Below are 58825 nucleotides of genomic sequence, written 5' to 3'. Positions count from 1 at the left end.
TTTTATAAACAAGATGATACTAGTTTACTGTACCAATGGAATGTTTAATCAGATTCATTGTATACCACACACATTTTAAAAATCTCAGACAAGTACACAAATTCAAAGAAATGAATAATAGGTTGGGCTGCCAAAGTCTGCCATTAATCAGCCTGAATTTGTGTCAAAATTGTACACCATAAAAATGAGAAAAAAAATTGGAGAAGACATAGATTAAGAAATAAGGCCAAAGAACACACTCAAACTTAAATTTCCCTGGCTTTCACTTAGGGACAGGAGATCTGTTCTACAAAAACGAAAAATTACATATTACTTCAAATTATCATTAAAAAACTTGCTATTGAATAACATATGAGACGTGTATAGAGTGTCTAAAATAATGTTTTTAACATACTGGCTTTTGTTTATTTCACTACTGTAGGGGAATAGACAGGGATCGGCGACCAGAAGATCACAGGATGTGACGGAAAGATAGACTCCTCCCCATAGGAGTGGCAGGAACAGGAAGCGCAAGAGCTATATAAGCGTGTGACACAGCTAAATAAACGGACATTTTGTATCCATCTTATTGATGTCTGTGCATCACTGTCCCCAGGGTGGGTAGAGCCCTGTGTCCCGGAGATATGCGGCCCAAGATAAGTTCTCCCATAGAAGCGTACAGCAACACACTACATAAGTATTTTAGTATTTAGAGATCCATATTTGCTGATGTTTCTCATTTAAAAACATACCATAAGCATCTTTCACAGGCTTTTTTATAACATAGCTTCTCTCTTACCAAAAATATGTACTATTTAAATAAAGCATGTCTTCTGAAAAGTTCACCTTATTTAAAGTTATCAGATTAAAAAGATCAGCTTGCAAGGAAGTATACCTGCTGTATCAGAGTGTGCAGTGGAGACCCTGTGTTGTGCCGTATATGAGGAGAAGACTCCCCTCTCCAGTAGTGGAGAACTGTCCCTCTCCATAATGACATTACAGGGAGCAAAGTGTTGCTTGTGTTAGAATTAGGGCCTCCGAGTCTTCTGCACTCTTGCTGCAGCTGGAATCGGTAAGGTCCAAGGGCGAGGGAAAGGCAGGGAAACTGCTGTATCCTAGATGTCAGAAATACAACGGAATTAGGACTGCATGAAATCAAACCCCATTAAACATCCTGGATGAAATGTTAATGCTAAAACATCCACTGCCTTAAAAAGAGGTCAAGAATTCATCCATCAGTCTAAGCAGAAAAAGAAGCAGTAGACAAGGATCAGAGTTTGTAGTATAAAGCATGTTCTCACCACCACTCAAGTAAAATGTTAAAAATCTACAGATTATCTTTTAATTTGCTGAAAAAATTCCATTGGACTGCAAAACTAAATTTGCTGTTTTCAGGCAAACACACAAGTAATCCTAACTAGTGTGACAGAAGTAGAAGAAAAAAGGCTGCTCTATGGTTATTCTAGGATGAGAGAGATTGCTGCTTGTAAGGCTGTCTTTTGCTTCTTGTCAATCACGTTTTGTTTAAGTTTGGTAACTGAACTCGGTTCCAGCAAAACAAAACAAAAAAGGCAGTCAAATGCTTATTTCTGCAGTAATATCTGGGAAATGTAGGAAGACATTCTCAGGCAACATTAACACTAATCAAAACAGAAAACATCCAAACATTTACCCTGAAGTTGACAGAAAAAAAAAAAATCAGAGTAAGTGGCTTACTAGCCTACTATACAAATAAACAGGTAAAACAGTTACATGGCTTTGAGGGCGAGCGCATGATGCTTTGCATCACAGGAGTTACCAGAGAGGTTAAAAAACTGTGAAAGAAAGCTACTGCTATTTATTTCTACTATGTTTAGAGAAACAGGACTTTGTATACATATTTCATAAGCAAAAGCACACCATTAGAAGTATTCCTGACTAGCATTATAGATGTTTTCCTCCTAAATAAAGCAAGCCAAATACTGGCAAGCTCCATGGATGATAGGAGCAGAATACAAGTGACTGGTTTTGCCTAAAAACTATTAGTTTTATTCAGGAAATCCACAGAACTTTTTCAGTAGTGCCACAACCATCAGACTTTTTCTTTTTTCTAGTGCTACCAAGCCAAAGGTGACCACATCTCCAGAAGGGCTTCCTAGACTGACAATCATCAGGGTTCCTGTCTGGTCTTACTATGTTAAAATCCGTGCTTTTATGTTTCACTATTCTGGTTTTTTTTGATCTGTCTAGCACACTTCAAGAGCATGCACTCTCCTTCCACACATGGCACCTTCACTTCAATTATTTTTAATTGCATTTATTTGAGCACATGCATTTTAGTTGCAACTTCACTCCGACACAGCCTTCTTCAGAGACATTAGCGTGTGCAGGCAGACATGCTTATGTTCTAAGGTTTAAAAATCATTACTTTAATGAGCAGGGTAAACACACATATACAAACAAAAGAATAAAGTCTTTGCATCATTTTCCTCCCTTCTTTTGAGCATTCTTTGGAATCCTGCAACAGCATCCAAAATATTTTTATTTCTACAGTTGACTCCTTTCAAGAAATATGTACTCCTTTCTGGGCCCAGAAATCAAAATCCCCCTGCTTTCTACACTAGATAGGAGGTTCTTTAGACCTGTCCTCCCAAGCCCATCTCTTCAGAGGAAGGAAACACTGGTTTTGTTGTAATCTATTGCTCATGAGCTGCCTCTGCAATTCTGTCTTGAAACATTGATTTACCTTGGGCAATGGCTGGATGTGTTTTTGTTCAGTGCTACGTCTGAATCCACATGTCAATATCCTTCATTTTTAGACCTGTATTAAGTACAAAAGCTCTTTTCACCTTCTATGGATATCAGTTTGACACATACTTATATATATACACACAATACCCAACATTATCCAAAATCCATAAATTCCAAACTGTCAGGTTTTTCATTTATTCAAACAGGTCATTATTATCTTTGTTAAAAAAAAATGTTACTGTTACTCATTTCAAAAAATATTTACATAGAAAAAAACCCCTACCTATCTGTGAAGCTGCCGTCACATACCACATGAAACAATTAGAATGATCAGAAGCAGGCAAATACCGCTCTTTATCCTCAAACACCTAGAAGACAGAAACATGTTTTGCTTTGATGCACTGTCTTCCTAGTGCCTAGGAACATAAACCTAGGTTTATGTTTTACTTGTATCAATATATACATCTATGTAATGCTTTATTACTCACAGAAAAAGCTTTGATTTATGAATAGTCCAGCTGAATTCAGTGAGACTATGAACACATAAGCATGCTTGGAAACTCAAGGTCCTAAAGCCTTGGTCAATAATCACATATGTAGATTAGGGCTCATCACAGCACTTGCTACCTCTTGTTCAACCAGTAGCTGAAAACGTGAACAGCTGAAGCTATTCTGGAATGGCTCAAGAGATACTGGTGGGCAATTGAGATATTAAAGGCAACAAGAGAGCTTGAACACACGGGTAGGATTTAGGATTATTTAGATAAAAAGGATGAGCTGAAACAAAAATGGGAGAGAACTAAGGTTTTGCATTGGGAAAGGGTTGTAGGAAAAGGAAAGAGAACACAAACAAATAGGCAACAATTAGTTCTGATGTTAATGAAATAAGTTGCAGCAATCCCATCTGGTAAGAGAAAATATGAAATTAAGAGAGGTTTCTTACATGAAATGTGTTTGGGTTTTTTATAAGCTTGTATATTAGACCCTTTCTGAACAGAATGCACTGCACTTAGGCAGTTTACATAGGTTTCTGTGCCACCTTAAATGGAGGTGTAAATGGAAACATAGACCCAATACTATTCAATTCTTTGTAACAGTCTTTATCTAATGAACAGGGATTCAACGTGATATTGCAAACTTCCTTAATCCCTTTAAAAGATACTATAGTTCCTTCTGTTCAGTGATCACAATAAGGATTTGATCACAATAAGGATTCAGCATGAGCTTCTTCAGATCCAAACCCAATTATAATTCAGATCCCAAAACACCGCTTACATATTTATAAAATACTGCAAAAAATCTAATTAGTCAAATCCCAAGATTTTTTGTGGTAAACATGGTGAAAATCTGTGACAACACCCACATAATCTGTGCTGTTCCAGTGTAAGAGGCAGAAAATACTATCATCACAAACCCATTTAAGAATCAAGACTTCTGATGAACTTAATAAGAAAACAAGTAATGTCTGCACAATGGTTTCTTATCTCCCATTTAATGTAAGATTAAAATCTGTTAACGTTGTCCCATGCTTTTTTTAAGCTTTAATCATACTGCAGAATTTGGTATAAACACACTCAATGGCCATTGTAAAAACCACGGTGAGAAAGCTGAGGTTTTTTTGCAGATATATATGATAAGCAGCTCCCTTTTGCCCCCTGAGAAGGTATGGGATGCGGATAGGTCTGCAGAGCAAGCAGAGTAACTGGATGTTAAAGCGATGAGCATAAAATATTTCATAGTTCAATAAAATAAAAGAAGCTCCCAGAAATATCAGAATTCAGTGATTCATCGTGCAAGCAAACACATCACCTCTACACTAGTTAAATTCTGTTCTTACTTGGAAGTTTTCCTTCGCAATCTTCAGAGATAAAGATGGGTTATTTTGTAAATAGCATATTCAGTTCTGGAGCTCCATTTCATAACAGACTATAGATGCTATGAGAGACATGTGCATCCAAACCATCACCAAGAACACAATGATCAGACTACAACTAATTTTCTCACAATTTATTTTCACAGCTTACCTCAGTCTCTACTTTTGGCTTTACTCTGTAAGTCCCAGCGAATGGAGAGTTCAGTGTTGGTTTTGGTGAACTAAAATTGTTTTAAAAATAAACACCACACATAACACAAATGTTTAACACCAGTGAACATGAGATATGTGCATCTGAAAATCTGTTTAGATTATATCTTGAAAATTCAGGGTCCTCTTCATAAGTTTGTGCAAGAGAAAAACCCCACATTTCTATTAGACAGAGAATGCAGTTCAGCACTCCAGTGACAGACAACCTACATCTCTAAAACTGAATTATTATAGTTTTAGGGCATCTTTTATAAGCACATTAGACAAAAAAAAAAAAAAAAAAAAAAAAAGAAAGAAAGAAAACAGAATGTGAGGGAAACTTGAGCCCAGAAGCATGTAAAATATTCATTAAGCTTTCGACTTGAGTTTTTCTTACACGTATGTGACACAACCTAGCTACTGTACAGTGTCAGTGACACTTTGGGGAACTACAAGATGACTGCCTCTCAACAGCTATATAAACAAGCCCCTTAATGACAGACAACTGGCAGGGCACATTTCCCAGCCCCTGCGCTCTCTAAGAATGCGGTATGGGTCATTCTAGAGGCCTGCACATCCTGGCTGCCTGCCTTTAAGGTCACGCTTCACCCCATTCCCCAGTTTAGTCTCATCCTTTCTTGTCCCAAAACATCAGATATGATTAGTAGCAAAATAAATTAAGGATTTACCAGGACTCGGGCATTATGGGTTACAGTTAACACAGACAAAAATCTTTAACCTACATTTAACAGTGAAATACATTCATGGTTGATGCAGTAGCTCTCACCCACAGCCCCTGTGGCACTTTCAAGAGATGGTGAACTCAGGGTGCTGTTTTCAAACAGTTAAAGCTGATGTAACAGTAGCTGGGGCTACTGTGCTGACACTTTTGCAGTGACCCAGACAAGAGAACTATTCTAACAAAAAAACAGACCTAGGAAAAAGGAAAAGCTTTCAGCCAATTCAATAACTTCTTGGTCAAATATTGTGTGATATTTGGCATCTTGTTTTAACGAATAAAAACATGAAAAAGGATTTATACATTAGGGGTTTTTTTGTTTCCCTTATATAGTTCTTCATTCTCCCTGACTCAGGCATATTCTGAGAAATTTATAAATCTATAAAGTCCTGCAAAAAAATAATCACCCAATATCTGTCACAAATGCATTGTTAAACTTTTAATGGCTGATGCTGTCAAAGGCTAAGACAGAGACAGAACACAGTGTCTTTGTACAAATATTGTAACACTCAGGAACAAGGAACTTATTTACACCTGCCTTGGAGGGTAAGCTACTGCTCAAATCACAAGAAGCAATGAACACTGTAATAGAAGCTAACTTGTATCATATATGTCCATTTTCACATTTAACATTTTGTAGGTAGATATTTAAATTACAGTATTATACATACAGAAAACTTCATTTCTGCTCTGCAAAGACAGCAATTCATTTGCTATTCTTTCAGAGAAGAACAGAACATGCAGATCTGAAGAATTCAACATTTTTTTACTCTTTCTTTTAATATTATTATATAAAATAGTTGTCTTTGCAACTCATAACTTACAATTCTCATTTCTAGGCAAAGAATGTAGCTTTACAACTTTTCAAAGACTGCTTTATTTTCCTGTGTATCTCCAAGTCTTGTCAGCTGCTACCCTATATACACTTGCATGTAAAAAACGCACTACTGTAATCTGCCAGTGAAATTTCATAAGTAGCCTGTATCATCTTAACTGCTCTCCCACTGAATTAAAAAACTTGCTATTGTGGTGATGTTTATGATTTTTTCAGTTCTTGTCTTTTGTCTTCTGCAATACAAATATCATGAAATTCCCACTCAATAACTGAAGCTCCTTCATATTCTAGATATGTCTAACCAATGAGTTGAAAACACTTGCTAGTGTGCGCAAGCGTATCAAGTGTGATGTTCTTAATCTCATTTTTATCATGATAAAAAGATTAATGTAACAAAAATAATTAAGGGAAATTTTAACAGGAAAAGCTAATTTAAAAACAGTAACAGCATCAAGCAGGAATCAAGTACATTAGCATACTGTTCAAATAAAATTATGTATGTCCTAACTGTATGATGGTTTCTCTTCCTCCTAAGGTAAGATGACAGCATTCTGGAGAGTTTGAAGCCAGCCACAGATGCCAATCTTGTCTGGCACAGTGATTCTTAGACTTTTTTTGACTATGGCACTATCAATACCCAATATTTTTTGTGAGCCACTGTACATCCTACCATCAAATTAAAACAGGAAAATGCTCTAAAGATGCTGTAAATACTCATGAATTAAAATTAACTTAGCTTTTGCTGAATGTTTTAATGAGATTAATGTGACATACGTCAACATTTTACTGTTTAACATAGTTCTGTAGGGCACCTGTAGATTAGCTAACCATGGCCCACAGATCACTCTTCTGCAACCACTGTTCTAGTGTAGATAAGACCTTGGTGTAAAATAGCTGAGTATCACTGTCACAGGCAGAATGAATTTTAACAGAAAACTTGTACCATGGACCACATGCCCTGACATTTTCATTGCCAAAGGCTGTTTCTTCAATCTATACATTTCCTGAAACTCAGAAATTGCTTACAGTAGGGAAAACAGCATCAGAAAAGTATTAACATCGTTCAGTAGTCCTTCAACACAATTAAGAAGTATTACTAAGGAGAAAGAAACAGCACTCTATGACCCATCGGCCATGCTGAGCATTAGCTAATAGTCCAGCTGGACACCTTGGTTGTTACAGTGTTTTCCCTTCATTTGTGCTCACCCTTGATTTGCTGAACTATTGAAGTTCTTACCCAAATTATCCTCTAAACTATTTTGTGTGTCAATTTTTTAAAAATACATAATCAGAATATGTGGGATACTTAATCAGAATAATTGAAAACATAGAGATGTATTAATTCCACATACCTCTTCAACACATCTGAATGAAATGCAGATCTCACACTGCTTCTGTTCAGTGTTTATCTATTAAAAATTCCTGTCTCAGTCTTTTGCAATTTATTGGGAAGCAGGAAATGCAGTCATATAAAAAGTCATATCAAATGTATCCAAATTAGGGTGACATTTGTGATAAATGTAACTGCCTCAGTTCTTCATACCCAGTCAATAATATTGAACAATTCAGAAGACAATATAACCTAAACTTTATCAGTGTACACATCTACCACGGGTTCAGTTTTACAAAGTCAGTCCCACATACCAGCTTGCTAGTGCCAGAAAAGGCAGTCACATTCCTTCATCCTTGAACATAATTATGTCAATAAAGAATATTCAATATCTTTTACAGTATTGGAATGAAAGCCTCCATTTAGTTTGCAAAAAATTGAGGGAATGACAGACCCATAATACCATATATTAAATAATACCATATACTAAATAAAATTTCTAAACCTTGCAGTACCAATCAGTATTGATTAGCTTGATCTTTATTAAATACTTGATCTTTATTAAATACTTACAGGTTTTCTGGAAGATTTCATAGGTTTTTTTCACTGGTTCTATACCTACCAAGAAAACATACCAAAACAAATCTCAAAACTCTTCTACAGCAAATAAAAATAGCAAAACAATGGATTTGTGTGCCTGAGACCTCTTTGGAAAGTGGCATTACACTAATACCACGACAGGCTCACAGTTATTTTGAGATTTGAGGGAATATTTGTGTTGGCAATGGTGAGGTGTTAATATGATTCAGCCATACTGGAAACTCACATCCTGAAACATTAATCCAGACCATTGTTTGGGGAGTCACAAGATGATCTACAGCCTCAGAAGTGAATGCAATGAAACAAAGTTTACCATTGTGTCAGCAAGACTGGAGAAATTGAATTCAGCAGCTCCTTGTGGCTTTTAGTCACTTCCCACAAGCTCTGTGCAGTGATACAGAAATCACAGCTATGTTTTTTTTAGCACAAGCAGACAAAAATATTAATACTATGGACTATATGGAATGTTCAAGGAAGAATTTGGTCTTTGAAGTATATACACACAACTGCCTCCTATAATTTGCAATTACTCAACATCTTTGTACTGAACTGACTACTTTGTCATTGCACTTCTTTGCACCAACATTCAGGATTTAGATATTTTCAGTTGTTTTTTAAAAAAGAGTTCTCTATCAACATCATATTTAGTTGTCTGTTATGTATCTCCCTAGCTCTACAACACAGTAAAACTTTTCTCCTCAAATTCTTGGTTAGAGTAAACCTGAAGGAGCAAAGAAGCAACTAAAATCAACAACCTTGCCCAACAGCTGCAGATTGTGACTGCTCAGTGACTCAGGTTTCTGAATAGCTGCCTTAGTAATAATTACATCATTCAAATTTATGTCTTTTTAATAGCTACTTTACAAAAAAAAAAAAAAAAATCTTCCCCCAGGGGTGTTGATTCTGTGGAGCAGGAAAGAATGAAAACTACCAGAGACACCCGTTCCCCTTCTAAACCCTCAAGTGTGCATGATTAAGGCATTTCCCTGCGATCGTTTTTTTCCTTTGTTTTTTTTTCCTCATGAATAAGCTTGGGGCCACGTTCTGGTGTCTCTGGAGAAAATGGCCTCTTACATTTAGCCTCTGGTTCTACAAACACTAATTTACATTCTTACCATTAAGTCAGCAAAACCAGCCACACTGGCAAAGCTGTGATATACTGCAAACAGGCGTTCGCAGGTTTGGCATCTGTGACTGAGTCACTGGTACACCTCGCCCACAGCGGATGGAGCCTGAGGGGAGAGGGGAGCCACTCCGGCGCCGGGACCCCCAGGCTGGCCAGGGGCCAGAGGCACCCCCTCCGGGTCGGGGGCTGTGCGGGGACACCTGTAGCACGCCAGGCCGCGGCTCCCGCGTCCCAGAGAGCCAGCGCTGGGGCCACGGACACAGGATCGGCGGCCACCAAGCCCCAGGCCGCAGCTCCAGTCCCTTTTGAGCCGAGGCCTGACCCGACGCACAAAGTCCTCCCCCACCCGGCTCCCCTTGGCGCCCCTGGCCCCCTCCTTCCACCTACGCAAGGCACAGCCGCCGCCCAGCCGCAGGAGGGCCGGCAGTCCCCGGTGGAGCGCCATAGCCGCCCCGCTGCAGTCGCCCCCTAGCCGTTCCCGCAGACCTATGGCCCCGCGGGGGCGCCCGGGGCAAGCGGCCGGGACCCGTCCCGCCACAGGTGCGGACCCCGAGGACTACCCGCCCCAGCATGCACCGCGCCCGTCTCCGCGCCGCTCCCGGCGCGGGGCAGGCCGCGCAGCGCGCTGGGTAATGTAGTCCAGGCGGCGTGGCGCGGGGGAGCGCGCCAAGGGCCAGGGAGGAAAAAAGGCACCAGGAGCGGCGGTAACTCCCGGTTTTCCACTGGGGAGCGGGCCGGTGGTCGGCTCCGCCTGAGGCAGGGGTCTGCCTGGCGGGGAGCGGCGGGGGAGGCCGCGCTGGCCGGGCCGGTAGGCGGCGGCACCTGGACGCGGCAGCGGCAGCACCGCCCGCCCGGCTGGGAGGAGGAGGAGGCGGGAGGAAGCGGGGCCGCCGCGCGCTGCCGCATGTGCCTGGAGCGGAGCCGGAGCGGGCAGCGCGAGCTATGGCGGAGCATGGCGCCCCGGCGCCCGCCATCCCCAACGGCGAGTGCGCCGCCCGCCTCCCCGGCAACAAGGTGACCGTCGTGCTGGGGGCCCAGTGGGGCGACGAGGGCAAGGGCAAGGTGGTGGACCTGCTGGCACAGGACGCCGACATCGTCTGCAGGTGCCAGGTGAGGAGGCAGCCGGGGCGCGGGGGAGGCCGCGGGTGTCACCTTGAGGCGGGCGGCTCTGCCGCCGGCCCCCCGCCCCGCCGCCTGGCCGGCCCCGCTTGTCCTCGCCCCTCTCCACCCCCGAGCGCCCGGCTCAGCGCAGGGCCCGGCGGTGGCGCCCGGTGAGGCGGCGGGAGCCCCGCCGCGCAGGGCGGGCTGTGGGGCAGCGGAGCCTTCCCCGGCGGGGCAGCAGCCCCTGGCGAGGTCCCGGCGGCCGGGCTCCGCAGCCCTCCCGCTCCTCCTTTGTCCCCGTCCCGACGCCGGGGGCGGGGAGGAGGAGGAATGCGCCGGGGGTCGCGGCCTCCCACCGAGGCCCGCCGCCGCCGCCCTCTTTGTCTGGGGGGCGGCGGGAAGGGGCCGCGCTCGGCGGCTCCCGCGGCATCGGTGCCGGGAGCGGGGCGAGGAGCCCTCCCCAGCGGCGGCGTGGCCTCGGCCGCACCGGCCGGAGCCCGCCCGCCTTCCCCGCCCGGAGCGGGGGCGAAACTGGCGTTTGGTCGCGAGCGGTCCCCGCCGACTTAGCGGGCTTCGGACAAACACCGGCTCTGCAAAGACTCGCCTGCCAGTGCTTCAAGATCATTGTTGTGTCAGTGAGGTCCCGGTTTAACGTGTTCTATTTATTTTCTTCTTTTCTTTTGCCGTATGGAAGCTTTATTCCTGCAAAAGAGCAAAAAAAGTGAGTCTAGCCTGCAAGCACCGTACTCTTAAGTGCCTACGTTAAAGCAAAAGAAATCTAAGGAAATGTTTTTCTGAACGTTTCTACGGTAGTAATTCTGTAGAGCACAACAAAATGAACTAAAGCTTTGTATGTTTTTTTTTTTTCTTGAAGTTAAGAGATACAGTATCTTAAAATGCCTACAGCAAGGGCGGACGTCGTGTAAGTGTCGTTATCTGTATGCTTTTGTTGGATGCACAAATTAAATTTGCTCTTAAATGTATTTTGGTAGAGCATACAGTTTCCCAAAGAGTACAAACAGTGAAACGATGTGTTATCTAGTGAGACCTGCACGTGAAACTGGTGTTTTCAAAGCCAAGTCAGTTGCAAAGCAGACAAATGAAAAACTTCAACTCCAGACACTTTAATTTTAAAGTAGAGAAACATTCTTAAATAGCTGTTTCACAACTGAATTATTTTTTGTCATGCATCTTGGGTGTTTGGTTTTTTACCTAAATAATAAAATCTGATGTGGTGCTGTGGCATGGTTGCCTGACTTCATGGGTTGTAGAACACAGTGACTCAGTTTGTCCTTTACAACTTTGCCCTTGAAACTTGAAGGGCATCTAGGTGAGCCTGTATGTTTAATGCTAAGAAGTTTTGGTGCGGAGAGAGAGGCAGACAGTGAATTTATGCGTGCACGTATTTTCATGTATTTGTTACTTCTTTCAGATCAGCTGGGTAAAGGATCAAGAAAAGGGAAAAACTATGATGCTCTCTCAGGTTTGGATTTCAAGGCCCCTTCTGCCATTTCTAATAGCTTGTTGCTCTTGCTGAAGGAAGGAGTTTTTCTTCCTCTTTCCTGTTGATGGCTGTGCTGTCTGGGTCTCCTCCCACACGCTGACTCTGGCACTCAGACACTTCTGTAAGGTGATTTAACCAACCAAAATGGCAGGAAACTATTTTTCTTTGGGTTTACTTTCTGTTGCTTCAATAAATAAAACTGAATTTAATTGATGAAAAGAGTATCTCAGGACAGGGTAAGCACAAAGAACAATTTCTCAGAACAAAAGGGGAAAACAGGAATATTCTCATTCAGTAGTACTGAGCTATTAAATAATCTGGCTATGTATGCCAGTATATTTTTGATGTTTCAGTTACTGCTGGTAAATTAGAGTATGACCCTTGTGCATTTTGTAGTGATACAAGTCCAGGAAGGAAGATTGTAACACACTTAGTCTGCCCCTTCCTAATGCCAGCTTTCTGCAGTTGGAGCTTCTGATTCTTATTTCACCATTATGCTTGTACTCGTTCTAGGATGGTTCTTTTTCTTCATCATGCCACAGAGTTGCTAGAATGCCTGTGGATGAGATCAAATATTGCTGGCATGTTCTTGTGAAAAATTTATTAGTACAACTGTTTTCTTGGAGGACTTGGGAAGTTGTAGCAGGTCTAAGATGTCTTGGAAACTTGCTTTATGTTTGTAGTGAAACAGTCCAGTTTGGCTTCCCTATCACTGTCCCTGATTCTGTGCAGATGCAGAGCGTAAAAATGGTCCTTTCCCAGAGGCGAGAACTGACTATCGCTTACTTTTACAATGCCTGTAAAGGCATTGCAAGAAGCTGTACTCTGAAATCTGTGGCCATACCTTCTTGTCTCCTAGGTAGCAGGTGTGCTAATGACTTCAGCCACTTGTTTGACTAGCTGACTGTGGCATCTGGAATGAGGTGCTTGCTTAGGTACAATTAGCTGAGCAAATGTGTCGGGAAAGAAGTTGTATTATGGCTCTACTTCTTCTGAATACCACCCTCCAAAGTATTTTATCTTAGGTTTAGAGGTTTTTTGAAAGGAGTCTTGTGTCCAGAGCAAGAGAATGGTGTATTTTTTTCAGGAGACAGAATCACTTTTATCAGAAGTAGTGTTATGGTTTCAAAAACAACTGTTTGAAGAGACTAAACTTAAATTAAAGTACATCCAGGTGCTGCATATATGTAGTTGCTAATGCAACTGCACTGGCAGCTATGATAGTTTTGTGAGGACAATGCTAGTACAGAGGGTTTGGATGCAGTTAATACAAACATATCTGCATGACAGGCAAAGTATGTACTTGCTCTCTCACTGTTATATTTGAATTGGTATTCATTTACCTCTAGGAGGTATCTGGTAAAATGATACTTTTGATAAAACAAATCCATTGGTGAGACTTTTGCACTTAAACCTACATCTGGTCTTCAGTGGCTTACAGAGCAAAGTCTGTTTACCTGCTATCACATAAATCATTGTCCAGACAGTAAAACAGAGCAAGAATTGGTTTGAGATTCAGGAGTAGCTGCCAGATAAACTGTGCTTTTGTGTTTCTTGATTGCCATAGTTTCGTCTTAGTAAGCAGACAGCCTTGCTGCCATCAAACCTGGCAATCTTTAAAAGTATACATTCTGTTTTTGTCAATTCCGCAGGTAATGGAAAGTTAAAGAAAAATTTCTTGCTCTGGTTAAGGGACTTCCTACCATTGCAGAATGTAACCAAATTAGGGAATCTAGTTACCAGAGTTTCGTTTGTTAGTGGATGTGGGAATGGCAAATTAATGCAAGCAAATTATTTTAGGTAATAATTTTATCAAAACAAATACTGTACCAAAATACCCTTGTATCTCTTATGTTACCACCCCCTCCACCCAATCTACCAGTGTATGCAGTACAGCAAAGAAATGTAATGTCTGCACTGCATGATGCTGTTGTCGTTTACTTATTTCATCAGCAAATTTTTGGTTACTTCCTGTTCTTTCTATCAGAGGTAGCTGGTTTATTCAGAGGCTATAATTCACACAGGTGAATAAGATTTCTAAGTCTTCAAATTATTTTCAAGCTATGCTCTCTATGCTAAAGTATCTTGTTTTCTTTCTTCTTCAGTTCTATTGTACATCTTGTAACTACTTCAAAACAGAATTTCAGCTTCTTACCAAATCTTCTCAGCTGATTTCAGCATGGTTTGTCTGTGACTTACCATTACTGTTCTGCCTGCTGTGGATTCCTACTCCTGAACTGCTAATGCATGGGAATTGCAATGGATTCTTTGGACTCCCTTTTCCTCTTCCTCCCCCAGACAACAGTGTGTGTAGTGATGCCACTGCTGATCCATTCATAAGTGGCAAGTACGGTGCAACCATTAGCAGAGAAGTTTTCAGCATGCAGATTCTTGTGGTTAAGCAGTTACCGTTGCTTAGCTGATGACTGCCGACTGAAGTCCTCAGACCAATGCTGCCTAATACTCCCATATCGCTAGTCTGTATATAGCCACTTTTTTGTCCTTTAAACTGGAACTTTCTTATCTTCCATTCACCAAGCCCATGTTTCTTCTTCTTCTAAATATTCCCATTTGAAAAGGTGTTTTAGTCTAGAGCCTATGCAGCCCTTGCAGAATTAGGAATAGCAGAATCAGTAGCTATAGCTATTGGTGCTTTTTTAGCTGCTCAGGCATTCGATAAGTGATGTCTAGCTAGAGCTCTCTTTTTTTTGTGTGTGCTGGGTGCACTTTTGGACCTTGTAGTGGTTGGCAGCATGCCAATAATGTGCTCTGGTGAGGAGAGGTCAGTAAAATGAGTTGTTTGGGCTGCCTCATCAGTGAGTCATATGCTTTACAGACCTGCTTTAGAGCATCAGTGACAGGTCATCTCTTGTTGTTTAAACAATCTCACAATGCCTAAATTATTTCAAAGAGAAGACCACTTGAAATCTGATTTTCCAGTTCATAAAGTTTGTACCATTAACAAATGTGATCTTAATAGCCCTAAAGAGCAATTTACACCTTGATCTACTGGTTTCTTACTGTCCTTTCAATCCTACTGTTAACCACAAAAGCTTACTCTGTGTGTTTGGTTGGCTAAGATGCAGTACTCTATAACAGCTTATTAAGATTTCAGATACCTTTTTGTATTTCTACTATATTACCTCACACATTTGGAAGATGTTCTCTGTAAATATTCCCAGAGTAAGTTTTTGGTTTTCGTATTCTTAAATATTCTTGTGAAATGTAGCAAACATCGATGGGATTTTGTGCACGGAAGCAACGTCGTGCTGGACCAGTCTGTGCTTTCAACATTTTTCTTGTTCCTTATCTGCCTGCCTCACTCAATCTGTTTTATCTCTTAGGGATAGATTGGTCTTTATTCTGGACTTGGATAATGAATCCTGTTTCCTACAGGCATTGTAACAGTGTAAGGTTTTGCAGATCAGGTGAAACTAATCCAAAACAAGTTCCAGAGAGTCTTTCTGAATATTGTCTTAAAACTTGCTCTGAGGAACTGCTATTGAATCAGTATAGAGAAACGTATGGAGTGTTTTTGAGATTAGTAGACTTCAGTAAAGTTAATATTTTCTTTTATTTGTTAGGAGAAAATGGGTGAATGTGTAAAACATAATGTGCTTATTCTGTCATATTCTACCCCAAACCACACTCTTGATCTGATGCGTGATCTTGTCCTGATGCAACAATTAAAAGGTTTCTGAAGTCTAGCTAAGGTTTTAGAAACTTCTGTTAAGTGCGTAACATGATGACTTCTTGGACTAGGTTTAGATCTTACAAACGTGAATGGATGGTCAAGGAAGAAAATTGCTAGCTGCTGGATGTTGTTTGTACTGAAATCCAGGAGTAGGTTATACAGTAGAGTTTGTTAGCTGCTAATTCATTGGGGGAAGAGTGGGGAGAAAACAAATTAATCACAAAATCTGGGATATGAAAGAATGAATTAGTTATCAAAACCTTGATTTTTTTTTTTAATTATTTTTTTGAAGGAGGATGGTTTGCAATCTGAAGTTAAGATAGATTTTTGGCAATAGGTACTGAAATGGGAAGCAAATAGCCTAGTAATTGCAAAGTTATGTCTCATTAGGGTGTATCACAGGAGTTCAGATATGTCTCTTCGCTAGACTGATCAACTTTTTAAAGGTATGTTCAAGCATTCCCAAAACCTGGTTGTGGCAAGAAGAATTACTTATATTTCTTGTAAGTAATGGTAGTATCCAGCTTTCTTGGTGTATTTTTGACTTCTCATCTAAGAGTTAAATGAAAATGTTTACAACCATACGATGCCAAAGCAACATTGACTTGCTTCTTGCCCAACTTGGCAGTCACTTGTATAGCTAGCTCAGAAACAACAGTGGTTGCCCTGAGCTAAAAATGAATGTTGGAATGTGGTAGCAATAAAAGTAAACTGTAGAAAAAATTATGCACACACACATCTGATGGGGAGAGTTGAAAAGAGTGTGGCTTATTCCTTAATGTAGCATAAGATAACATCTCTTTAAACTAGACAACTAATTTCTATTCTAGAGGAGATAACTTGAAAGACTTCTTTGCTCTACCCTGAGGCATCATATTTTTCAGATAGACAACTTGGCATGATCACGTCATAAGAAAAGGCAGTGATTGTCATCATAGACTTTTTGGGTAGATAGTTCTCTTAAATGCATATGTCAGTATTTCAGAGCTGCTTTAAATACTTTTGCATTTAGTATCAGTATGGAGAGCCATTCACAATATGCTTTTAATAGTAATTTCAGTCTGCTTTTCTAAGAAATCTTTTTTCCCCTATGCACTTCCACTGTTAGGTAAAGTTGCAGGAACGTAGGCCAGTCAGCGGTTATGCAAGTACTGCTCTAGGTGAGGCATCAGGGCTTGAACTACTGTCTTGCCATGACGTGTTCAAATGGATTTAACTGTTCTGGTTATTATATGAACATCTAGTCTGCCCTTGACTAATGAAGATATGCTCTAAAAAGAAAATGCATATTTTCAACTTGTGTAGATCTAAAATGGAGAAAGATATGCTGCTGTTCCTCCATCTTAGTTTCAAAGGCATATATTTTTTTTAATTCCTGCAGTGATTTACTTGAATGTTCTACTTATTTATGTGCACAAGCCTCATGCTTAAGTGTATGCTGCCTTGGGTAGCACACATGGCACATATTTACTCTTGCTCTTTGCATTCTATACAGAGGTTTAAAAAAGCAGAGAACGTCTTTTTTTTTTTTCCTCTTTACGAGGAGTAGTATTTTCGCTTTCATTTTATGAACAAGCAACTCTGCTATCCTTTTTGATTGTGGTGATTCTCCAAGTTGGTAGATTAATGTTTTCTATCAGACTGTTTGCACTCTTTTCAAAAAAAGGAGGGGGAAAAACCCAAAGTTTGAAGCTAGAATTAATTTAAGATTAAGAGTGAGAGTCTTTTAGTGAATGATGGGTACATTAAGTGTGTACATTTTTCCTGGAATAGCCCCTGTACCAGGAAAATGGAAGAACTGCAAATCCTTCTCCCTTAAACTGGAAGGACAAGTGGTCAAGTCCTTTGCATATTTTTCTGGTAAACCAGTGAGATTGGCTGCAAAACCAGGAGCATGGAACTCTTCTGAGCAAACTCACCAGAGGAAAAAGTTCTGGTTCAGGATTTCTCTATAAGCATTTGAGTATGGCTTTGTATCACTTTCAGAGTCTTTTTGAAAAATGAGATTCCATGCTTCCTCGGTTATTGGCTTCACTTAGCTTCAGATGAGCTCTTAAGTCAGCAGCCATTTTGTATAAAACATACTGGAGGTTCTAACTCCCGGTTTGATTTTTTTTATTTAATATCTTTACATCCTTTGTAAACATTAATATTGTTGAAGTATATGTAAGGAGAGCCAAATAAGTTATTCTTGAATAAATGACTTAAGAAACATTCTGGTTGTACCTTCATAATTAGCAAAACCCAAAACAAAACCCCAGGCGGTGGTTATTTCAACTTCATTGTTCTGTTAGTTGAGTTTTGGTAGTGGCTGGTTAAGCACTGTAAACCTGAAGTCTTACCTGATAAACTTTCTTGCACTCTTTTAATTCAGCAAGAAAATAATCTTTTGTCTAAAAAGAGCAGCCCTCTTTAATCCTGACAATAAAGGTCATGATGCAGAAAGGTTGGTGAAGTAGTCATCAATTAGACTTTCTGAAGACAGGCATAAGTCATTACTATTTCGTCAAATTAACTTCATTAAATTGTCAAGACTCTGCCATAACTCCAAAAAAGATTGGTTCTTATTTGTCCAGTGAATCAGCTCAATACATGAATGTTCCTTGGGGGCTTTTGACTAGTACAGCAAAGCAATTCCAGAAGAAAGATTGCTGTTAAATATTATTATGAATGCTCCTTCTCCATGCTTTATACATGATTTGGAAGCTGTTCTGCATGGGCAGAATATAACAAGCTAAAGAGCTCTTGTGCTATGGGAAGGTTCAAAGTGAGAAGAATTGTTTTGCTTTGAGGTTGTTCATACATTCTTCTGAGTTTACGAGTTTGGCTCCAGAACACACCTTTCCAAGATTTACACTTCTAAAAATTGTTTCAGTCTTCAGAGCTGTAAGGAAAAAGAAAAATCACAAACCCATAGTCAAGTACTTGCATTAATATTGTTGCTAGTTCTATTTAATTCTTTATCCAAAATACTTTAGCTGGCAGTTAAGATATGTAAAAGCTACTGAGTGCAAGAGAAAATAAGCCATTTTGTACAGAAATAAGTTACCTTAAAATTACCATGGATGTCCTATTAGAAATACTGTTCAGCCAATATATTAAAGATGTAGTCCTCTGATACTATTGGCTAGTCTTCCATATGTTTTCCAGTGATACTGTCTGGACCATGGTACAGTATTGTAACTAGAGTGTTTGTGTCGTGTCCATGAGCGTATTGTTTGTGGTGAGTATTGCCTTCCAGTGCTTTGATAGTGGTGTTTGACTAGCAGGAGTCACTTGTTTGATTTATTGAAATTTCAAGCTTCTTTCTAGTAAAATGTCAACTAGCAGATAATGACTTTTTTCCTTCCAAATTAGGATTTTCAGGCACTCAAAACTATTGCAAAAAGGGTGTTTCCTAAGGATTTTTATCAAACGGCACCCAGATGTGCAATACTTGCAGCTGCCTTTGCTATCTTATGCCCCCTCTGTGCACATGTAACTGATTTTGTTCACATTTGCCAGGGTAGGTATGTGTTAGAATAGTATCTTGTTTTGTGTGTAGTACTGACCAACCTATCTAAATTGACTATATGGATGCAGATTCTTGGGTGTGGTGCTTACACTGAGAAGGATTTTTAGGCTACTTAATCATCTGTAACCAGCTGAAGAAAAAACCCCTATTTTCTTTGCTTAAAAAAAAATATACCTCTGAGCAGTTTACAACTGTAGAAGGGATATTTCAAAAGTTGTATTTCCTAGGGAATGTGTTTTGGAATGAGGCTTCCAGAAAGCAGGTAAATATGGCTTCTCTTTAAATTTTTTTTCCCCCCAGGATTGCTGTCATTCTAACAGTATTTGTGTGTTAATTTGTCTGTTAGTATGCACCTTTCTGTCAGAGTCCTGTATACTTAGCTGTTCCACATGTTGCATAGCTTGGATATTTCAAGATTACCAGCTAGTGGTCAGGGATCATATGCTTTTTCAGGGAAGTGATTTAAGCATACTACACCAGTGAAATTGGAATAATGCCTTTTTAAAAGCTTGTCTATTTAGTTATCTTAAAATAACAGGTTTTGCTTGAAATATGTAGTACTGGGTAACGATCATGTGCCTGACCTTACTTTCACTATTCTACTTAATGACTTAAAATACTCTAAAATAATAGTAAATTTAATAGTGTCAGGATCATGAAAGGAGAAAAAAGGCTACTGTGTCTTAATAGGGTTTTAAATTGTTCATCCATCAGAGCGTCAAACTAAAAACTGCCTTAACTAAATCCATATACTGAAATGCATAGGTTCACGCTTGTTGTTCATGACATCTTTCACACTGTGTCTCCAAATAAATGGAAAGAAATTTTTTCATTCCAATCCAACTGGCACCTTTTTGAGCTGGATATGTGCAGAAGTTTAGAAAACAAATATACCAACCAAAACCCAATAACCAAACACGCAGAAAGCAAACCAACAACTCTTTTATTTAAAAGAGTACTAGGAAACTTTCATAGCTGAGGTGTTTTTCTGGGTTGGTTTGGTTTGTTTCTTTTTGCATCCAGGCTATAATTAAAGCAGTTATTTCTAAAATGCCCAACTTCATAATTCCATTAATTATTTGAACCGATATTGCTGGGGAAAAAAATAGGTGTTTGGTCTTCCCTTCACTTTGAGCAAGCGTGTGTTTTCCTGTTATCAGCACAAATGTTGAGTGTCACCTGGTGGCAGTTGCTCCTGCAACATTGCTGGCAGCATTGTAGGCAGCAACTGGTAGTCTGAAAACTGGAGAGTGGATCTGGCCATGAAACCAACCACTCTACCTTAGGTGTGCTGTTTCAAAGTCTTGAGCAACACCAGTGGGCCTAGGTATTGACTACAAAGCTAAGACAGAAGTTAAGGAAGGACAACATTGTATTTGTATTACTTTGTACTTCAAAGTTCATGCTCCTGGCAGTTCAGAAGTTGGGGAAATTCAATTAGATACACAATTTTAACATTGTAATTTGGTAAAGCTGTGGCTGTTGAAAGGACTGATCCCTTGGTCACCAACGAATCCTTAGGGAAAGGAGAGAGAACTGTTCCAAATACTGTGTTGAAAGATAGGGGAGAAAAGTAGTGCAAGGAAAGGAGAAACTGAATGCTTTCTAGCTTTTTTTTCCCCAATTTACCTCAAAATACAGCACTAAGAAGATTGCTGACTTCTGAAAATCCAATTTTGGAAACCTCTGAGTATGTTAAAACTGCAATGCTGTGTGCCTTGATAGAGATGCACAAATAAATGGTGCTATGTCTAAGCAAAGTATGCTTGGGACTTCAGGAGCAGTAAGCCTATATTAGCCTCTTGATAGGAGCATAGCGTGCTGTTACTGGTTATTATTGCTCTTTGGTTTGGGTAGCTGCTTTGTTGCTAGATGGAGAACCTGGTTTATATTCTGTTCTCTAGCAAGCCACGTGCCTATTTTTCCTGTATACTTAGATTTCTAAGATGAAATAAGCCCAAGTCCAGAGGCTGTTTTCTAACATAAAGAAAACCTAAACAGAAATGGTTTGGCTTTCAGGACTGGCTGTCCTGAACTGGGTTTTTTTTGCTTTCTGCAAGTTTTAACTTACCTAAAAATCGCTAAAAGGATCTTTCTTTTTTTTTTTAAAGGACTTTATTGCTTGTCTTTTGCATTAGGTATTTGTGCCTTTGCTGTCTGAAAGACAGCATCTTTTGCATCATTTCAGAATAATATATTGCACTGCAATACTAAGCAAGTGAAGTCTTGAGTCTGTTAGACATTCCTGACTTTGTCATGCTATTTTGTCTTATTGATTGTCGTCTTAAATTTTTTTTAAAATCCACACAACATTGTTTCTCTTACTCTGGCAAAGTCAGCTCTGCCTTGGGTGCCTGACCTCCTCCATAACCTGCATTCTGACTTCTGGAGGGAATTCCTCTGCTACTGTTCTGCAGGATGGGAAGAAAGCATCGCAGTGAAGTTGTTCTTTGTTCAGAGTGCCACTGATGCTGCCTTGTACCTCTCGTATAAAAAGTAATCTTTTCCCACCCTCAGTCCTTTTGTGCAATCCATGTATTTGTAGATGAATCCAGAGCTGCATTGCCCTAATGAGTATGTTGGCTATGTACGCCTCTTGGCTCAGCTGAAGGAAATCTTGCTGTGCAGGGAGAAAGGGAAAAGGAGCCACTGCTACGTACATGTAGTGTATTTCAGACTAAGCAAGAGCATCTTTTGGTATTCCATGCACTTGGCCTCTTTGTCTGTGTTGGCCCAAGGTAGGTGTTTCAGTTTTCACATGGCTGGGAGAGAACTCCTGTAGTTTTGGTACCTAGAAGGTTACTGAGCTTAGTAGACCAATTCCTGTGTTTAATTAGGAAGTATTGTCAGCCTTAAGAAATGACTTGTATATCTTAATTTCCCTTTGGCAAAAGCTTTATACAATGTATTGAAGATCATTTGAGCGTGAACTTTGTTTAACTAATAGTGAAAGATAAATTCTGTGTTAGTTCTCCATTAATAATGTTTAAACATTTGAATCAAAGGAGTGTCAGCTTGAATGACCTAACTGGTCCCATTTGGTTTAGTGTGATGAGGGAGGAGTGAGAAATCCAGATGGAAATCACTGAAGCCGGGAGTGACTTCATCAGCTAATACCTTGAATTATGCCCAGAGGCAATAGTTGCGTATGTTACGAAGATGTTGGCATTATCATAAATTTCTAGAGGAGGAAAAAAAAAACAACAACAAACCAAACCCTAACAACAACCCACCTTACCACCACTAGAACTCCGAGTTCAGGTTTCTGTAATTAGAATTGTTTACCAAACCTGTGTTGTGCAATGTCTGAGCACACAACGTGTGTACACGTTACTGCTAGTTCACTGGAAGTGTACAGTGTGAACCATTCCTTTAATATATTACAGTTCCTCACTGTGTAACTATACCCTAACTGCGTAAGTGCAAGTGTAGAGCTTACCTGCAAATCAACAGCAGAATTTTGAAAATGGAATTCATTAAATTCTGTTGTTTTAATGCTCTCCTAAAATATGGTTTGAAATTTAAAATATTTTTCAAAATGACACATTTTGACTGAATGACATCCAAAGCAGGATGGAGACTTACTTAATGTTCCACCAGACGACTGCTATCGATAGCACTTTCGGGACCTAATCTTTTCATGTCATAGGCATCATAATATTATAACCAACTAAGTTCTGAGATTCAAGCTTGAGTCTAACCTGAAAAGCATTTGGAAACCTTGAGGTATTACTATGGCCTAAGAGTGTATTCAGATGGTGATTCATCATGCATAATTTCAAGTTTTCTACTTCAGTCTTTAGCAAAATCCTTAAAGTATAATTGCTCACAGTAAACATGCAAAAGTACATATACCTAACTTGCTTTTAGGTTGAAGTTCTGTCCATCTAGTTGAAGGTTTAAAAAGGTAAAATGACATTTTCATTCTGTCAGCCGTGGGGTATTTTTCAATGATCACGGAACCAAGACACCTTGGCATTACTCCACAGTGCAAGGGAGAAATCTTGACATCACCAAGAACCAGCAGCTGTGTTCTCATGATTAGAGTCTGCATGCTGTACACCTTACTCAAGCAGACCTGACCACTGAACTTTGTTACCACGTCTGAATGGCAGCAGTAGCTTGGCAAACTTTAAGAGCCTAAGAATTTATTGTTAATCATGGTCTAATCTCTACAATGGCCAATTTTTCTTTCTCTTTATTTGACATTCATGATGCGAGAGAACCTTTTTTTTAAAAAAAAATAAATTGAGAAGCAAACGTTAGATTCAATCATCCAGTTAGTAGGGGATTTCAAATGAATAGTCATTCACTAATCTTAGTGTTGCTTATGGGTTATTCCAGTTTGTTTATGCTGGAGTGGGAGAGTTTGGACTTGTCTTCCCTTTTGTAAATTACTACTACCTCAGTACTTCCATTGTACTTAGACCTATTTATTGAATTTTCATTTAAAGCATTTCAGTGCTGATGTTAAATTTGTCTAGGCTGATATTACTAGTGGATCTAATAGAAAGGAATAATTTCGAAGTAGAAGATAACTACCACTTTCAGCAGAGGTACTTGACTGTAAATGCTACTTCAGTACATATCTGTTCTTTCTTCCCCAAGAAGGGTTTTGCTTAGGTTCTTAAGCACTGAGTAGAAAACCAATGTCTTTTCTTACTATATTTTATGTATGTATATAACTTATTAGTTCTTAGAGTATTATCTAGTTCTGGAGTAACTTGCTGTAGCTCAGGAGTATCAGCATTGCATTTCAAAAATAGGTGTAAATGGGCTACGTGCAAATGTAGCTTGTTAACATCCTTTTAAGTCAAAGATAAAATGTAGAGTTGGTAGACCGCTAAATAATCTTAACAGCTACTAATGAGTAGAAAGGATGGGAGAAGGAGGAAGGTTATTCCTGAAAATTTACTATTTCATTATAAGAATACTTTGAAAGGCTTGCTTTATTTATGCATTCTGTGCTTCACATGTTGTGAATTGAAAATTTGGCATTCTCTGATGAAATCAGATTATTTGTAGTGAAAACCATCTGCATCCAGAAATCTTTACAACTTCTTCCAGGTACTGTTCACTGCATGGAAAAACTCTATATTACTAAATAATGTAAACTTTTAAATTCAGACATTTCCTTTGGGTGAAAGTTTGTAAGTGTTCCCTCTGTTTCCAGAAGAGGTGGAATGACTGTAAGTTGTCAAAAAAAAAAATGCTGAAATGATGAGAATTTTCATTGCTAAATTCACTGAGATTAGGCTTTTACCTATGGCATGTATGTTTGTATACTGGCACAAATGTTTGGTATCTAAAAATACTCATTATTTGTAATGTCAGATACATGGCTTTATGTATTGCATTCATGCTTTGTAGATGTTGTAGAAATAGTGAGTAGCTGTTGAGTCCATTGCTTAGAAAAGATCATCTGTGATACATTATTCTGAAATGTCAGATTTATAATTGCATAGATTAATATTTCATATAGTTTCTTTTTCTTTTCATATAATGCCTTTCTTCAGTTTGTCTTGTGCTGAAGGAAGGCTTAGATTAAAAGTCTTTCCTTCTATGAAGCAGTTTTTCTGGTGCAAGGTGTCTGTAAAGGATGTTCCTGTAGTTATGACCAACAGAACCATTTTGTACGTAACCTTGTCTTGCACAAGTCACAGGAGACTGTAAGCTTATTTTCAAAAGTATAACAAACAAGAATTGGGGATATTTGGTAACTGTTTTGTAATCTTTTTAGTTTCATAAGCCTATCTTGACCCTCTTTAAGACTTGGTTACAGGCTTCTTTTGTATTTTAAACATATTTCATGGTAACAAATCTCTTAATACTCTTTGTGGTAATAAAAAAAAGCTAGAAATGTTAAGTGTTAGTTTGATGTAATTGGTTTCAGGTAACTTACGAAACCACAATAGTCTTAGTTGCCTCTAGATTCACTCCTTAACAGCATGGTTCAGATATAAATCACTAATACTATTACAGACCTCTCTTATCACTGAGGAGGTGTAGAATGAACAAATTAACTTCAGTTGCTATTCATTAAAAAAAAACAACACTCAAAAGACTGAACACAGAATTCAGAACAACAAGCTTGCATGTTGCCAAACAGCTAGACTTATCTTTCCCAATAACTATATGGTTTTATATACTTGGTTTAACTGATGATTTTTTTTTCCTTTGCTAAGGTTGCAGTTCCACTTTTAATACTTGTTCTCCATAACTGTAATAGGAACTTAGTAAAACTGATGATGGGTTTTAAAAATGTTTGCATGTTCTAAAATACTTATGCCACTGTCCAATAATTTTTAGAAACATTTTAATCTTATTCCAAGCTTCTGTACCTTTGATGAACCAAAATACTGTCCAAAGTCTATATGACAGATAATACTGATGTTGAAATTGTTGAGTTTGACAAACAAGTTTGGCTGATTTCCTGGGAAGATGTCCGAAAGATCTTTCATTAGTAACAGAAATGAAAGCTGCAGAATTGGAGCTGGAACCAGTTTATTCCGTCTCTATACTGTGTGTTCATTTGTCTTTAGTATCAACAACTATTGACACTTTTTTCTTTATTTTATTCCACACCCCCTCCCCAGGGAGGCAATAATGCAGGGCATACAGTTGTTGTGGATTCTGTGGAGTACGACTTTCATCTTCTGCCAAGTGGGATTATCAATCCAAAAGTCATTGCATTCATTGGTAAGTGGGACATCTCTAAAAGGTAGACAATACTGTAGTTACAGACTTCTGACATATTAAAATAACAAAATATATCTGAGGACATACAGGATTAGGATTTTTCTTTCTCAAAACTCATAGGCCTGAGCTGCTCTACTATCTTAATATTGTCTTAACTCAATCGTGATGTTTCGATTATGGAGGTTTCTTTTCATTGCCCTGGATATTTCATCTTTTTTCTTATCTGTCCTGTCAATACAAACAGCTAGCTGCCCAGCATATCTTCATCCTCCCATTCCCTCTTATTTTCTCTACCAATTATTTCTTTTATTCTCAGAATTCCTTTTCTCTGTTTTAATCTTTGACCCTGCTAAGTAACTACCAGTACCTTTTGAAACAGATCGTGAAATGAATGCTGACTCCAAGAGACTCTGCACTTTATAGTTCTTACCAAGTTCTTTCAGGAGAGTACATTAGAAGGTTTAGGGCAGTGGCAGTACTATGTGATGTCAGGATCTATGATCTGTTTGCTTCCTGAAAGGGGGTATATACTGTCCCGTACAAGCCTACCTACCCCCCTTCATCTTTTGGCATCCTGTTTCCAATCCTATGCATTTTTTTTCCTCTCCTGTGGATTGCTTGTATAACTAACCTACTTAATGCTGTGTAGCCCTTAAAATTTCCTTGTAGAAATGAACGTAAATATAAAACATGTCTACACAGCATTATAACTATGCGTGTGCTTGCGTGGTCTTTAACAAATCAGGTGAGTGTCTAGGTCACTAAAGGCTGTGACTTATGAACACTTCCATCCTGCTTTTTTGATACCCAGAACTCTTGTCCCTTACACAGTGTACTTAAAATTAGGAGTCTATTGCCATGCTCTTCCTATCACTTCTTCCTGCATATCTCATTGCTTTGAGCCTGTAGCCTTGCCTCTCAGCTTGGTACACGTGCCAAGAGCAAGTGGTCATGGACAGTTTGCTAAGGAGCGTAGCAACTAAAGAGCCTCTGTTGCTATTTATTTGATCCCTAAAGAGTACTTGCTGAATTCTTGAGTCCAGTTTGTAGTGACTGTATACTCGCAGTCAGCCTTAACTCTACCTGATGGGAATTGGTGGTTAACTGCCTCTTTTCAGTTGTTATATTGTGACTTGATAGTAGGTTAGTTTTGGATCAACTTGCCCTGCCTAATACCTCTACAGAAATTGAGCCAATGGACATGGAAATAGATTTCCTCTGATGAAGGAGAGGTTGGGATGTTAACTGCTTCTAGTTTTGAGGGCTGTGACAGATGATACTACATTTATTCTCTTTTGATGTCTTACCATATTGTCTTTCTTTACTGTTTTCAAGCAATAACCTTTTAAAAAAGGACGCCCTTTTGCTATGTTTTGTTGGGTAGACTCAGGGCTGAGTAGGAAAGACCCCATCATTTAAAAATACAGTAGGCAGGAGAGAGCTTTTTACATATCCTCTGCTATCTCTTGGTCTTACCTGCTCTGAAGTTTGTTGTTCTAGCTTCTTGTACATCCACCTTCAGTGTAAAATCTCTTCTGAAAAAAAGAATTATCTGCCTTAGGATTCTATTGAAAGGGCTTATAAATTCAAACAAAAAAAAAGCAATGGCAGAATGATGGGAGTATTATAACAGATTATTACTATTCATTAGGGCTGTACCATGAGGGTTATAGTGGAGAATTTTTAAATACATTGTATTTTGGTGTTTAGAATGCTTTTATCTAGGTGAGATTAGGTGATATTCAACTGGTTTCAAATGGCAGGTCCCTTCATTCTTTAGCTAGATGTTATCATACTGATAGCTTTGGATCTACTGAGTTTGGTATGACATTAAGATGGTTCAGTTTTGCTATATGGAAATGCTCCTTCTTAGGCACTCAGTGATGCTGGTTAATTGTATGAGCTAGTAGTCTTTTTCTGAGCAATGTGACAGCTGTAGGAAAGTGAGCTTGCACTTCATAGAGCTTTTTCCTCTTGTTATTTTTGCTAGTCTGTTAACCTCAACTCTATATAGGGAATATTCTGTGTCTATTTACAGCAGCAGAGTGCCTGAGGGGATACTAATGTTTATAATGATGACAGAAATGTGCTAAGCTTTTAAAAAACAATAGGTTTATTAAAATGAAGGGTGAAGAGGGAAGTTAGTTTTAGATATGAGGAAGGGGAAGCTGCATTGTGGACTGTCCCATGATGCTGTTACTGTTTGTCCTGATCTAAATTGGAAGTTTATTATGTTTATCAAAAAGATTCAATGCATCTCGTTAGAAATACATACTTCAGGTATAAATCAGTCTTCTGCAGACAAATTCCTAAAATTAAAAATTGCAATGTCTTGAAAGTTAAAAAACTTAAAATACTCTGCATATAAGATATGAATCATCTTTGAATTGTTTGGAATATTTTTTTCCATGCCCAACATAATTAAATTTTGTGTAATGGTTTTCTTCAGGAAATGGTGTTGTGATTCATTTGCCAGGACTCTTTGAAGAAGCTGAAAAAAACCTAAAGAAAGGAAAAGGTGAGAAAATTTTAAGATACTACTCTTAAAACAGTTTGTGGGGCCCTTCTCAAAAGATATACATAGAGAATGCTTTTGCAGAGGATACTTGTAATGTGTTTTTTCCAGAACTTGGTTTAGCTGCTAGTTGCTGACAGCAGTCTTGCTTGAAGTCCCAGGGGCCTCATGGGAAGACAGGCAAAAGAAGTCTCTGTACAGTTTCAGAAGAGAACACGTTCTAAATATGAATTATCTACCATCATCTTTCTTTGCTTAAAGCAATTTTAGAAGTGAAACAACTTGTGAAGTGTGTTACCTGTTCATAGTAATTTTACCCCTTAAAATATTAGTGTACAGTTTGATATGTGTTAATGTAAACAGATGCTGTGGTAATTGCTTCTTGAGTCAGAACTCAGGTTTTGGATACTTTCTGTTACATTTATGAACATGCGTGGCAGCAGTCTACTGTAAGTGAGGTAAATCAGTGGTCTAGATTATTCAAAACCAGAAAGCTACTCATTGATTGCTGAAATTGAGGAAATAGTAGAATAGCTAGAATTCTTCCTGAGAATATGCCTCACTTCCTCAGCTTTATAGGGTGATGCCAAGTTTTAATTATTGACTTTTTTTTCCCCCCCCTCCGGAATGTGATTGCTCAATCTTTAAATAAATTGACTGAAGACTAAACATGAAAAGTATTTATCCTTTATACATCAGAAGACAAAAATGCTATACAAAACATAATTTGAACTATTTAATTTTGTCTTTTAAGGGCTGGAAGGCTGGGAAAAAAGACTAATAATTTCTGACAGGGCTCATATTGGTAAGTACCTATTTGTGATTTGGGGGGTTTTCTTGTTAATCTTTGTTTTCTCTGAACTTCCCTTGGCAGTAAAAATGTGACAATTTTTAGTCATCTCTTTATACAGGTATGTGCTTTTCTTTTGGAGTAAGTCTCCGTATGCTGCTTTGGTTTATTGAAGATCCTAGAAAAAACCTATTCACCACTCAGTACACTCCCAGGTTTATGTTCTAGTGACCCTTTAATTCCATTCCATAATCATAACCTCATCTGGAAAGCAGGTTCACTTCCCAAACCAAAGATCAGAGGTATAAAATAGTCAAAAAGCAGTTCAGAAGTTGACTGAAGGATTCATTTCCCCTTTTGGTATATAAAAGCAGTGTTGCTTAGAGGAACTTTTCTACTGGGAAACCACGTGACTGGGCATGGCTTCCAAAGTAACGGGCTGCTTACCAAGTAAATTGCCACGTACTTCAGAGAGGAGACTTTATGGGAAAGACCCTGTAGGGATGGAGGGGATGGCCACCCTCCTTGCAGGGACCTCATTAGCCAAGTGTTGATTCCAGCCTATGTTCCAGACAACTCTGCAGTTCAGAGCTTGGAGTAAAATAGTGTTTAGAATCCAAATCACCAACGCAGCTTCAGGGGCTCTTCCTGTATCACTCCTAGGACATCTTTATTACATAAATTCATCCTTTAAATTAGATCTTTAGATATTATAACAATTACATAACTGTGTCTATTATGAAATAAGCTTATTGATGCTCTGGTAGTCATCTTCTGAAGATGCAAACCTTTTAGTTCTTTATCAGATAAAAGCTTATAACACTGGAAAAAAGGTTTTGCTTTTTGGTTTGTGTGTGAGGTGGGTTTTTTGTTTGTTTTGGGGTGGTGTGGTTTGGTTTTTTTTTGGACTGTTGGGCTTTTTTCCAAACCTATCTGAAAAAGCTTAATGATTGAATATGTTATTTCAGAATAAACATGTTTTTACTTTGGAGTAACTACTAACTTTGAAATAGTTGAGTAATTGCTCCCAAGTTACTAAAATTCTTTCTGAGAGTAAAATCACTCTAGGTGAATTACTTGGAAATTACTTGGAAACTAGATTTTTAGAAAAATTGTTCTGTGATGATTATATTGCAATGGCAATACTGGGAAGTTTTCATAGCTGGCCATCTGTTGCCATGATAAATATGCCTTCTCTAAAATAGGTATTGGTGATCTGTGAATGGTTTAGCCTGTAACAAAAGATTAACCAAAAAGAGGTTCAAACTGCTGGAGATAATCTAATCCTTTAAATTATTGGGATGTGTGGAAATAAACAAAAATGAATTGGTAAGGCAAATAAGGAAAACCACTCTTGTTCTGGAGAGACCAGAGCACTTACTAAATGAGTTTTTCTTGCAAGTTTTCAGTTGTTCCTGTGTAATGTGTAGAATAGTTGTTTAACTTTAGGGAGATAGTACTTAAGAAAAATAAACTGGCTTCTGTTAACCTGCAAACTGTTGCATCATTTTTTGCATTTGACATGAATCTTGTCAGAGTGGTGGGTTTTTTTGGCTGGGTTTTTTTTATGGTAGACAAAGAATCGGTGCAAGCAATACTTCACATAATCTTTGTCATTAATAATATTTAATGATTTTCAAAAAATCAGGGCTTGTGAAGATGGCATCTGTTTGCATAACAGTTGTTGATGAGGGCTTTTGTATTTCCAAATGTATTTTAACTGATGTTGTCTAAAGCATAAAAATAAAATGGTTGAAGAAATCTTTAGAATGAATGAGAATGTTTACTTAAAGTTCCCACCTTAAATTTCAGCAGTATGATGCTTTTTACTATAACCTGTTTTCCAGGATTTTTTTCAACTGCATGTTTTCTTTGTTTGTTGTCCATACATTCTTTTGGGCCACTACAAAGCTGAAATGGCTTAGTTATTCTGTGGGAGGTCTATGCACAGTCTGCAAGTATTCTACAAAATAAACACTTTAAAAAAAAAAAAAAAAAAGTCTCTGGAAAAGCTCAGAACTCTTCCCTGTGGAAAAAATGTAACCTGTAAAAGAAGAGAAAAAAATTTGTCATTTTGTTTGCCTCTTCAGTGTGTATATGTTTGTTTTCCACACTGATAAACAGGGCTAGAGTTGGTTGAAGAAATCACTGCTGATATGACAATTTCTTTCACACAAATTTTCTACCTAAGTTATTTTTATTTTCTTAGTATTTGATTTCCACCAAGCTGCTGATGGCATCCAAGAACAACAGAGGCAAGAACAAGCGGGAAAGAAGTAGGTAGTTTTATTTTGTCAAATGTAGGATGACTTAGTACAAACATATGACTTAATACATTGGATTCCTGTTACTGTTTGTCACTGAGTTTAAAAAAGTGTTAGTTATCCTTGTAACTCTTCAATGTGGAGTATGCAGGGATAATCTCTTACACATTTGTCCTCCAGTGGCTAGCAAAAGGTTACATTCTTAATTAAGGGGTTGTATGTTGATGTTTTGCCTTATGAAGAAGTTCCTAGTTCTTAATTCGCTTTATAAAAAGGGTTCCTGCTTCTTAATGTTTTAATTGTTTCCCGGATGTATTTGTTTCTGTAAATATATATTTCTGTTTATGATGATTGAAGGACCGCTTTGTCATCTCCAAGTAACTGGAAGGCCTGATATGACATTTGGTATCTCACGATGCTTCATTGCCAGAAGTGCATATAAATGTTCATATTGTCTGCTACATGCTGCTACGGACCTTCCGAAGCTTTTTAAACTTTTAAAGACTAGCTGCTATGTCTCACAAAACGGCAAAATGCTTTATGATTTCCAAGTAACTCGCTGGTTCTTGGGGATGGGGAAGAAGCTGGCAGAATTAACTGACATGTCTATAGCTGAAAAGTAATGTAGCACAATAGACTTCTGAGATACCAGTAAACTTAATCTGTTGTCTTGGAGGTTTGTCAAGGTGGATGAAAAGTAATTCAGTCTTTCTTACTGAGACCTGTAAAAGGTATCATCTGTGACAATAACTTTTAAGAGTGTGTCTGATCCGGGTATATCTTGCCTCATGCGGGTTGCTATTGAGTGATAACTTGTCAATTATTCTTACACTGGGTTATTTTCACACTTGGCTGTGCTGTACCAGCTGTCTTGTTACCTGTTATTTCAGGAATTAAAAAGTAAACAGGAAGAACATACATACGTACACATATATATAATATATGTGGAAGAATATACATATATTTTTTTTTATGTGCCAGTGTATATCAGCTGTTCTTGAATGTTCATGGAGCACAAGCTAAAATTGCTGTACAAGAATATTTGCAATTAAAAACTGTCAGTCACTCAGCTACTTGTGAGAAGGAACCACCTTATTAGTGTTAAAGATTGTAAGGGAAAGCTCAATGAAGAAATAATCGCTTTTCTCCAATTGATTTGTTTTAAAGGAACCTAGAAAAAGAAGTTCCATGCAACAATCATACAGTTTTCCAGCTTGTTAAAAATGATGATGGATTGAAAGTACTAAACTACCTGTTTCCTCCTAAATTTTAAGGCTAAGTGACTGTAGTGGAGGAAGAACTACTTAGAGGCTGGCTTAAGAACAGGGTATCATAAAATGATTATTGAAAGATTGTCCCCTGTTTATGGGGAATTGGAATAGCCTGCAAGCATGTCTAACTGTAGATTTGACTGCACAGCATATTTGGTTTTAAAATTCTTTTGTGTCTACACTTCAAAGTCGATCATTATAAATAGTAAGTTTATTTTTTATTTTAACAGAATGCTTTTATCTGTTCAAACGTAGCTCAGAAACAGTCACAAGTAAGGTTCGTGTAGCTTCCCTTGCAGAAAGGTTGTTGTAGAAAAGGTAATCTAATGTAGTATGTCATGCTTATGCAGTTTTAGCTTCTATGAATACAATCTTCTGACAGTTTAACTCTTTTATGAATTGGCATGTCTTAATGAAACAAAACAAATGGAAAGTGACTCCTTAAAAAAATTCTCTGTAGAGGGTATGAATCGGGGTGGAGGCTAGAGTCCAGTATTTAAGCCACAATGTCCTGGTCTGGTTAAATGATGCTTGTGATACAAAGTTGATTAGAAAGTCTTTCTTTTCGGACTGGAAGCAAACATCACTCCGAGATTACTCAGCATTGAGTCTAATTGGAAGAATTTGGTTTTTTCCAAGATTATTGTTTTGAATCTACTCCAAACTACTGATGACCTAAGTAAAATTAATTATGTACTGATTATGAACTGTATTTCCGTTCACTCACATATCAGTTAATACTCATTAACATGAAGTTTAGATGTGACCTGTACCTCCTACTTGAAATGGAGTCCCTCTTGAACTAAGTTATGGTATGGTACTTTCAATGCAGTTTGAAGAAATCTGGGACACTCTGCATCTGCAGAATTTATAATTGAAGAAGTTACGACTCTGTGTGTCTGCTCAGGGGGAAGGAAAAAAAAAAAACCAAACACCAAAGCCACACAGTTAAAACTAAGTGCAAAACTAAGCTTAGCAATGTACCGTACACTTCTGAAAATGCTGCACACCTGTTCACTTCTCCATAAAAAGCTGCTTAATCTTTTGAGAGTGGTGGGGGAGATGTTTGATATCCCTATGATGAGTGCAGTTTGGCTCCATTTCGATAGCTATGTAGCAAGACTGGCAGAAGATACTTTCTGAACTAGCTGTACTTCTCTGACAGTACAGTCAGTGCAAGCAAGTTCTATCTTATGATATCACTGTCTTAAGCTGAAAAGGCTTTTCAGAAAGAGTGGGTAGGTAAAGGTAAAAAAAAATTCAGGTTTTCAGAACCAGCTACAGTGGAAATCTGTTCTTGAACCCTTCCTAATGTACAGCATTTTGAATATCATTGTCACTCTTTGATGCTCAGCAGTGTTTTCTGTTTTCCTGGCTCCAACTGAGGCATTTAGAGTTAAATGAAATATTTCTTGCATACAAACTTGAAATCCATACCGTTCGTGGTGTTGCTTTATGGAGGGCTTTCTTTAGTCTTGAGGACAGTTTTTTAGGAAGGTGTTTAGTTAGTATCAGTTCATAGTGCTGAAGGATGATGTCTTGGCATTCAGTTCTGTAAGTATAAAAGATGGGAGCCGTGTACAAATAAACTAAAGTGTAAAAAGTTATTTGTTTAAAACCAGAAGTATGTAGAAGATTAATATGCATATGTCTATAAACAGTGATATTCTGAAAGTCACATACTAAAAGTATCCTGTGTTTTAAATGCTTGAAGTTCTAAATGCTAGCATGTAACAGCATTTCATTTTATGCTAAGGATGTAGTATCTTTTAAAAATAACCACAACAATTTAGTTTTATATCAAGAATAACTCCTGTTATTATCTTTTGAAAGTTTGGGAACTACCAAAAAAGGAATTGGTCCAGTATATTCTTCAAAAGCAGCTCGAAGTGGACTCAGAATGTGTGATCTTGTTTCTGATTTTGATGAATTTTCTGAGAGGTAATTTCTGTATTTTAATGCAGAGTTGTAAGCATAGTTTTCAGTTTCTGGGTAGTACCCTGTGTAAGCAATGACCTCTGGTTGCTGTTAATTTTTAAATGAAAAATTTTCAATAGGAAAATAATTTATAATTTATTAATTTATATATTTATTATAAAATATTTATTTTTAGAAATTGTTTAATCACCAAATAATTGCAGATATGTAACTAGTAGAATCTAAGGTTGGGGGAGGGTGAGGGGGAAAACAAACAAACAAAGCTTAGTGAGGTATTTTTGCCTTCCAGGTTCAAAGTGTTAGCCAATCAGTACAAAGCGATATATCCTACCTTGGAGATAGATATTGAAGGGGAATTGAAAAAGCTCAAGGTAAGCCTGCTTCTGTCTGTTAAATGATATGATCACTGTGTGCAGTTACTGATACATAAATCTCTTGGTGACTGATGCTTGTGCTTGTGTGAAGAGTTAAAATATAACACATATAGTGGGAAATTGGTATGTACCAATTTTTAAAAGCCTGCTAGAATCCATAAAGACACTCTTGACACCGCATTATGCAGCATTTCAAAACTTGGTTTCAAGAGAAATATTGTAAGCTTTAAGAAAAAGGCTTGCGTAGGGAGAATTATTTTTGATTTCTACTTGCTCAGACATATTGTCTAGAAGAAAAAAATCCAAGATTGTAGTTGGGAAAGGTAGGTTTCTGACACAAGGAATTAATATTCTGCTTTATAGTGAAACATAAGGATTGAAGTAAATTATTGTTCTAAGTAATAAGCCTTAAGGGAAAAAAAAATTACTGTCTACAACATAGAAAAATGTAAGTAGATAGCAGCAGAAGTAACGAAGCCTGATTGCCAGCAAACTAGTCTTGTGGTTAATTATGAATTCTGATTTGATCATTTCCCTGCGTTTGTGACAGTTGTGAGATTTCTCACTAGTATGAATTCTCCTACGCGTAATAGTGCGATTTTTGTTGTGCACCCAAGTTTTTATTTGAAAAAATTGTCAGGTGTCTTACCCTTACCCAGCCATTTTGTTCATTCACTTTACAGAAACTTTATGAGATTTTTTTTTTTTAAACCCCTTAGAAAACTTCAACCAAATTTGAGAAATTGTTTAAAACCATTGAGGTGTGGAACAAGTGAGGGTATGCACAGTTATATGTTTAATTCTTTCAGAAAATCAGGCCAAAGAAATGATCCTTCTGGTATCTGTAGTTGCCACTAAACTCAGTTTGCCAGCTCTCAAATGGAGTATGTGGGAGTTCTTAGCACTTCTGTTTGTCTTACTTTAAATAATATCTGGTGCACATGTTGAATTGTATTTTTATCAATATGTAGACCTAAAAATCAGTTACAGCTGAATGTTTTATAATGCTTTATAGTTTACTTAACACACCTTAGGATTACAGAATGTCTGAAACTCATTGTTAGAGTGGAAATATGTATTTGTAGCTTGATGGAAAAAAATTAATTGCACTTAATGTTTGCTTTATGCTAATGCACTTGATCAAATTCTGAAAGATAAAGTGTTATATTTCATGTTCTCATTTTAATGATTCACTTCACTTCTGTATGTTCTCATGGGGAAAAAGGCTGTGTACCAAGTGACAGTGTGAACGTTACTGGCTTCTTACATCCAGCTACTCAGTGGCGTTCAGCCACTTGACCCTTCATTCCAGTACATAACATTTTACTTTTACTTACAAGTATGTCTGTATGTACAAGCATGTCACAAGTTAATGCTGCTTTTGACAATTGTGTGCATTTGTTGGCTTCAGATGGCCAGAAGTGGTACCCCTGACATGCTGGTTTTAGGGGAGGAAATCCTGAACACTTGGAAACTAAATACTGAATACAGTAATGTATTGTGATTATGCTCAAGCTTGAATATTTCTAAATCATTTCGAAAGTTTGGATATATTTTTTTTCCCTTTCCTTTTTTCCCCTTCTTCCTCTTAGGAAGAGCATACATGTCTATTATATAAATCTGAGTCTAATGTTCTTCCTTCTGTTTACGAATTACAGCATAGTTAGCATTTCTTTGTTTGCTTTTCCTTTTCAAAAGGAATAAGAGCATTGTTATGAGGGAGCAATAGCACTTGTACTCTGGCTGCTTTATCGTAATGAAATTATACTATATGATAGTCTTTTGTATTATTCAGGGCTGCATGGAAAAAATAAAACCAATGGTAAGGGATGGTGTTTATTTCATGTATGAGGCTTTACATGGACCACCAAAGAAGATCTTAGTAGAAGGTGCAAATGCAGCACTGCTGGACATAGATTTTGGTAGGTATAACCTTTTTGAGACACACATTGCTATATACTTATGTTGTGAAAGAGGAACACTAAGTATAAACTCTTACATGCTTAGCCATTCATATGGCAGGAGTGTTTTGTATTTTGGATGCACAGTACTTTCTATGAGTAGTAGATGGGGGCGGGGGGAGGAAGATGTAATAAACTCTTTCAAAAAGCTTTAGACTCTCCAAGATTAATTATTTGAATGACAGTAAAGACCAGGTGACTTTTCTTAAATAGAGTGCAGCTATTACTTCAGCATTTATACGTTTCATATGAAGTAACTGACAGTTGTATACATCTTTAGAAAACACCCGAAGAAAAATGGAGAGCTCTGAGAGGCAAAGTATATATGCAAAAAACTTGCTGACTTTTGAAGAATCAGCTTGCATTTTTTTTTAAACCCTTTATATAACACTTTGTTTTCCACTGTTTCATGATGTAAGGAAAGATGTTTGGAATCTGGATTGCTAATAAGGCAAGAGTGAAAAGATTATCCCAATCAATTGGAAATTATAAACGGTGTAGCTTTTGTTAAAACCCTGTAATTTCACTAATAAAATTAGAAGCTTCTTGATAGAAGCAGCTGCTTTTAAATGAGAATGTTATCATATTGTAAGGACAGATAAATGATTATACCTCAGTACAGGCATAAGCAGTCTATATGATTGGCTTCTGCATTTTGTCACATTTTTCTTCAGTCTTACTAGCCTTGTAACTGCATCATTTTTATTGTTGGAAAGAAGCTTAAGCCTGAAATTGAAGCCTGTAAAGACTACTGTCAAACGCATACAAAATTGGCATGCACTCTGCTTTCAACTGATAGGAATTCTGATATTGGGCATTTTCAAACATACTGAGTTTGAAAGCCTCTTTTCTTTAAGAGGAAGATATGTCTTAACACTAGTCACTGTAAGCATAAGTACTGAGTTTTCCCATAATAGCCTGAATATTGGAAGAAACTTCCTTTTTTAACAAGTCAAGAAAAACCCCAAGGAAAGAAGTCTTCAAATACGCTTGTCTCAGGGAAATGTTTGATGCAAAACTGAGAAGACTCTGGGGGGGGTTGCTCTTTATATTAAAACTAAAATCCTCACTACTTATATGTTTGCATTTCATAGGAAATGCATTTCATAGGGAACGCAAATAGTCTGAAACTCATCAGGTATGTCTATAATATGTGCAGAGTTGTTTGGGTCACTTAGATTTTTCTCCTGCTTGTGCCCTGAGACTGACACGCAGGGAGAATATCTGTTCTCTTTAGGTAGATACCGTCAGTGGATTGAACACCCGGGTTAATGATAGACAAGTCCTAGTCAAAAGGTTTGACAATACCAAATTTGATTACTGAGCATTATGAAAGATGCTATTTTCTGTGCCTTGGTGCACAGAAATCTTATACAGAATTGAGTTTTATGAATGTGTGTCTGTTGGCGGTGAAGATGGTAAATCCCCAGCCTTGCAGTTCATCCTGCTTTCCTGGAGTGTGTAACGAAGATCGTGGGGGGGGGTGTCGGTATGGGTGTGTGTGGTCTTCTGTGTTTTTAAACACTGAGTGAAGATAAACCAATGTCAATATACGAGTCTGGGAGCTGAAAATGAGTAAGAATTGTCTCATCGACTCTGTGACATCCACTAGCTGTATGTCACCTCACCTGTCAGTAAACAAAAGCTCAACTGTTGTGTCCGAAGAAAGACAGTAATTAGTGCTTGCAAACTACTGTTACATATCACCTGTAAGCCTCTGTCTTTCTCTTGAGAGACTTGAGTTAAGCAAAAGAAGCTGGAGATACCTGAAGCTAGTCTGCAAAACCTCGCTGAATAGTTTCTGAAGGATTTTAACTTTTTAAAGTTAAAACCTATATTGCTTTCAGTTCCTTTTGTCTGGGCGGTTCCTCTCTTATCCATCTCTGACTTCTATATCAAAAGACAAAAAAAAAAGTCTGAAGCACGATGTAGAAGTCTCTTGCTTATATGTAGTTACTGTGTGGCTGAAGCATTTGTTCACAATTCAAATCAGCTAAGGACTGGCATGATCTGTTTCATCTTCCATTACTTTAAAAAAATGTAAACCTAAGGATTTTGAGATGTTAACTCTTTGCTGTTCAGGCTGCTTTTTAAATGAGGGCTGAATATTTAAATAGAAACTAACTCTCACCACTAATGAAATAGACTATAGTCTATTGGAGTCTTTTTTTTCTTTTATTTTCGTTAATTGTGGAAATTGTTTTTATTTGATTATGTAAGCAAAATTGTTCTTTCCGGAATTCTACATTTTTTTGCAATTTCTTAACCTTATAATGTGCTGACTAGTTTGTAGAGCTTGTATTTTATTTTTTCTCCCAAAATGAAAAATGATAAACCTGTATTTTTCTAACCTTTTAATACCATTTTCCTAAGAGACTCCCTTCAAATTTTCACGTTGTTCCATTAGGGAGTATATTTTATGTAAGATAGTAAGGCATGGTTTTCTGGTGTCTTATTCCAATTTTTAACTTGTATGATCATTCAGAATTGTTATGTAGTCAACTTCTGCCTCTGTACAGTTGAAGTAAGTGGTAAGATTTCTAGCTTTTTCAATAAAGAAGGATCAAACAATGTACATACAAAGCTAAGATCTCATTAAACACGTTCTTAACTGCAAAATACATTTATTGTGTGTTTTCTTTTTTAGTGTTGTAAAACCTAGGTAAGTGCAATGCAAGTTCTATTCCTCACCAGGTTAGATTTTTTTTTAATAGTTTAAAACCAGTGTTTTAATAAGTTTTTAAAACCAATTTTTTAATAGGCACATATCCTTTTGTGACTTCATCAAACTGCACTGTTGGAGGTGTGTGTACAGGTCTGGGCATGCCACCGCAGAATGTCGGGGAAGTGTATGGAGTTGTGAAAGCGTATACAACGAGAGTTGGTATCGGTGCCTTTCCTACAGAGCAAAATAATGTGAGTATTATCAGCCCTAGATGTGACCTAGATGTAACGGGGTGAAATAACTTGGTGTGTCCGTCTTATGTTAAATCAGTGTTACTGGTTAAATGCAAGTAGATGACATGTATTTGGATGTCTCATTCTTCTGATTCTAGACTGAGCTTATAGGACTGCCAAATCTGATTCAATTTCTCAGACCTTCCTATGGAATAGAAGGCTAGAGCAGGAATAAATTTTGAGAGATTCCCTCAAATAGCATTCTCTTGAACTAGAAATAGCATTTTGTATTTCTGTTTTCATCTCAATGGACAACTTTGTGAAAAATTGGGGGAAGAACTTTTAAGGTAATTTACAATATTGTAAAACGTTGTTAAGTATACACCTGCATCATGTATTGCAAATAATAATTTTTAAAAAGGCTCGTGTAATAGTATTACTTTTTGTTAGGAAACTGGAGAATTGCTGCAAATAAGAGGTAAAGAGTTTGGTGTTACCACTGGTAGAAAGAGAAGATGTGGCTGGCTGGACCTTGTGTTACTCCGATATGCCTACATGATTAATGGATTTACTGCGTGAGTTATTTTGACAGCTTTGCTGGCAACTTGACATAAAATCATGAAACGCTACAGATCACTGTAAATTGTACATATGCTAGTTAGTAACATTCAGACTGCTAATATTGATTTGTTGATTGTTTTGATATTTTGATATATTAACTGTCCTTCATTTCCTAGCATAAAATGTTTTTATATTTGACATTTTCATACTTGTGACTTTTTCTTTCCTTTACTTGTAGCACATCATTATTTCTCATTTTAAATGCTCCAAGAAGCACTTACGTATCTTAGTGCTTGATGCTTCAAGCTACCCCAACCTCTGCCATCCCACCAAACCAAATCAAATATATTAAAAGGGCCTTAAAACCTGATGTAGTTTGAAAGTTTTGTTTTGTTAGTTTGTTTTCGAAATAAGACAGATGGGAACCTATCAGTCTTCAGCACCTATCACATCTTCAGCAATATGTGTAAATGTAGAAAATCTGGATATGACCTTGGGATTTTAATGAAAATTAAAAATAGGTGTCTAAACCAAAACTGGTATAAAAATTCTAGTAGATCAAATAGTGTAAATATATGCTTACATTTTCTTGATTTTTTCATGTCATTTGTGGTTTTTATTTAAAATAGGGTGCAGCCAGGTATTTACAGAGCCAGTGTTTGATTATTTTGCTGCCTTCACCGTAGGACAAGAACATTTGGCAGACAACAGGAACAGATAGCAACAGGCATCATGCTATGAAGCCATCTCAAATGAATGATCATAAAGTATCTTGGCAGCGCCCTGACCCATTAAAATTCTAATGTTTAAAGCAATAGACTAGTCACTTTAACAGGAGAATACATGTTCTTTGAATTTTGCCATTTTCTTATAGTGCTAGATCTAAGGACACAACTAAAAGGCTGTTTAAGTTTTTATTTTTCTTTTGGTATTTTAACAATATGATAAGAGTTGAAAGTTGTTGAACTTGTTAAACTAGAGTAATGTTTCTTTATAGATTGGCGCTTACCAAATTGGATATCTTGGATGTATTTCCAGAAATCAAAGTTGGTGTTGCGTACAAACTAGATGGTGAAATCATACCTCATTTTCCTGGTAAGACTGTTTAACCATTTTAGATTTTTGTGAAATGTAATCTGATACATAAATGCATTTGACTTTCACTTGTAAAATTTATGACAGGAATGTGGTACTTCAGCATCAAGCCGTTAATGTCTTCCCAGATGCACCAGAGACACCCTGTACCACAGCTGTACCCACACACTAGAGACACCTCTACCGAATAGTGTCATTTGTCTACTAGAAAGATGCAAACTGCTCTATAAAGCTTCTTAAATGTAAATGCTGTTACTGCTTTATCCCTTTCCTTTAGTACAGCCTGCATTACCTTCAAGGTAAATTGGAAGCTTGTCTCACACTCTAAACCCAGTATCTTATTCCCACTACTGTGTTCATTCCTTCTTTTAGCAGGACAAGTCTCCATTTAAGCATGCAGTGAACCACATGAGAGAACTGATACGGTTGAAAAGCCAGGGTTTTCTCTCCCTGTGTTATTTTTCGAACAGTTCAGTTCCGTTTAATTGTTCACAGAGCAGCCAAAAACCTATCATACCTACACAATGGAAAAGAGGGAAAAGGGGTGGGGGAGGAAATGAGCAATTAGTTTAGGTGAAAGCAAGACTGTTTTCTAATGCAGGACCAACATACATCAGCTTAGCATAATAGAAACTATAGCTCCTGAGGAGGACAGTGGTCGTTTTAGTGATCATTTTCACCTGAAAATATATCTGCATGTTAAAATATTCAAATATCACAAAACGTTGTTTTCATTGATAATGCATCTTTTTCAGTTTGCTATAGTAGAGATACCCCAGAAAAAGGAAGAACATTAACTAATACTAAAGATTGGGCTTTCTGATTTTCTAACATGCGCATAGATGCCTGTTTCTGTTCTAATTGCTACCTCAGGGTTTGAGGCAGGTCACAGGTTACAATTTTCATATGATATCATCAGCAGATAACTTCTTGTGGGTGAGGAGATCAACTGTAGTAATCAGATAAAACTCAGCAAGGATTTATGTAGTGTAAAGATGTCATTATGTATAAAGGAATAAGTTAATGATCTGTCAGTAGTCCTTGAAGATAGCACGTATCTGTTAGGGAAATTCACAAGGAATTAACAAAAAAATCCTCTGTGTCTCTGTGTGCTTGGTGGAGTTCTCTAATTGATTTGCCCTCCAGTATCTTCAAACAAAAGAGCCAGTTACAGTCTGAATGCATACTGAATGATGTGGTATACACTTTTATTCAGGAAATTTAGTACTCATTTTGCACTAAACTAGGGAATGCTTTTTCCTTTTTAAGACTCCAATATACACTGATGGATTCCCTTATCAGAATATTAAGGAAATTGTGTGTACTTTAGGTGGCCTTTGAACATAATGGAGATTCACATTTGAACTGAGAACTACTCAGTGAATCCTTATCTGTAGCCCTGTCATCTAACCTGGGGGCTATTTGGACTGTCTTGTGCTCAAGCCAGGAGGACCTTGTCTGGCAGACTGTCATTAAAGATGACACTAACAGGTGGCCATGTTTTCCAGTACTAAAACTTCAGTGGTTACTTTTTTTTTTTCCTCCATTCATTTGTGTCTCAGATGAGACCAGAATCTTGTTACAGCTCTTGAGGGCAGACTTTGTTCCCTCTATATGTCCTGGTAACAGGTAGCTGATCTTTGGTCATAGCAGCACAGCATGGCTCACCTGCTCAACTGTATTTTTCTTTAGTATATGAACAATTAAGAATTTCGGTAGAAATTTAGTAGAAGCTGTTGACTTTGCTGTTGACATGCTGTCTTCCTTAAATGTCAAGAAGGAGTTTGAGCTGAACTTCTGGTAAGCTGGAGGATGCTGTCTCTCACAGTGCCTCTGTGTTCCACACCTCTCTTCTTTGCTCTACTCCTCGACATTTGGCAGCATTTTCAGCACATATGCTGCAGGTTACTTACTACCCCTACCCCTGGCATAAATACCAAAAGGTAACTTTCTTCCCATTTTGTGGTTTGCAGGCCATTAGATTATTTCTGATGTCTACATCTCTGTGTGCTGTGTACTTGCATAATTTTATTTTCTTTTTTTAAACTTGCCACTTTGACATTTTGAATTTAATTTAGAAGAGATCTAGTCTGGGAATCTCTCCCTGGCAGGGTATTTCTTTCTCCCCTCCCTCCCCTCCCACTCTCTTGGAGATGTTAGTGATTTACCCTTCTTGTGAAATGACTGTCTCTAATTTAGAAGCACACACAGTGCCCACCATCTCAGGAAAAACATGCCATATTTCATATATTGTTCCTTTTTCCAGCTGGATCAGAGAATCATACGAGTCTCTGTTTTTTTAGCTTAGATTTCTGTGGGCATTTTATAATCTGTTAAGAACTAAAAAAGCCATGTAAATTTACAGCTGACTTGAGTTGGTATCATTGAGGCCGTAGTCTTTTGCTATGGAGCTGGCCAGTATCTCTATTTCTGTTCAGTCATAGCAGTTTATGAAAGAAAGAACACTCTGCTAGTTCTGAGCTGATAGTTTAAGAGGAATGTGAAAGCCGTGGTCTAGTCCTGCTAGTGCCTCTGTCGAAGTTCAGGCATCAGTTGATCTCAACAGACAGACAAATCCTTAAGAAACTGGGGAAATTGGGAGATTATTTTGGAGAAGCTTGACTTCATGCTTGCTTTTTTCCCTTGTGCCTTTTCCCTGGACATCTACTGTAGATTAAAGACCTAGGACACTTTGCTAGATGCACCTTTGGTCTAACCTATGTGACTGTTTTATGTTTGGTTTCTAGAAATTGCTAGATCTTTCTCTTACAGTGGTGCCAGGAGCCCTTCTTTTTGAGTTAGAAATAACATCAGATCATTCCCTCTCCATATTACAGTACCAGACTACCAGATATCATTCTATCTGCTCTCTGTTATCTAACGCATCTGTTAATAAGGAATATTCCAGAAAGACTAAAACATAAATTGCCTAAGAGAAGAGCTGAGAAATCTAGATGGTGACTGCATCTGTTACTCACTGAGCTCAGTTTATGGCTTATCTTTACCACACATCATCTTTTATCACACCTGCTCTGGACCAAAATGAGAGAATCACTTGAAAGATCAGGAAATTTATCCCTCCTTTCTCTTCCTCTCTTTTGGGAAGTAAAGAATTAAACTAATACAGAGTAATGGAAGATTGTAAACAACACTGGAACATTCAATTCTAAGTGCTTTCAGCTTTCTCCCAGCTAGCCTTATCAGAGAGGCTTCAGAGTAAAAATGCCTGTGGACCTCCAAGATTAGGTGTTCAGTCACGTTCCCTCTTCAGAAAGAGGGAGGCTAGCATGTTTATTCTAGACCATCTGCAACGCCTGGAGATTAGTTTGTGGTTTTGCCCTTCGAATATAGCTATTCTATTTTACAGATCACCTGGACAGCAGACAGCACCTCAGTTGTTACTGCTGAGGACATTAAAGAAAGTGCTTATCCTTGGCCTCTGCAACCATCACCCTTAATGTGCGTGTCTGTCGTGATTTCAGCAAGTACTGTTGCAGGATCATTTGCCTTAACCTGTGAACACCTCAGCCCCAAAATTGTGCATTTATTTACTGTTGTAGGCTTTGAAGCCAGAGCATACTCCTCTTTCACCCTTACTCAAAATGCCTAGTTCATAAAGTCTCTCCTTACAACATTGCTGCTATTGAACTCTTGCCTGCACCAAGACAAACTATTCAGTATGCTGAGCCTGAGTTTGTTGTCTACACACATGCTGGAGGGGATTAGCTATGGCTTTGCATTTGTACCTCTACGGTGCCTTTTGCACATAAAACCCTTTCCCAGGCTGACCAGCTGTCTTTGCAGGAATGACTTGATTTTGAGACATGGAGCCTGCATAACATTCATCACAGTGCCTTTGGCAGAACCCTGTCTTTTTCAGGAAGGCAAAGGTGCCTGATACCTCCCTTTTTTTTTTTTTATCAATGTATTGACTGTTTTCAGGCTTAAGGCTTTTGTTTGGCTGCCCGGTGTCATTCCAAGACTAATGTTCAGATAGTTACTGGAATGATTCAATTCCAGAACAATGTGTTAAACATCTTTTCCAGTACTTGAAATCATCACAGGATTCAGAGTTAATGGGCAACATTGTAGCAAGTTGCTAAATGAAAGACAAAATGGAATATACTCATTGTTTCTATTCTGAGAAGTAATTAGAACAGTTACTGTTCATACATCATGTGGGGTCCCACGCTGGTTGACAAATTTGTTGTAGAGTTTTGGGGCAAAGGTTCTGTGGGCATCAGAAGTCTATTATGTATAAACTACATCTTACAACTATGTTTAGTAAAAAGTACACTCCTATGCCATTTTAAAATAAGTTTTAACTACCTGATGCTTACAAGCTGGTGCCTAATTTTGCTTTCACATCACCATTTTCCTCATGAAGGGGGAGTTGGATCTTGGTATTTGTTCAGAGAAAAAAAAAAATCAACATTTTGGGAATTATTTTTCCTGAAAAGTTATTTCCTGAACTGAAAAGATTGTGGTTTCAGAATATATAATTGTTCCTGTTTACTTCTTAGCCAACCAGGAAGTCTTAAATAAAGTAGAGGTTCAGTATGAGACACTCCCAGGATGGGATACGGACATATCAAATGCAAGGACGTTTGACGAACTGCCTGTAAATGCACAAAATTATGTTCGCTTTATAGAAATGGAGTTGGGTGTTCCTGGTAAGTAAAACAGATTTTGTTGTTGTTGTTGTTTGTTCTTTTTTGCCTCCTCCATGAAACCTCTCTTGTACTTTGCCATAATGAACATTCAAAATATTGAAGATTACTTTGTAGCTGTGCTTATTCTGATGTACCTGGTGATATTTGTAGTTCTTGTTTTACTTTTTATCTATTTGGCTATTGAACTGAAAATTTTCAAACATTTTAATATGCATTCTTTTTTTATGCTTATACTATAGTTTTTGTACAAGTGAGTTTTTTATAAGTTGCTTTTCAGATTGGTTATTGTAGGGGTCTAGTTCTGCTGCCATTATAAAGTCAGTGGCACTACTGGTGTATTAAAGTGGTTAAATATATGTGACAGTAAGAGGTCCTTAACTAACAAATTCCTTTTATGCTCCCTAATGAAGATGATCCTGTGGTTCCATCCAAAGCTGGGAATTAAATGATGCAAATCTTTACTTTTCTGAAATCTTTAACTTTTTTTTTCCCCGATGATTTGGAAAACCAATTTATTTATTATGGCAGCTTCAAGACTGTTCCTGCTTCTCTAAGTTACCAATGCATTCTTACTTTGAAAACAATAGACATAGTTATAATTTCTTAATGTACTAGTAGTATATGGTGTGTTTTTCTTCAGACTGTAGTACTTAAGATCTTAAGTGCTTGAGAAGATAAGTTTGTATCTTACCTTAAGATACAATCTGATTGTGATTTGTATTACTTATAATAAAAGTTTGCTTTTTTCTCCTGCAGTTAAATGGATTGGAGTAGGGAAATCCAGAGAATCAATGATCCAGCTGTTTTAAAGATTTCAGATGCATGGAAGAAAGCACACTCCTCAAAAAGACTGCTCATTCTTAAATGCATTAGTAGCCCGCAAAGCAAAGATGTTGGAAAGATAGATTTTTGCATGGAAAGAAATGCTAGAGTTGATACCCCCAAAGCAATTGCTACTCCTGAAAGAGACTTTAACGTGAACCTGTATCAGTTCTTGTTCAACTGCGATTTCCAGGACACTTGTCATTGTTGTTCAAGGTGCCATCATATTTTTTTTCTTTACTTAATATTTACTTCATAATGTAATTCCTGTTTGAAAATCTAAGGTAGCATTACTTTCATGACTGTCTTTGTTATCCGCTCTCTGCTTTTGGCGGTGTTACTTCCCTGAAATTTTAGACAGTAAAAATAATGCAGTTTTGCACAGATAGTTTTACATCCTCATTATTTGTATTCCTAAAGCTGTTGTATTCTTAATGGCTGCTCTTGTGAGTGATTAAAGAGGGGGATTCTGATTTTATAATGCTATAAATGCTGTCTAAATTATTGTGTGATCTGTTTTCTAAAACAAAAAAAGATGTGATGCCAAGCTGTTAGGAATGTCCAGGTTTTTTAGCTCTGTAACATGGAAAACTTACTCTTTGTAACTCACAAAGGACACTCAAGTGTTTACCAGGATGTGTGCCCAGAAAGTTAGAAAATTGATATTGTAAAAAGTTCATTTGCGATTATTAAAGAACCGTTCTGATTTTGAGTTAAATGTTTTATTATGTTACTCATTTTTTTTCATGGTATTTTAAAAATGCTGCACTCCTCTACTTCCAAGGCGCATATATCAAACCGTTTCCCTAATTAAATGAGGTTATATTTATATTTGGTGAGAAGTCTAACATTTTGATGCCCTTTTAAATTCCTTTCTACATAGCCAATAGAAGATCTTTCTCTGGAGAACTGGCAAAGCACAGACACTTTTGTAATTATAAATTGAAGATTCTTTTTAGAAATAACATTTAAAGTATTCAATGGATTTGCTTTAGATGTAGGGAAGATAACAAGTGTTCGCCCCATGACATGTGACATATTTTGGCTTCTTAGTGTTGGGAAAAGTTCTAGAATTATTTTAATTTATAACCATTATTATATATTCCAAAGAATCTCATTTCTTTTGGCAACAACCCAATAATTACAGATTCCTTTTCCATATTTTTTTTGAGAACTAGTTTGTTTATACACACTATACTATGGTATCCATGTGCTTCCTTTTCACATCAAATAAAGCTTATTTGGTTACCTAAAAACAAGTTTATATCAAGGTGGGGCAGTAGTTTTATATTTAGTTTAGTAGGTTTTGGCTATGCAGGTGAATATAAGAAACTTGTAATGCAAAATAAAAGATAATGAGGCCTTCAAGATTATGTCTTAGGTAACTAGATGTTGCCTGAAATGGAATAGATTTGTTAGATTGATGCTGCTGGTGAGGTGTTCAGCATGATGTTTATGTTCTCAACTGGTACAAAATTGCTTGTCATAAGGGGTGGAGCAGGAGGGTTGAAGGATAAAACTACTGGTATGTAAGGAGCATTTTCTACTGAATTGTTTGCATGTGGCAGAACTGATACCAGGGTGTGTACTTCACTTGTATAATACGTGGAAAGAGGAGGATACCACAGAATGCTGGGAAAATGGCAAATACTTTGAGGCCTTTGTTACAGCATTGCATTAAAAAACAAACAATATCAGTTTTTCTGGAGGGGATGAAGGTCTAGTTTTGCTGTCAGCCTCTCAGTCCAGGAGAGCACCATGCCATCCCTCCCTAGCTAAGGAACATCTTGAATTAAGAATCTCTTCCTAATTCCCTGATGAAGACAAGGAGGGATATAACTGTGTGAAACATAAATTCCAATATTTATTTAGAAGGAAAAAACCAATATTATTCTTTTCTAGGTGATGGAGGGAATTGACACTGCAATGTGAAAAATGGGTAATAATTACAAAGTATTCCTGTCTTGCTGTAGCTGTAGGATGCACTATGGGGATTTGTGCTGTCAGTGAAACTACCAGCCAAGGACTGAGTAAATAAATAAATGAGGGCATGCTTTCCTTCTACAGGGAGTGAATAAATGAGGGCTTACTCTGTAGTTGTTTCGCTTCTGCCAAGGAGAGACCTTCAAGTTCAAGGCCTGTTTCAGTTCTTCCACCGTTGTAGCTCCACTGTACAAACTACTGTTGTTTCCCAGTCAACGAATTCATATTCCCAGATGCAGCAGGATTTCTAAGCAATGTAGCTATAGCCTAAAATGATGCAGAGTCTTTTTGCAGTTAAAGGAACAAAACAGAATGGTCTTGGATGCAAGAGTTGTTTCTGGTTTTTTGCTTTCTTTTAAGTTCAGCTGAGATTTTTCTTTGATTCTTCTACTCAAGTGCAGGTGTTGAAATACCTGTACTTGTCTAGATAATATGTGGTCCAGGATCTGTTGGTGTATATTTACTCTCATGACCTGGAATGAAGAATTTTTCTCTTCAAATGTCAGGTGGTTAAACTTGGCGTCTGTAAAGCTCATTATGTTGTCCCTGAATGCCAGTTTCACATAAGCTTTGCTGGAGTGAATTCTTGGACTGGTGCACAAACACTTCCCTGGTATCAGAGTTGTTATAAAATAGTTAATTCACCCCTCCCGCAGTGCTGCTCATTTGTACGTACGGGGAAATAGGCTGGGATGTGTTACCACCAGCCTGAATGTTGTGGAGAGAGATGTTAAAAGTTACAGAGGTTGTTTCAAGTGCTGTATGCTCTGCTCTTGAAACCATGCTATGTTCAACTGCAGAAGCAAGGAGATAGAACAGCCTAATACTCTACCACCCAGCAGCATGTTTAGCAGGGGCAAAGTTACATGTCTTTGAAGGCACTCATAGTTTTTTCTCTAGCCAAAATTCACTGTTCTGTTTTTTTTTTTCTTCTGTCTTCATTAGTCAAGAGCTTTTTGGCCTCAAAGGAATTTCCACACTCATTGGCAAAAGGCTTTTGATTGTCTGCCACAGGCTAGTAGTGAGCTGTAATAAAAGGAAAAACCTTTGTACTTCAGTGACAAGCATGTATTTTTCGAGCCCTGCCTGTATACTCTCTTCCTCAGTGAAGTCTTGAAGCCTCTTCTGTTGTTAGCATGTATGGGGAGAGGATGACAGCATAGGATAGTAGTTGAAATTGTTTCTTCTCTAAGTGTCCCCTCCCACTAATGGGATGTTTTCAGGGGCACAGATACCTGTTGGACCTGACACGGCTGATGACAGACAAGGTATTTTGATCTCATGCCATTCTTGCTGGCTCTGAAATATTTACAAGGTTGATTCTCTTAGGCTTGTGCTGTACTGCAGCATTTAATAGCCCTTATGTCCCTATGGTTAGGTGAGCCTCCTTTACTAACTAATAGGAGGGAAGTGAGGGATGCTTCTGCTGCTTAGCCTTTCCATTTGTATTCCATGTGTAACTGGGTTTTGGCATGTAGCTAATGGACAAAACCTTCAGATAACGTGGCAGACAGATAATGTTGATGTAATGCATGACAGCTGCTTTCGTCTGTCATCATCCTGGAAATCTACTTTCTAGTAGAAGATTATAGTTTCCTTTTGCTGTCACAGCCAGCTCCCTTAATGAAACATAATCAAAGGTTTGGCTGCTTTAGAAAAAGTAAAAGGCAAAGTAGGTAGGAACGAAGATAAGGGACAACTGAGTCTGGTGAGTGTTCTCCTGCCCATACTGTTCCTAGTCTCTGAAACAGTGAAACTTAATAAACCTAGTGGTGTAGTAATCAGGCACACTTGGAGCATGACAGCTTTACCTACTCAAGGCAGACGCTGTGTGTACATATGTACACACGGGCGATGCATTATTTGCAGAGACTTAACATTTTACACCATTCTTTGTTATTCTGAGTGTTACAACTCATTTGATGTGTCATCTTTAAAATACCTTGCAATAAATACGCATTCAAATATCTTCTATTCAACTTTAAACAGATAATGTTAAATCCTAATGTTCTTTACTGCCACTTTAGAACTATTAAATCAAATGTATCAAAGCAGTGTATTTTCTTACACTACGTTGGATTTTTCCAGTGAGGATTCAATTTGTGCATCGGTCCACGTACTTACTCTTTAGCCGTTTCGATACACGCTACTGCCATTATCTACAGTGCGTCTGGGTAATGATTTTTAGATAACAATTTGCACAAGTACAGTTTGCCTTGTTCTCGTTCATTGGTTGCCTTTGGCATATTACAGAGGGAACCGGGATACCTGAGTGTTGGCAGTGGAGAGAGGGTATGGCTTTGGGGGACAGGAGGTGGCTCTTCTTCCAAAAAACTGAGATGACTATTCACTTTTTTCTCTGTGCAATTTAGGACTAGTTTGTTTCCAGCAGAGCAAACCTCCCTAGTTCATCTTCTATGCCTCTCTCGACAGGAAAACCAACATGGATTGATTACTTGTGTTGAAATGTGGCAAGCCAAGTGCTACTTTGTATGAAGTTTGATTGTACTGGTCGCTGGTGGTCTTTTTCATTATTTTTGAAAATGCACGTACTTCCTGAGAGCTGAATTGTCAAAGTCAGGTTGGAGTGGAGTTTCAGCTTTGTAGTTTACTGGAGCTGGTTGCGGTTTACTGAAAGGTCTAGGCAAAAAGCATAAATCATTCTGTAATCTCATGCCGACATATGGTATGTAAATACCATGATCCACCCAAAGGGTAGCCAGCATTATAAATGTACTTTCTAATCTCCTGCTGAAATGAGCACTCAGTGTAATGCAGCTGTAATCTAATAGATATTAACAGCCTGAGAATGTACAGTAAGACCTTAATAATTCAGTATTGTTTGATTGGCTTCATCTGACTTGTAATTAGCATGATAAGGGTTGTGCCTCTTGCAGTTGAGCAACTAACTGCATTAGTTTAATATACCTTGAATTTTTAAAGCCTCAACTTCCCAACAGAAGTAGCCTATGACATTTTAATATCTCTTTTTAAAATTAAACGATTTTAAAGTTGATGTGCAATACAACAAATTTTCATATGGGGGAAAGAAAACCCAGCTTTTTTGACAACAATTTCCATTCTAGATTCTCATATACATAATAAATTCAGGTCATGCAGCACTCCTGGTATGGCCAAAAACTTTTGGATGTAGTTTTGGTTTACTCTGCCCGGATTCTCTTGTTGTTCCTCTTTTAGGCCAAAGTAATAAAAAAATCATTAGAAGTTGTTGCAGCGTTGCCCACAGTAGGCATAAAAAGGGAAAGGCTTATTCCACAGGTCTTATGGGTTTACTTTGGTGCACAAGCTTACCCTGGAGCTCCTCCAGATGCACATGCCTTGTGGACCCATTCTAGTTGCCCGAGATAGAAACCACAGACATCCTTTCCAGGATGAGCAACTGGGCTGATGAACCAAGCAAATAGAAGATAGCGAAGGTACAAGCAGGAGACTAGAGAGCAGGGATCCCACCCAAGCTGTAGAAAAGCAATTTTTTTTGTTTTATGTGGCAGTTGTGGAAAAGAAATATTTTTGTCCCAGTACAGAGCTTACAAGGGAATAAGGGAATGACATTGACAGCAAGGCAAAATCTTGCTTCTTTTGAAAGTGTGGGTTTGTGCAAATGAACGCACCTGTTTTGTTTTTAATTTAATAACAACTAGGCAGACTTTTTTCCTTCTTTTTTCCCTTTTTTTTTTACTCCCCATTCCAAAGTACCCTTCCAAAACACTAAGAGTCTTGAATAGATTTTTTTTTTAATACAACTAACTGACAGGCTGGCCTGCACACACAATGTGTGCTGTGTTGTTCAAGAGGCTTACCCTGGTGGCAAGATGGGTGCAGGATCTATAAACTGCCTTAGTTTCTTTGCAGAATATGATGTGTCAAATCCCTACAAACAGTGATGTAAGATGTTAATTTTTTTCTTAAGGAGTTGCTGATGGACCTAAAAGAACTTGCTTACGTGGCCTGGATGTATTAATCTCCACTTTGGTAGCAAAATCTGCTCTGGAATAGCACATCTATTCAGAATCCCCCAGGAAGAAAAGAACCAGTGGATGCACGTAAAAGTAACGGTCCTACAAAACATTAAATTTTGCAGAGATATGGGAGTTTCTAGAATGAGCTGCACAATGTTAGTGGCAGATCTTAGAGCAGAAACAAATGAGGGAACGAGTTAACTTATTTAAACAGTATTTTATAATTCAGGACAACAGGGTGCTGTTCTGTGACTCAAAGCAGAATTTCTTTGCAGACTGATTCATTGTATCAGTGGGACTGAAGGTCTGCTCGTTTGTCACAATTAAGTAATAATTTGTTCTACCTCCCGAGGAATGAAATTTGGCTGCTGTGTGTAAAACACTGACTCACCAGTATTTGGAAAACAAAGTAGATGTTTTCTGTATTTTGTTGCCCATTAGAGTCAGTGAATTATGTTTTGGTCATTCCATGGCAACTCCTTTGCTGGAGTGTGAATTAATATTGCAGCTCCAGGAGTTTGATGTTAAAATAGGTTCTCACCAGAGATCTTAGATTATTGTTTTGGATAGTAGTATGACACGGTGGCTGTCTTAGGAATTCTTTGAATATATCCACAGGTTGTTTTTTTTTGCTAAAACTAAGACCATTGCATCTTCCACTTAGTTGTAGAGCGCCATGTAGAAACAACTTATCCAATTCAGTCTACAAAAGAATGTATTTTCATGCTTTAGATAATTTCAGTCAATCTTGGAAAATGTAGCTATACAACATACAAAAGTGACAACTCCAACACTCACACACAATATGAGCTGTTGAGAATCACTGTTATATTTACCAACATTTCCATATCCCTGTCAGCCAGTTCTGCACAACTGTTGTCCTCATCATAGTCAGCAGCACCAACAGAGATTCCTCTCCTCTCCCCGACTCCTCCCTGGGGGTGATTCTTCTTCTCTAGTTTTACCCTTAGCGTGGCTTCAGCAGGAAGTGTTCCTCACCCCTCATCTTTGGGGAATGGGGGATGTTGCATCTTCTTTCCTCCAGCAGGAATCATGTATTCAGGTTGCCAACCCAGCTACCTGAGGTACTGCCAGTAGCGACTGTGTCCTACCACAGAATTGACAAGCTTTATTCCAAACCTCGGGTTGCTTACCTGTCTCCCAGTGTATGCCTCAAAGGCCCTCATGTCAGAATTTATCTCCTATCCTGCATACATTCAGGAATATTTTTAAAATCTGCCCTTTGAATGCCTAGGTTACAGCTTTCTCTTGTAACTTTGCAGACAAAACTTTAGTTACAACTCTCAGAAACTTGAGACCTGATGTATTAAGAATCCTCATCATGTTGTGAACTAAAGTGGCTTTGGTCTTAACAGACAAGGGATGTAAAGCCCAGTAGGAAGGAGAGAGCCTAAGATGGAGGTTAAATGGTTTGTGTAGGGGCCTGCAGGGAGTCTGTGACAGACAAGGGAAAGCAGTACATCCAAATGTGACAGCGATGCAACTAAAATTGCAGGACCACCTGTAATCTACCTGCTCATGTTAAATAATAATTATCCATTAAAAATATCCTAATCTTATTTTTAAAGCTTATTGAACTTAACACACTGAAAAAGGATTCTTTTTCCAGGATGAAATCTATTCTGCTTTTGAAGATGGAAGAAGCCCATACCAATTAAGTTTATTTAAGTAGTATTTCTGCTTACACATTGGGCAAAGACTGAGGCTGCAACATGGGCTTACCTTTCCCAGTTCACGCAGACTTAGATAAATCATGGAATGGAGATCAGGAACAGCAAAACCTGCAAGCACAGTCATGAGGGCCATCTGCCTGAGCTCCTTTTGCATTGCTCAGCTGCTGTAAGCAAGTCCCTCTATCTCACTAAGCCTGGCTTTGTGATGGTTCCTCCTTTCCTTACTGGCACTGGAAGGGAAGTGCCCCTTGGCCTTGAGACTAAGGGCTAGACAGGGGAGGGGAAAAGCTAATCTATCAGCAAATCACTTGGAAACTTATGCCCCTGCACACCCAAGCCCCTGTCCTGAGCGCTGCTGCACTTTGGTAAATTAGACTGTAGTGTCTGCTAGTCCTCAGGTTGCATTCTCCTCAAGTTGCTCCTAGATCTGAGTGTAGCAGCATTTCCTGACAGTGGTGAAGTTTAAAGAAGAAAGTCAAAGGGTGAGAAAACAAAAAAGATCTGACACAGGAGGGAGTCCAGTGTTGGATCTTTAAGGGTAAACATTTCTCTGATGTTTTATTGGACATGCTCTCCAGTACATCTTACTTGCTGTAGACAGAAGGTAAAGCTTTCTTTAACCTTTCTGGAATTAGAAATGTAGGCGTAATTTGAGTCTGGATTTTTTTATGCACCCTTCTGTCATATGAGCTATGACCTACATCTTGGCACTGAAATAGGGAGACTTCAGGAAAGACAAGGTGGGGCAGGGAAGTAGGAGCAGCTTTGTTTGCCTAAGAGACACAGACCCCTGGAGCCAGGAGGAGCCAGAAGGGACCATGAGAGGCCTTGACTCAGTGGGGCCTGGGATGGGAGGAGGGTCTCTAGCTTCCCTGGTCCAGACAGACACTTGCCTAACCTCCTACCCTGAGGCTTCACAGCCGCCCCAGACCGATGGTCTGCTCCGTCATTTCACCCTTAGAAAGTTTCTCCTACCATCCCTCAGATCCCTCCTGCTGAAATTTAACCTTGGTGTTCAGTGGTCTGTTTGCTATGGACAGGGAGGACAGATTATTCCCTTTTTCTCTGCAGCAATATTTTGGGTATTTGCTACATCCCAGTTTTTTCCTCAGGCTTATCAATTCTCTGAAGCTCTGCTTGGAGGTAACTTTTGTAGATCTCTAAGGCTGTTTGTTTGGGTTTTTTTCTCTGTCACTGGGGAGTTGGGACCTGCAAATGGTCATAGTCCATTCACTGATGTTTGTAGTGCTGAGTGGAAGGGATGGATGACATCATGTGTCTTGCATCAGGAAATTTAGTTATGGCTTCTAGTATGATATTTCCCATCTTCCCAAAGGCATAGCTTTGCTGATTCATATTTCGGTCCATTTTGCACTTGGTCTATTGATTTTTTAATTTTTTTTGCTTACACATAAAAACTTGCCCACAGCCTTGCTGCATTGCAGCCGGTTTTTCTCAGATCATTTCTCCAATTTGTTAAAATAATTTTGAACTCTTATCCTGTTTTCTAATGTAGTTTCAATTCCTCTCAGCTTTGCATGACCTGCACATTTACTAAGTATACTCTCTATCCCATTGCTGACTTCACCAATGAAAAATTTGAATTGTGCGGAAGCAGGGCCCATTCACTGAATACATTTGCTGTTTTGATGGTGAACCAATTTCCAGGGTGTGATTTTTTTTTCCCCTGACTAATTCTGCGCCTACCCCAAAGCAGCTTCATCTAGACCACATTCCTTTGTTTGCTTATGAAAACATCCTCCAAGTCTGAACATGCCACCATTTGAGCTGATACCAGCAGCTTGCTAATGCTGTGAAGAAAATGTCCTGATCTTCACCTTGAGGTTGCTGAGCCTTGTGCCAAACCAGTTTGCCTTGCTAAATAGGCAGGAAATGAACCAGTGAAAAGTAAATGAAGAGGCGCCTGCAGGTTCAGCAGGTTGACTTGGCCCAGCAAAGGGTCCAGGCAGCAGCGGAGGCGCCGCCAGGGAAGGGATGACACTGAACCACAACGTGTACCTTCACACTGAGCCAGCGTCAGGGCCTTGTTGAAGCCAGGAGGTGGTGTTTGCTGCTCCACGTGAGGAGAAGGGTTGAGCTTGCCTGTTGGATAAAGAATTGGGAGGCAAATACAAACAATTTTTCATTAATTTCTAGCTAATCATAACTTAACCATAACTAACGATTAAGTCTAAGGTGACCTTAGGTCAACTTCTTTAATCAGATTATTTTTTTGTGTGAGAACACCCTGAACATACTTGTTCAGTCAACTGCAATTCATTAATTAATATGGATAACAGCAATGTGTGGGGAATCACTGAAAAGCATTCCCAAAAGGACATACATGTCTCACACATGTTCTCTCTCACTTTCCTCAATATCAAGCTGCCTCCACAGCAGGGTGGAAGGATGAGTTTTCTTTATGTCAATCACCCAGCTCACTCCAGGGTCTGGCCATTCCTGTGGAAGTCCAGTTCAGCTCTCATCCAGAGACAGGCGACAACAGTCGTATTCAGTCCTGGCATTTTGCAACCCTTCTGTCTTCCCATTGTCTCCCCGCAGACAAAATTGTGTCAACCCGGTAGTCTTGGCACAGGTGGAGACTTGAGCCTGGAAGAGCAGCCTACAAGCGACAGGGCTGCACAGGAGACGAGAGGCAGAAAGTGATAGTGGCAGAGGGCAAGTGGCCGACCCGGCACCAGGCTTCGCTGGGTTGGTGGTTTAGAAGAGAAAGAGCAATTTATCAATTCAGCAGTCAGTAAGGGAGAAAATCAGACACAGCAAATAAAGGGACCTGCAAAGTTATTTTTGTAATCTTTCTTGAGGACAGACCTGGACTTTAAAAGCCCCTTGGCTGTAACAGCAGTCCTGCTGATGGCCACAGCCTGTCCCTGGTAGCAGGTGAGTGGGAGATTTCATTACTTATTGTAAGAAATCCAACTCATTCCCATTATCTTTATTTAAAAAAAAAAAAAGTAAATTATTGAGAAGATTTGCCTCTTTCCTGTCGACTTATCCCCCCAGAAGAATGCACTCGCACTGAAGCTCATGCTAAGCATTTCCCTTTAGATGCTCCCTCTGCAAAGGCCTTTCGGATGGAGGCAGCTGGAGAGCTGAAGCTTGCCGGCAAGCTGAAAGCACGCACCTTTGCCACCTGAGAGCTACCGTCCCGCTCCAGTGCCAGGCGGCTTGCTGTCTTTCAGGAGACAAAGGGAGCCGTGTCTGAGCTGCACTGAGGCTGCACTTGCCGGAAGAAACCTAACAATTCTTATTTACCAAATTGACAAAATCCTATCATTGCAATTAAGGGGATATGTAATTAACTGTGTCTTAATTACAGCAGCTGCCACTTCATCTGAATGCAGCAATTTGCGGAGAAACCGGGGGAGATGCTTTAAATTCGTGTGTGTAAACAGCGCAAGCACAAACAGCACCGCGTGGGTGACTCCTGGGGGTGCGATGCCCTGCCCTGGGGACACAGGCTGAAGGTTCAGGCTCACTGGCTGCTGACCTGCCTGGCCGGGGTGGCCTCAGGGAGGCAGAGAGCTTTTGAAAACTACTAGGAACCTATCGCTCAGGGGCTTTCAAGCATTTTGCTCCACCTCAGCTTGCCAGCCTGCAGAGCCGAATGTTGCCCAATGCTGCAAAGACCTCCTGACAAAGAAGTGTTTTTAAAGAGCTTCTTGCTCCTGACTCCCGGCCTCTGTAGGAGCGCGAGCTCCTGTTGCATGTGCTGAGATATACTGGGCGAGATTAATTTCGCTTGGTCTCTTGCCGTGCACTTTCATGGCTTCATCACTCTTGGCTGGCAGGAGCAAACTGTGCAAAGGGACGGCGGTAGCACACGCTCTGCCAGCGTGTTTCCTTTCTGTCCCCTCACCAGCTGTGCTGCTGGGGAGCAGGCTGACTCCGTCCAGCCACTGTAGGTCTGCATGATGTTTTCAAAGTGCTTGCACTCTTGGCTGCTGCAGCCTTCCCTGGCTAATGTGACTCATTTCCCAGGAGCTGCTGTGGGTTTCTGAGGCGGATGAGTTTTCCCTCCTGAGGTACCCTGAAGGTGGTGGTGTTTGTGGATCCACCTGGGTTTTGCCAC

At 38.7% G+C, this 58825-nt stretch overlaps 1 protein-coding gene and 1 long non-coding RNA gene across 2 annotated transcripts; one reads left to right on the top strand and one right to left on the bottom strand.

Annotated features, from left to right (window-relative positions):
• Nucleotides 1–666: 666 nt before the first annotated feature.
• On the bottom strand, nt 667–10044 carry LOC135312443 (uncharacterized). Its single transcript, XR_010371965.1, has 5 exons — nt 9789–10044; nt 8249–8293; nt 4734–4803; nt 2705–2779; nt 667–1094 (listed from the first exon to the last, which is right to left on the bottom strand). It is a non-coding gene; the product is annotated as an uncharacterized LOC135312443 (long non-coding RNA).
• Nucleotides 10045–10201: 157 nt separating this feature from the next.
• Nucleotides 10202–47793, top strand: ADSS2 (adenylosuccinate synthase 2). Its single transcript, XM_064445811.1, has 13 exons — nt 10202–10511; nt 25811–25913; nt 28363–28431; nt 29183–29233; nt 31428–31494; nt 34587–34694; nt 34981–35062; nt 36861–36987; nt 39788–39942; nt 40375–40499; nt 41483–41580; nt 46104–46253; nt 47010–47793. The coding sequence occupies exons 1-13, from the start codon at nt 10344–10346 to the stop codon at nt 47060–47062; spliced, it is 1356 nt and encodes a 451-aa protein (XP_064301881.1). The 5' UTR covers nt 10202–10343; the 3' UTR covers nt 47063–47793.
• The last annotated feature ends 11032 nt before the right edge of the window (nt 47794–58825 follow it).

This window comes from Phalacrocorax carbo, chromosome 3 (assembly GCF_963921805.1).
Source record: "Phalacrocorax carbo chromosome 3, bPhaCar2.1, whole genome shotgun sequence".
NCBI classification, from domain to species: Eukaryota; Metazoa; Chordata; class Aves; order Suliformes; family Phalacrocoracidae; genus Phalacrocorax; species Phalacrocorax carbo.
The sequence above is the reverse complement of the archived record's forward strand: the minus strand, read 5'-3'. Positions and strand labels throughout refer to the sequence as shown.

What these genes read in the sequence shown, in the direction of transcription:
- ADSS2 (XM_064445811.1), top strand. Translation starts at nt 10,344, where the DNA reads ATGGCGGAGCATGGCGCCCCGGCGCCCGCCATCCCCAACGGCGAGTGC. An exon ending in GGGAATTGAAAAAGCTCAAG is followed by an intron (nt 35,063 to 36,860) that starts GTAAGCCTGCTT and finishes TGTATTATTCAG; the next exon opens with GGCTGCATGGAAAAAATAAA. An exon ending in AATCATACCTCATTTTCCTG is followed by an intron (nt 41,581 to 46,103) that starts GTAAGACTGTTT and finishes TTTACTTCTTAG; the next exon opens with CCAACCAGGAAGTCTTAAAT.